This window comes from Pseudophryne corroboree, chromosome 6, assembly GCF_028390025.1.
Source record: "Pseudophryne corroboree isolate aPseCor3 chromosome 6, aPseCor3.hap2, whole genome shotgun sequence".
Taxonomy (NCBI): domain Eukaryota; kingdom Metazoa; phylum Chordata; class Amphibia; order Anura; family Myobatrachidae; genus Pseudophryne; species Pseudophryne corroboree.
Window position 1 is genome coordinate 182111497 of NC_086449.1, and position 72089 is coordinate 182183585.

Consider the following 72089-nt stretch of genomic DNA (forward strand, 5'->3'; position numbering starts at 1 on the left):
AGTTTTGGCACACCGGCGTAGGATTGTGAGGCCGCGGAGGACACTGGGCAATAGATTGTTAGGCCGCAGGTAGACCCTGGCACCAGTTTAGGCACACTGGGCACTTGATTGTGAGGCCGCGGGTAGCCCCTGGCACAACTTTCAGCACACTGGGCACTAGATTGTGAGGCCGCGGGTCGCTTCTTGCACCAGTTGTGTCACACCGGGTACTAGATTCTATCAATATGTTAAAGTCCCTACTAGAGGGGGAAATGTGTTGGACCATGTCTATTGTAATATTAAGGATGCTTATGCGACTTTTAGATATCCCAATATTGGTCATTCTGATCACATGTCTCTATTTTTGGTTCCAGCATACAAAACCGTAGTCCAACGGTTTAGGCCGACTAGTACTAGTATTACAGTTTGGCCTGAGGGGGCAATGCAGAAACTTCAGGATGCTTTGGAATTTACTGATTGGGGGTTGTTCATTGAAGAATCATTGGGGGATGATAATAATGTGAATGTGGACTCCCTTACTTCCATGGTCCTTGGTTATGTGTGTTGTTGCATACAGAGTGTAACAATTAAAAAGTGTGTTCGTACTTACGCAAATGATAAACCATGGATAAATGGTACGGTTCGAACCTTATTAAGTGAGAGAGACAAAGCTTTTAGATCTGGTGACCAAAATGTTTTTAGGGCTGCCCGTCAAAAATTAAAAAAGGGTATAATAGAGGCAAAAAGGGCCTTTTCTGTTAAACTCGAAAGCAAGTTTAAAAATGATAAAGATGCAAAAAGTCTGTGGAAAGGTATTCAAGATATCTCTGACTACAAAGTTAATAAGAACCCCTCTCATAAAGAGGCTGACAGTTCCCTAGGGGAGACATTAAACATATTTTACTCTCGTTTTGATAGCATGGCTGTTTCCCCTGTAGATTGGGATGGGAATCTGGAGAACGCGGAGCCCCTGGTACTGGATGAATTGTCTGTCAGACGGTGCTTTGCCAGTTCTAAATCAGGTAAGGCCCCCGGCCCAGATGGGATTCCGGGAAATGTTATCAAGACATGTGCTGAGCAGTTGGCTGGGATTTTTACTATAATTTTTAACCTTTCTCTTGCCACTTGTCATGTGCCTAAGTGTTTTAAGTCATCTATTATTGTCCCGGTCCCCAAAAATGGTAAGGCCAGTGAGCCAAACGATTACCGACCAATTGCTCTGACATCTCTTATAATGAAGGCCTTTGAAAGATTGGTTATGGGACACATAAAAAAAAGTATCCCAGCCAATCTGGATCCTTTTCAATTTGCATATAAAGCAAATAGGTCGACAGATGACGCTGCTATCACCTTGATTCATCGTGTGGCTACCCATCTAGAATCCACATGTTCCTCTGCGAGAATTTTGTTCGTGGATTACAGTTCGGCATTTAATACAGTAATCCCAACATCATTAGTGTTTAAATTATCTGAGTTGGGATTGAATAACTTTGTATGTAGATGGATCTTGGATTTCTTGACAAACAGGCCCCAATCTGTTAGATTGTACAATTCCCTGTCAAGCGAACTTGTAATCAGTACAGGGGTTCCTCAGGGTTGTGTACTGAGTCCCCTGCTGTACTCTCTGTTTACCTATGATTGCCATTCAAATTCGGAGTCAGTTCACATTATTAAATTTGCCGATGATATCGCAGTCGTAGGTTTAATAAGTAAGGACGATGAGTCAGAATATAGATCTGAGGTCGCTAGGTTAGAAGCTTGGAGTCAAACTAATCACTTAATTTTAAATGTAAAAAAAACAAAAGAAATGATTGTAGATTTTAGGAAAATTCACATGCAGCCTTCTTGTCCCCTAGTCGTAAATAACCAGGTTGTGGAGACAGTTGAGTCCTTTAAATTCCTGGGTATTAACATCTCCAATGACCTGTCTTGGGGTATCCATACACGATGTGTTGTTAAAAAATCTCAACAACGCCTGTTTTTATTGAGGAAAATGCGCATGGCAGGGATACGTAAGGAGATTTTAGTAAACTTTTATTCAGCAATTTTAGAGAGTGTCCTCACATACGGAATTATAGTATGGTTCGGAAACTGTACTGTTATAGAACGTAAGTCCCTTCAGAGAGTGGTTAAAACTGCAAGTAGAGTAATTGGAGTCAGCCTGCCCTGTATTCAGGATATATATGAAAAAAGGCTCCTCACTAAGGTGAAAAGTATTCTGGGAGATCTATCTCATCCAAATGGGGGGATGTTTTCTGTGTTGCCATCTAATAGGCGTTACCGTTCTATTCTTTGTCGGACAAACCGGTTAAGGGGTAGTTTTTTCCCAAAAGCAATAAACATGTTAAACCAGATAGGACCGAGATAAATTGACAATTGGGAATGTCTTGGGTTTAGGAGTGCTCTCTTCGTTCTGTTCTTATGGTCTCTGTATATGCTTGCTTTTTAGTTTCGTTGATTGTTCATTGAACTATTGATGACAATAAAAGTATTATTATTATTATTATTATTATTAGATTGTGAGGTCGCGGGTCGCCCCTGGCATCAGTTTCAGCACACTGAGCACTAGATTGTGAGGCTGCGGATCACACCTGGCACCAGTTTCAGCACACTGGGCACTAGAGTGTGAGGCCTCGGGTCGCCATGGCACCAGTTTTAGACTCCCACCTGCTTGTTTCGACTCACTAGGCACTAGATTGTGAGGCCGTACGTCACCCCTGACACCAGTTTCAGCACACCGGGCACTAGATTGTGAGGACGCGGGTCGCCCCTTGCACCAGTTTCGGCACACTGGGCACTAGATTGTGAGGCCACGGGTAGTCCCTGGCACTACACGAGAATAGCGGATGATGGAAATGGAGGAGGAGAGATTGGATGTCATCAGTTGGTCCCACTTGTGGCGCCAGCTGAAGCCCCCTTAGTGGGTGATGGAAAGTTTCTAGCCTCCAGGTACTGGTAAAACTTTTCTATAACTATCTCACTTTTTAGTTGAAATAGAATTTTGAGATTTGTCTTTCTTTTTTAAATGGTTGGATACACTGGAAGAGCTGCCTAGATTTGTTATTGACTTCTCATTTAAATGTTGGATTGTACAGGAAGAAAGGAGAGTAAATGGTATAAAAGGTGAGAGGATGGGTGGATTGAGAGTGGAGTGAATGGAGGTGGTGGGGAATGAAAGGAGGGGTGAGAGAGGTATGTATGGGCTCAAGAAAAGGTGAAGGGGGAGTACGGAGGAGGAAGATGAGGATAGTTTTGGAGAAAGAAAGTTTTGTACGAAAATTGTTAGAATTAAGGGAAAAAGTTTGAAGGGAATGTAAAATGGAGGAAAATGTTAAGAATAAAGGGAAAATTTTTATTTGTTAATCAATTTTTACTTTATTTATTTGTTGTAAATATGTAAATAAAATGTAAGAAGGTTGCAATATTCAAATAAAAACATTACCAGTGAGGCCTCAGGTCGCCCCTGGCACCAGTTTCGGCACACTGGGCACTAGAGTGGGAGGCCGCGGGACGCCCCTGGCACCAGTTGCGTCACAATAGGCACTAAATTGTGAGGCCGCAAGTCGCCCATGGCACCAGTTTCGACACACTGGGCACTAGATTGTGAGGCCGCGGGACGCCACTGGCACCAGTTTCGGCACACTGGGCACTAGATTGTGAGGCTGCGGTTAGCCCCTTGCACCAGTTTCTGCACACTGGGCACTAGATTGTGAGGCCGCGTTTAGCCCCTTGCACCATTTTCTGCACACTGGGCACTAGTTTGTGATGCCACGGGTTGCCCCTGGCTTCAGTTTCGGCACACTAGGCACTAGATTGTGAGGCCGCGGGTCACCCCTGGCACCAGTTTTGGCACACTGGGCACTAGATTGTGAGGCCGCGGGTCGCCCCTGGCACCAGTTTCTGCACAGAGGGAACCAGATTGTGAGGACGTGGGTAGTCCCTGGTACCAGTTTCGGCACACTTGGAACTAGAGTGTGATGCCGTGGGTCGCCCCTGGCACCTGTTTCGGCACATTGGGCACTGTGAGGCTGTGATTAGCCCCTTGCACCAGTTTATACACACTGGGCACTAGATTGTGAGGCCGCATTTAGCCCCTTGCACCAGTTTCTGCACACTGGGTACTAGATTGTGAGGCCGCGTTTAGCTCCTTGCATCAGTTTCTGCACACTGGGCACTAGATTGTGAGGCCACAGGTTGTCCCTGGCTTCAGTTTTGGCACACTGGGCACTAGATTGTGAGGCCGTGGGTGGCCCCTTGCATCTGTTTCGGCACACTGGGCACTAGAGTGTAAGGCCGTGGATAGCCCCTGGCACCAGTTTCGACAACCTAGGCACTAGATTGTGAGGACGTGAGTAGCCCCTGGCACTAGTGCCAGAACACTGGGCACTAGAATGTGAGGCCTCAGGTCGCCCCTGGCACCAGTTTCTGCACACTGGGCACTAGATTGGGAGGATGCGGGTAGCACCTGGCACCAGTTTTCGGCACCCTGGGCACTTAATTGTGAGGCTGCGGGTAGTGCCTAGCACCAGTTTCGGCACACTGGGCACTAGATTGTGAGGCCGCAAGTAGCCCCTAGCACCAGTTTCGGCACACTGGGCAGTAGATTCTGAGGGTCACACCTGGCACCAGTTTCAGTACACTGGGTACTAGAGTGTGAAGTCTCGGGTCGCCGGTGGCACCAGATTCAGCCTCTTCCTACTTGTTTCGACGTACTGGGTACTAGACAGTAAGGCCGCGGGTAGCACCTGGCATCAGTTTCAGCACACTGGGCACTAGATTGTGAGGCCTCAGGTCGCCCCTGGAACCAGTTTCGGCACACTGGGTACTAGAGTGTGAGGCCGCGGGTCGCCCCGGGCACGTTTCGACACACTGGGCACTAGAATGTGAGGCCACAGGTAGTCCCTGGCACCAGTTTCGGCACACTAGGCACTAGAGTGTGAGGCCGTGGGTCACCCCTGGCACCAGTTTCGGCACACTGGGCACTAGATTGTGAGGCAGCGGGTCGCCCCTAGCACCAGTTTCGGCACACTGGGCACTAGATTGTGAGGCCACGGGTAGCCCCTGGCACCAGTTTCAGCACACTGGGCACTAGATTGAGAGGCCACGGGTAGCCCCTGGCACCAGTTTTAGCACACTGGACGCTAGTTTATTAAGCAGCGTGTCACCCTTAGCACCAGTTTCGGCACACTAGGCACTAGATTGTGAGGCCAAGTGAAACCCCTGGCACCAGCATCGGCACACTGGGCACTAGATTGTGAGGCAGCGGGTCGCCCCTAGCACCAGTTTCGGCGCACTAGACACCGGATTGTGAGGCCACGGGTCGCCCCTGGCACCAGTTATGGCACACTGGGCACTAGATTGTGAGGCAGCGGGTCGCCCCTAGAACCAGTTTTGGCACACTAGGCACTAGATTGTGAGGCCACGGGTAGCCCCTGGCGCCAGTTTCGGCACACTGGGTACTAGATTGTGAGGCGGCGTTTAGCTCCTTGCATCAGTTTCTACACACTGGGCACTAGATTGTAGGCCACAGGTTGTCCCTGGCTTCAGTTTCGGCACACTGGGCACTAGATTGTGAGGCCGTGGGTGGCCCCTTGCATCTGTTTCGGCACACTGGGCACTAGAGTGTAAGGCCGTGGATAGCCCCTGGCACCAGTTTCGACAACCTAGGCACTAGATTGTGAGGACGTGAGTAGCCCCTGGCACCAGTTCAAGAACACTGGGCACTAGAATGTGAGGCCTCAGGTCGCCCCTGGCACCAGTTTCTGCACATTGGGCACTAGATTGGGAGGATGCGGGTAGCCCCTGGCACCAGTTTCGGCACCCTGGGCACTTAATTGTGAGGCTGCGGGTAGTGCCTAGCACCAGTTTCGGCACACTAGGCACTAGATTGTGAGGCCGAAGAACTCCCCTAGCACCAGTTTCGGCACACTGGGCACTAAATTGTGAGGCCGCAAGTCACCCATGGCCCCAGTTTCGACACACTGGGCACTAGATTGTGAGGCCGTGGGTTGTCTCTGGCACCAGTTTCGGCACACTGGGTACTATATTGTGAGGCCGCGGGTTTCCCCTGGCACCAATTTTGGCACAGTGGGCACTAGATTGTGAGGCTTCGGTTAGCCCCTTGCACCAGTTTCTGCACACTGGGCACTAGATTGTGAGGCCACAGGTCGTCCCTGGCATCAGTTTCTGCACAGTGGGCACTAGAATGTGAGGCCACAGGTAGCCCTGGAACCAGTTTTGGCACACTGGGCACTAGATTGTGAGGCCCTGGGTAGCCCCTGGCACCAGTTTTGGCACACTAGGCAGTAGATTGTGAGACCAAGGGTAGCCCCTGGCACCAGTTTCTGAACACTGGGCACTAGATTCTGAGGCCGCTGGTCGCCCGTGGCACCAGTTTCGCCACAATGAGCACTAGATTGTGAAGCAGCGGGTCACCCCTGGCAACAATTTCGGCACACTGGGCACTAGATTTTGAGGCCACTGGTCGCACTCTGGCACCAGTTTTGGCACACTGGGCGCTAGATTGTGAGGCCGCGGAGGACACTGGGCAATAGATTGTTAGGCCGCAGGTAGCCCCTGGCACCAGTTTCGGCACACTGGGCACTAGATGGTGAGGCCGCGTTTAGCCCCTTGCACCAGTTTCTGCACACCGGGCACTAGGTTGTGAGGCCACGGGTCGCCACTGGCATCAGTTACGGTACACTGGGCACTAGAATGTGAGGCCCCTGGCATCAGTTTCAGCACACTGAGCAATAGATTGTGAGGCCTCAGGTCACCCCTGGAACCAGTTTTGGCACACTGGACTCTAGAGTGTGAGGCCGCGGGTCGCCCCTGGCACATTTTGACACACTGGGCACTTGATTGTGAGGCCGCGGTTAGTCCCTGGCACCAGTTTCGACACACTGGGCACTAGAGTGTGAGGCCACGGGTAGCCTCTGCACCAGTTTCGGCACACTGGGCACTAGATTGTGAGGCAGCGGGACGCACCTAGCACCAGTTTCGGCACACTGGGCACTAGATTGTGAGGCCACTGGTAGCCCCTGGCACCAGTTTCGGCACACTGGGCACTAGATTGTGAGGCCGCGGGACGCCCCTGGCACCATTTTCAGCACACTGGGCACTAAATTGTGATGCCGCAAGTCGCCCATGGCACCAATTTCAACACACTGAGCACTAGATTTTGAGGCCACGGGTCGCTTCTGGCCCCAGTTTCGGCACACTGGGCACTAGATTTTGAGGCTGCGGTTAGCCCCTTGCACCAGTTTCTGCACACTGGGCACTAGATTGTGTGGCAGTGAGTAGCCCCTGGCACCAATTTCGGCACACTGGGCACTAGATTGTGAGCCGCGGGACGCCCCCTTGCACCAGTTTCGGAACACTGGGCACTAGATTGTGAGGCCGCAGGGGACACTGGGCACTAGATTGTGAAACCGCAGGTAGCCTCTCGCTCCAGTTTCGGCACACTGGGCACTAGATTGTGAGGCCACGGGATGCCCCTGGCACTAGTTTCGTCACACTGGGCACTAAATTGTGAGGCCGCAAGTCGCCCATTGCACCAGTTTTGACACACTGGGTACTAGATTGAGAGGCCGCGGGTCGCCCCTGGCACCAGTTACGGCACAGTAGGCACTAGATTGTGAGGCCGCGGTTAGCCTTTGCACCAGTTTCTGCACACTGGGCACTAGATTGTGAGGCCACAGGTCGTCCCTTGCATCAGTTTCTTCACAGTGGGCACTAGAATGTGAGGCCACAGGTAGCCCTGGAACCAGTTTTGGCACACTGGGCACTAGATTGTGAGGCAGTGGGTAGCCCCTGGCACCAGTTTTAGCACACTAGGCAGTAGATTGTGAGACCAAAGGTAGCCCCTGGCACCAGTTTCGGAACACTGGGCACTAGATTCTGAGGCCGCTGGTCGCCCGTAACACCAGTTTCGCCACACTGGGCACTAGATTGTGAAGCAGCGGGTCACCCCTGGCAACAATTTCGGCACACTGGGCACTAGATTGTGAGGCCACTGGTCGCACTCTGGTACCAGTTTCGCCACACTGGGCACTAGATTGTGAAGTAGCGGGTCACCCCTGGCAACAATTTCGGCACACTGGGAGCTAGAATGTGAGGCCACTGCTCGCACCCTGGCACTAGTTTTGGCACACTGGGCGCTAGATTGTGAGGCCGCGGAGGACACTGGGCAATAGATTGTTAGGCCGCAGGTAGCCCCTGGCACCAGTTTAGGCATACTGGGCACTAGATTGTGAGGCCGCGGGTAACCCCTGGCACAACTTTCAGCACACTGGGCGCTAGATTGTGAGGCCGCGGGTCGCTTCTGGCACCAGTTGTGTCACACCGGGTACTAGATTGTGAGGTCGCGGGTCGCCCCTGGCATCAGTTTAGGCACACTGAGCACTAGATTGTGAGGCTGCGGATCACTCCTGGCACCAGTTTCAGCACACTGGGCACTAGAGTGTGAGGCCTCGGGTCGCCATGGCACCAGTTTTAGACTCCCACCCGCTTGTTTCGACACACTAGGCACTAGATTGTGAGGCCGTACGTCACCCCTGACACCAGTTTCAGCACACTGGGCACTAGATTGTGAGGACGCGGGTCGCCCCTTGCACCAGTTTCGGCACACTGGGCACTAGAGTGTCAGGCCGCGGATAGCCCCTGGCACCAGTTTCGACAACCAAGGCACAAGATTTTGAGGCTGCGGGTAGCCCCTGGCACCAGTTTCGACACCCTGGGCACTTAATTGTGAGGCTGCGGGTAGCACCTAGCACCAGGTTCGGCACACTGGGCACTAGATTGTGAGGCCGCAAGTAGCCCCTAGCACCAGTTTCGGCACACTGGGCACTAGATTCTGAGGCCGTGGGTCACACCTGGCACCAGTTTCAGCACACTGGGCACTAGAATGTGATGCCTCGGGTCGCCCCTGGCACCAGTTTCGACAGACTAGGCACTAGATTGTTAGGCAGAGGGTTGCCCCTAGCACCAGTTTCGGCACAATGTGCACTAGAATGTGAGGCCGCGGTACACCCCTGGCACCAGTTTCGGCACATTGGGCACTAGAGTGTGAGGCCGCGGGTGGCCCCTGGCACCACTTTCGGCACATTGGGCATTAGACTGTGAGGCCGCAGGACAGCCCAGGCACCAGTTTCGACACACTGGGCACAAGATTGTGAGGCTGCAAGTCGCCCCTGGCACCAGTTTCAACACACTGGGCACGAGATTGTGAGGCCGCGGTCGCCTCTGGCACCAGTTTCAGCACACTGGGCACTAGATTGTTAAGCCGCGGGTCTCCCCTGGCACCAGTTTCGGCACAGTGGGCACTAGATTGTGAGGCCGCAGTTATCCCTTTGCATCAGTTTCTGCATGCTGGGCACTAGATTGTGAGGCCGCATTTAGCCCCTTGCACCAGTTTCTGCACACTGGGCACTAGGTTGTGAGGCCACGGGTCGCCATTGGCAACAGTTACGGCACACTGGGCACTAGAATTTGAGGCCGAAGGTCACCCCTGGCACCAGTTTTGGCACACTGGACTCTAGAGTGTGAGGCCGCTGGTCGCCCCTGGCACATTTTTACACACTAGGCACTTGATTGTGAGGCCGCGGTTAGTCCCTGGCACCAATTACGGCACACTGGGCACTAGTTTGTGAGGCCACGGGTAGCCTCTGGCACCAGTTTCGGCACACTGGGAACTAGATTGTGAGGCAGCGGGTTGCACCTAGCACCAGTTTCGGCACACTGGGCACTAGATTGTGAGGCCGCGGGACGCCCCTGGCACCATTTTCGGCACACTGGGCACTAAATTGTGAGGCCGCAAGTCGCCCATGGCACCAGTTTCGACACACTAGGCACTAGATTTTGAGGCCACGGGTCGCCTCTGGCACCAGTTTCGGCACACTGGGCATTATATTTTGAGGCCGCTGGTCTCGCCTGGCACCAGTTTCGGCACAGTGGGCACTAGATTTTGAGGTTGAGGTTAGCCCCTTGCACCAGTTTCTGCACACTGGGCACTAAATTGTGAGGCCACGTTTAGCCCTGGCACCAGTTTCTGCACACTGAGTACTAGATTGTGAGGCCATGGGTCGCCCCTGGCTTCAGTTTCGGCACACTGGGCACTAGATTGTGAGGCCGCGGGTCACCCCTGGCACCAGTTTTCGGCACACTGGGCACTAGATTGTGAGGTCGCATTTAGCCCTAGCACTAGTATCTGCACAGTGGGCACTAGATTGTGAGGCCATGGGTAGCCCCTGGCACCAATTTCAGCACACTGGGCACTAGATTGTGAGGCCGTGGGTAGCCCCTGGCACCAGTTTCGGCACACTGGGCACTAGATTGTGAGGCAGCGGGTAGCCCCTGGCGCCAGTTTCGGCACACTGGGCACTGGATTGTGAGACCACGGGTCGCCCCCTTGCACCAGTTTCGGAACACTGGGCACTAGACTGTGAGGCCGCAGGGGACACTGGGTACTAGATTATGAGGCCGCAGATAGCCCCTGGCACCAGTTTCGGCATACTGGGCACTAGATTGTGAGGCCGCGGGACGCCCCTGGCACCAGTTGTGGCACACTAAGCACTAAATTGTGAGGCCGCGGGTTTCCCCTGGCACCATTTTTGGCACACTTGCCACTAGATTGTGAGGCTGCGGGTCACACCTGGCACCAGTTTCAGCACACTGGGCACTAGAGTGTGAGGCCTCGGGTCGCCATGGCACCGGTTTTAGACTCCGCCTGCTTGTTTTGGCACACTGGGCAGGTTGTCCATGGCACCAGTTTTGGCACACTGGGCACTAGATTGTGAGGCCGCGGGTCACCCCTGGCACCAGTTTCGAGACACTGGGCACTAGACTGTGAGGCCGCGGGTCACCCCTGGCACCAGTTTCAACACACTGGGCACTAGATTGTGAGGCAGTGGTTAGCCTCTTGCACCAGTTTCTGCACACTGGGCACTAGACTGACAGGCCACAGGTCGTCCCTGGCATCAGTTTCTACACAGTGGACACTAGAATGTGAGGCCACAGGTAGCCCTGGAACCAGTTTTGGCACACTGGGCACTAGATTGTGAGGCCGTGGCTAGCCTCTGGCACCAGTTTTGGAACACTAGGCAGTAGATTGTGAGACCAAGGGTAGCCCCTGGCACCAGTTTCGGAACACTGGGCCCTAGATTCTGAGGCCGCTGGTCGCCCGTGGCACCAGTTTCGCCACACTGGGCACTAGATTGTGAAGCAGCGGGTCACCCCTGGCAACAATTTCGGCACACTGGGCGCTAGATTGTGAGGCCACTGGTCGCACCCTGGCACCAGTTTTGGCACACTGGGCGCTAGATTGTGAGGCCGCGGAGGACACTGGGCAATAGATTGTTAGGCCGCAGGTAGCCCCTGGCACCAGTTTCGGCACACTGGGCACTAGATTGTGAGGCCGCGGGTAGCCCCTGGCACCAGTCTCGGCACACTGGGCACTAGATTGTGAGGCCGCGGGTAGCCCCTTGCACAACTTTCAGCACACTGGGCACTAGATTGTGAGGCCGCGAGTCGCTTCTGGCACCAGTTGTGGCACACCGGGTACTAGATTGCGAGGTCGCGGGTCGCCCCTGGCATCAGTTTAGGCACACTGAGCACTAGATTGTGAGGCTGTGGATCACACCTGGCACCAGTTTCAGCACACTGGGCACTAGAGTGTGAGGCCTCGGGTCGCCATGGCACCAGTTTTAGACTCCCACCCACTTGTTTCGACACACTAGGCACTAGATTGTGAGGCCGTACGTCACCCCTGACACCAGTTTCAGCACACTGGGCACTAGATTGTGAGGACGCGGGTCGCCCCTTGCACCAGTTTCTGCACAGTGGGCACTAGAATGAGAGGCCACAGGTAGTCCTGGAACCAGTTTTGGCACACTGGGTACTAGATTGTGAGGCCGTGGGTAGCGCCTGGTACCAGTTTTGGCACACTAGGCAGTAGATTGTGAGGCCACGGGTAGCCTCTGGCACCAGTTTTGGCACACTGGGAACTAGATTGTGAGGCAGCGGGTTGCACCTAGCACCAGTTTCGGCACACTGGGCACTAGATTGTGAGGCCACTGGTAGCCCCTGGCACCAGTTTTGGCACACTGGGCATTAGATTGTGAGGCCGCGGGACGCCCCTGGCACCATTTTCGGCACACTGGGCACTAAATTGTGAGGCCGCAAGTCGCCCATGGCACCAGTTTCGACACACTAGGCACTAGATTTTGAGGCCACTGGTCGCCTCTGGCACCAGTTTCGGCACACTGTGCATTATATTTTGAGGCCGCGGGTCTCGCCTGGCACCAGTTTCGGCACAGTGGGCACTAGATTTTGAGGTTGAGGTTAGCCCCTTGCACCAGTTTCTGCACACTGGGCACTAAATTGTGAGGCCACGTTTAGCCCTGGCACCAGTTTCTGCACACTGAGTACTAGATTGTGAGGCCACGGGTCGCCCCTGGCTTCAGTTTCGGCACACTGGGCACTAGATTGTGAGGCCGCGGGTTACACCTGGCACCAGTTTTCGGCACACTGGGCACTAGATTGTGAGGTCGCATTTAGCCCTAGCACTAGTATCTGCACAGTGGGCACTAGATTGTGAGGCCATGGGTAGCCCCTGGCACCAGTTTCAGCACATTGGGCACTAGATTGTGAGGCCGTGGGTAGCCCCTGGCACCAGTTTCGGCACACTGGGCACTGGATTGTGAGACCACGGGTCGCCCCCTTGCACCAGTTTCGGAACACTGGGCACTAGACTGTGAGGCCGCAGGGGACACTGGGTACTAGATTATGAGGCCGCAGATAGCCCCTGGCACCAGTTTCGGCACACTGGGCACTAGATTGTGAGGCCGCGGGACGCCCCTGGCACCAGTTGTGGCACACTAAGCACTAAATTGTGAGGCCGCGGGTTTCCCCTGGCACCATTTTTGGCACACTTGCCACTAGATTGTGAGGCTGCGGGTCACACCTGGCACCAGTTTCAGCACACTGGGCACTAGAGTGTGAGGCCTCGGGTCGCCATGGCACCGGTTTTAGACTCCGCCTGCTTGTTTTGGCACACTGGGCAGGTTGTCCATGGCACCAGATTTGGCACACTGGGCACTAGATTGTGAGGCCGCGGGTCACCCCTGGCACCAGTTTTGAGACACTGGGGACTAGACTGTGAGGCCGCGGGTCACCCCGGCACCAGTTTCAACACACTGGGCACTAGATTGTGAGGCAGTGGTTAGCCTCTTGCACCAGTTTCTGCACACTGGGCACTAGACTGTGAGGCCACAGGTAGTCCCTGGCATCAGTTTCTGCACAGTGGGCACTAGAATGTGAGGCCACAGGTAGCCCTGGAACCAGTTTTGGCACACTGGGCACTAGATTGTGAGGCCGTGGGTAGCCTCTGGCACCAGTTTTGGCACACTAGGCAGTAGATTGTGAGACCAAGGGTAGCCCCTGGCACCAGTTTCGGAACACTGGGCCCTAGATTCTGAGGCCGCTGGTCGCCCGTGGCACCAGTTTCGCCACACTGGGCACTAGATTGTGAAGCAGCGGGTCACCCCTGGCAACAATTTCGGCACACTGGGCGCTAGATTGTGAGGCCACTGGTCGCACCCTGGCACCAGTTTTGGCACACTGGGCGCTAGATTGTGAGGCCACGGAGGACACTGGGCAATAGATTGTGAGGCCGCAGGTAGCCCCTGGCACCAGTTTCGGCACACTGGGCACTAGATTGTGAGGCCGCGGGTAGCCCCTGGCACCAGTCTCGGCACACTGGGCACTAGATTGTGAGGCCGGGGGTAGCCCCTGGCACAACTTTCAGCACACTGGGCACTAGATTGTGAGGCCGCGAGTCGCTTCTGGCACCAGTTGTGGCACACCGGGTACTAGATTGCGAGGTCGCGGGTCGCCCCTGGCATCAGTTTAGGCAGAGCCGGCCTTAGGTATAGGCAAACTAGGCAATTGCCTAGGGCATTTGGTGTGCTTAGGGGCACCAGCAACTTCTGCTGATTAAAATGATATGCGGCATGCCTATATTCTGTGTGTAACCGAGGCTGTATCTGCATACGAAATGCTGTGTTGCAGTATATTCCTGGAAATCACTGTAACATAGCATTTCGTATGCAGATACAGCCACAGTTGCACACAGAACATAGGCATGCTGCATATCATTTTAATCAGCAAAAGCTGCTTGTGCATCCAAGCCACATATAAATGCAAATAGGACGCATTTTCATAAACAAAAGGCGCACCAATGTTAGCAGAGCTGCCAGCTGACTCATGCCAGGCATCTCCTGCAGAACTAGCGGCAGTGCTAGGGGGCACCAGCCAAAATCTTGCCTAGGGCATCATATTGGTTAGGGCCGGCTCTGAGTTTAGGCACACTGAGCACTAGATTGTGAGGCTGCGGATCACACCTGGCACCAGTTTCAGCACACTGGGCACTAGAGTGTGAGGCCTCGGGTCGCCATGGCACCAGTTTTAGACTCCCACCCGCTTGTTTCGACACACTAGGCACTAGATTGTGAGGCCGTACGTCACCCCTGACACCAGTTTCAGCACACTGGGCACTAGATTGTGAGGACGCGGGTCGCCCCTTGCACCAGTTTCGGCACACTGGGCACTAGAGTGTCAGGCCGCGGATAGCCCCTGGCACCAGTTTCGACAACCAAGGCACAAGATTGTGAGGCTGCGGGTAGCCCCTGGCACCAGTTTCGGAACCCTGGGAACTTAATTGTGAGGCTGCGGGTTGCCCCTAGCACCAGTTTTGGCACAATGGGCACTAGAATGTGAGGCCGCGGTACACCCCTGGCACCACTTTCGGCACATTGTGCATTAGATTGTGAGGCCGCAGGACGCCCCTGGCACCAGTTTCGACACACTGGGCATGAGATTGTGAGGCTGCAAGTCGCCCCTGGCACCAGTTTCGACACACTGGGCACAAGATTGTGAGGTCGCGGTCGCCTCTGGCACCAGTTTCGGCACACTGGGCACTAGATTGTTAAGCCGCGGGTCTCCCCTGGCACCAGTTTCGGCACAGTGGGCACTAGATTGTGAGGCCGCAGTTAGCCCTTTGCACCAGTTTCTGCACACTGGGCATTAGATTGTGAGGCCGCGTTTAGCCCCTTGCACCAGTTTCTGCACACCGGGCACTAGGTTGTGAGGCCACGTGTCGCCACTGGCATCAGTTACGGCACACTGGGCACTAGATTGTGAGGCCGAAGGTCACCCCTGGCACCAGTATTTGCACAGTGGGCACTAGAATGTGAGGGCATGGGTAGCCCCTGGCATCAGTTTCAAAACACTGAGCAATAGATTGTGAGGCCTCAGGTCGCCCCTGGCACCAGTTTTGGCACACTGGACTCTAGAGCGTAAGGCCGCGGGTCGCCCCTGGCACATTTTGACACACTGGGCACTTGATTGTGAGGCTGCGGTTAGTCCCTGGCACCAGTTTCGGCACACTGGGCACTAGAGTGTGAGGCCACGGATAGCCTCTGGCACCAGTTTCGGCACACTGGGCACTAGATTGTGAGGCAGCGGGTCGCACCTAGCACCAGTTTCGGCACACTGGGCACTAGATTGTGAGGCCACTGGTAGCCCCTGGCACCAGTTTCGGCACACTGGGCATTAGATTGTGAGGCCGCGGGACGCCCCTGGCACCATTTTTGGCACACTGGGCACTAAATTGTGAGGCCGCAAGTCGCCCATTGCACCAGTTTCGACACACTAGGCACTAGATTGTGAGGCCACGGGTCGCCTCTGGCACCAGTTTTGGCACACTGGGCATTATATTTTGAGGCCGCGGGTCTCGCCTGGCACCAGTTTCGGCACAGTGGGCACTAGATTTTGAGGCTGCGGTTAGCCCCTTGCACCAGTTTCTGCACACTGGGCACTAGATTGTGAGGCCACGTTTAGCCCTGGCACCAGTTTCTGCACACTGAGTACTAGATTGTGAGGCCACGGGTCGCCCCTGGCTTTAGTTTTGGCACACTGGGCACTAGATTGTGAGGCCGCGGGTCACCCCTGGCACCAGTTTTTGGCACACTGGGCACTAGATTGTGAGGTCGCATTTAGCCCTAGCACTAGTATCTGCACAGTGGGCACTAGATTGTGAGGCCATGGGTAGCCCCTGGCACTAGTTTCGGCACACTGGGCACTAGATTGTGAGGCCGTGGGTAGCCCCTGGCACCAGTTTCGGCACACTGGCCACTAGATTGTGAGGCAGCGGGTAGCCCCTGGCACCAGTTTCGGCACACTGGGCACTGGATTGTGAGAACACGGGTCGCCCCCTTGCACCAGTTTCGGAACACTGGGCACTAGACTGTGAGGCCGCAGGGGACACTGGGCACTAGATTGTGAGGCCGCAGATAGCCCCTGGCACCAGTTTCTGCACACTGGGCACTAGATTGTGAGGCCGCGGGACGCCCCTGGCACCAGTTGTGGCAGACTAAGCACTAAATTGTGAGGCCGCGGGTTGCCCCTGGCACCATTTTTGGCACACTTGCCACTAGATTGTGAGGCTGCGGGTCACACCTGGCACCAGTTTCAGCACACTGGGCACTAGAGTGTGAGGCCTCGGGTCGCCATGGCACCGGTTTTAGACTCCGCCTGCTTGTTTCGGCACACTGGGCAGGTTGTCCATGGCACCAGTTTCAGCACACTGGGCACTAGATTGTGAGGCCGCGGGTCACCCCTGGCACCAGTTTCGGGACACTGGGCACTAGACTGTAAGGCCGCGGGTCACCCCTGGCACCAGTTTCAACACACTGGGCACTAGATTGTGAGGCAGCGGTTAGCCTCTTGCACCAGTTTCTGCACACTGGGCACTAGATTGTGAGGCCACAGGTCGTCCTTGGCATCAGTTTCTGCACAGTGGGCACTAGAATGTGAGGCCACAGGTAGCCCTGGAACCAGTTTTGGCACACTGGGCACTAGATTGTGAGGCCGTGGGTAGCCCCTGGCACCAGTTTTGGCACACTAGGCAGTAGATTGTGAGACCAAGGGTAGCCCCTGGCACCAGTTTCTGAACACTGGGCACTAGATTCTGAGGCCGCTGGTCGCCCGTGGCACCAGTTTCGCCACACTGGGCACTAGATTGTGAAGCAGCCGGTCACCCCTGGCAACAATTTCGGCACACTGGGCGCTAGATTGTGAGGCCACTGGTCGCACCCTGGCACCAGTTTTGGCACACTGGGCGCTAGATTGTGAGGCCGTGGAGGACACTGGGCAATAGATTGTGAGGCCGCAGGTAGCCCCTGGCACCAGTTTCGGCACACTGGGCACTAGATTGTGAGGCCGCGGGTAGCCCCTGGCACCAGTCTCGGCACACTGGGCACTAGATTGTGAGGCCGCGGGTCGCTTCTTGCACCAGTTGTGGCACACCGGGCACTAGATTGTGAGGTCGCGGGTCGCCCCTGGCATAAGTTTAGGCACACTGAGCACTAGATTGTGAGGCTGTGAATCACACCTGGCACCAGTTTCAGCACACTGGGCACTAGAGTGTGAGGCCTCGGGTCGCCATGGCACCAGTTTTAGACTCCCACCCGCTTGTTTCGACACACTAGGCACTAGATTGTGAGGCCGTACGTCACCCCTGACACCAGTTTCAGCACACTGGGCACTAGATTGTGAGGACGCGGGTCGCCCCTTGCACCAGTTTCGGCACACTGGGCACTAGAGTGTCAGGCCGCGGATAGCCCCTGGCACCAGTTTCGACAACCAAGGCACAAGATTGTGAGGCCTAGCACTAGTTTCGGCACACTTGCCACTAGATTGTGAGGCTGCGGGTCACACCTGGCACCAGTTTCAGCACACTGGGCACTAGAGTGTGAGGCCTCGGGTCGCCATGGCACCGGTTTTAGTCTCCGCCTGCTTGTTTCGGCACACTGGGCAGGTTGTCCATGGCACCAGTTTTGGCACACTGGGCACTAGATTGTGAGGCCGCGGGTCACCCCTGGCACCAGTTTCGGGACACTGGGCACTAGACTGTGAGGCCGCGGGTCACCCCAGGCACCAGTTTCAATACACTGGGCACTAGATTGTGAGGCAGCGGGTCGCCCCTTGCACCTGTTTTGGCACACTGGGCACTAGAGTGTAAGGCCATGGATAGCCCCTGGCTCCAGTTTCGACAACATAGGCACTAGATTGTGAGGACGCGGGTAGCCCCTGGCACCAGTTCCAAAACACTGGGCACTAGAATGTGAGGCCTCAGGTCTCCCCTGGCACCAGTTTCAGCACACTGGGCACTAGATTGGGAGGATGCGGGTAGCCCCTGGCACCAGTTTCGGCACCCATGGCACTTAATTGTGAGGCTGCGGGTAGCATCTAGCACCAGTTTCGCCACACTGAGCACTAGACTGTGAGGCAGCAAGTAGCCCCTAGCACCAGTTTCAACACACTGAGCACTAGATTGTGAGGCCTCAGGTCGCCCCAGGAACCAGTTTCGGCACACTGGGCACTAGAGTGGGAGGCCGCGGGACGCCCCTGGCACCAGTTTCGTCACAATAGGCACTAAATTGTGAGGCTGCAAGTCGCCCATGGCAACAGTTTCGACACACTAGGCACTTGATTGTGAGGCTGCGGGTCACCTCTGGCACCAGTTTCGGCACACTGGGCACTATATTGTGAGGCCGCGGGTCGCCACTGGCACCAGTTTCGGCACACTGGGCACTAGATTGTGAGGCTGCGGTTAGCCTCTTGCACCAGTTTCTGCACACTGGGCACTAGATTGTGAGGCCGCGTTTAGCCCCTTGCACCAGTTTCTGCACACTGCGCACTAGTTTGTGAGGCCACGGGTTGCCCCTGGCTTCAGTTTCGGCACACTGGGCACTAGATTGTGAGGCCGCGGGTCACCCCTGCTACCAGTTTTGGCACACTGGGCACTAGATTGTGAGGCCGCGGGTCGCCCCTGGCACCAGTTTCTGCACAGAGGGAACTAGACTGTGAGGACGTGGGTAGTCCCTGGCACCAGTTTCGGCACACTTGGAACTAGAGTGTGATGCCGTGGGTCGCACCTGTTTCGGCACACTGGGCACTAGATTGTGAGGCCGCATTTGGCCCCTTGCACCAATTTCTGCACACTGGGCACTAGATTGTGAGGCCACAGGTTGCCCCTGGCTTCAGTTTCGGCACACTGGGCAGTAGATTGTGAGGCCGTGGGTGGCCCCTTGCATCTGTTTCGGCACACTGGGCACTAGAATGTGAGGCCTCAGGTCGCCCCTGGCACCAGTTTCTGCACACTGGGCACTAGATTGGGAGGATGCGGGTAGCCCCTGGCACAAGTTTTCGGCACACTGGGCACTTAATTGTGAGGCTGCGGGTAGTGCCTAGCACCAGTTTCGGCACACTGGGCACTAGATTGTGAGGCCGCAAGTAGCCCCTAGCACCAGTTTCGGCACACTGGGCAGTAGATTCTGAGGGTCACACCTGGCACCAGTTTCAGCACACTGGGTACTAGAGTGTGATGTCTCGGGTCACTGGTGGCACCAGATTCAGCCTCTTCCTACTTGTTTCGACGCACTGGGTACTAGACAGTGAGGCCGCGGGTAGCCCCTGGCATCAGTTTCAGCACACTGGGCACTAGATTGTGAGGCCTCAGGTCGCCCCTGGCACCAGTTTCGGCACACTGGGTACTAGAGTGTGAGGCCGCGGGTCGCCCCGGGCACGTTTCGACACACTGGGCACTAGATTGTGAGGCCACGGGTAGTCTATGCAATGGGAGAGGACAGAAGGCTCTTGTGTGGGCGCACTCTTAAAATGAAAAAAATACTTGAAAGTATTAGAGAGAGTATTTTAAGATATAACTTTTATTATTAAGGTTAAAACAAGATAAACTTCCCACAAATCTTGTAAAATAACCGGAGATTATTGAGGAGAATAAAAAAATGAAAAAATGAATGTTCTGGTCTCTTAAGTCGTAAGAGTATGGAAAGGGTTGTAGACATGGAGTAGTCATACCCCCATTTCCCCTGACCAGTACAGTATTTCTGTATTAATGGAACCGGGGGTTTCTTAGTCACAACACAGTTTCAAAATAATTAGGCTACAACTAGCTGAAATGGTAATCAGTGGTCACCACTCAAGGAATTATACCCCTGAGTATTGTTAGCATGCCATAGCCCTAATTGCGGGCAGAAATTGTAAGCAAGAAGTTAAGGTCAGTTGATGTAGATATTGAGAGCAATAAAAGAAGGAGAAAGTAGAATTAGTGGTGATACTGCTGTTGGTGTGTGTTGGTCACATAAGAGAGGAAATTAATTCCTGACCTACTACACCAGGTATTCACAGGCAGTCACCTCTCCTGATACTAACCTGGCCCAACGCTGTTTGGCTTCCAAGATCGGACGAGATCGGGCACTGACAGCGTGGTATGGTCGTAGGGATTTATGTGTACACCAATGAGAGTGCACCTATATAGGAAATTGAAATTGAAAAGTGAAGGGTAAAGATGATAGAAAACGAAAATGACGGATAAGATAAGTACGTGAAAATATGTGGATCTGCTTTCCACGTTAGACCCGGTTTGAGAGATTCCACTGGTGTGGTACTCTATCCCGAGAATCGTGAATGAGAGTCCACGAAAATTGGTGAACACAGATTATGAAGATATTCAGGTTAGTATCTGTAATGGAATAAGGCAAAGATTAAGCTGTCATTAGGCGGTATACAAAATTCAGGTGGGGCTGAGCCCAATGACCAACCGCAGACGTTCGTAGGCGTCAGAAAATTATAACCTTAGGCAAATAATGGTTTTTTGTTTAACCTTGTGCCAAAGAGTACGTATAGGGTTATTTATGAAGATACAGATAATATAACCCCTAAAGAGTAGAAAAACATACAAATAAACAAAGAGATGAAAAAAATAATATAAAATGAAAGTAAAACTAAAGATGAAAATAAAAATGAAAAAGTAAGCTGTATTGGGTAATATGACCCGGTACCGGCAGCATGAAACAAACTGCTCGGTGTACTGTACCATGCAAAATGATGATGTTAATACAAATAATATATCCCTTAAAGATAAGAGGTATATGAGATACACATAAATAAACCGATTCTGATGTAAGTAATATAACCCCTAATAGGGGAAGCTATATGAGTTGATATACCCAGTTGTTATGACGTAAAAATTGAGATAATTGGTATGCTGCACAGGACAAGGCTAAGATCCTGTTGTAGATATGCAGAATACTGGTAGCAAATTGATAAGACAAAAACAGTGAGTTCCTATCCCTAGAAAAAAATGTCAAAGCAGATACAAAATAAACTGACCAAAACAAATGCTGGCATAAGACCAATGATTTTAGGTGACTCACAGAATAGCCTCAGATACATAGGAGGCTGAGTGTTAGGCTGGTCTAACGGCAATGATCCTTACAACAAGGATAATCTAAGTAATTAGAGGGAGCTTACGAATCTCCAGTGAGTTAGTTATGATCCGTTAGAATGGTGCCATGATAAGACTGTGTGGACGGAGTTCCCCGCAGAAAACGCGTTTCACCCTGTGGGCTTGTTCACTTCCTGGTTCCACGGAACCAGGAAGTGAACAAGCCCACAGGGTGAAACGCGTTTTCTGCGGGGAACTCCGTCCACACAGTCTTATCATGGCACCATTCTAACGGATCATAACTAACTCACTGGAGATTCGTAAGCTCCCTCTAATTACTTAGATTATCCTTGTTGTAAGGATCATTGCCGTTAGACCAGCCTAACACTCAGCCTCCTATGTATCTGAGGCTATTCTGTGAGTCACCTAAAATCATTGGTCTTATGCCAGCATTTGTTTTGGTCAGTTTATTTTGTATCTGCTTTGACATTTTTTTCTAGGGATAGGAACTCACTGTTTTTGTCTTATCAATTTGCTACCAGTATTCTGCATATCTACAACAGGATCTTAGCCTTGTCCTGTGCAGCATACCAATTATCTCAATTTTTACGTCATAACAACTGGGTATATCAACTCATATAGCTTCCCCTATTAGGGGTTATATTACTTACATCAGAATCGGTTTATTTATGTGTATCTCATATACCTCTTATCTTTAAGGGATATATTATTTGTATTAACATCATCATTTTGCATGGTACAGTACACCGAGCAGTTTGTTTCATGCTGCCGGTACCGGGTCATATTACCCAATACAGCTTACTTTTTCATTTTTATTTTCATCTTTAGTTTTACTTTCATTTTATATTATTTTTTTCATCTCTTTGTTTATTTGTATGTTTTTCTACTCTTTAGGGGTTATATTATCTGTATCTTCATAAATAACCCTATACGTACTCTTTGGCACAAGGTTAAACAAAAAACCATTATTTGCCTAAGGTTATAATTTTCTGACGCCTACGAACGTCTGCGGTTGGTCATTGGGCTCAGCCCCACCTGAATTTTGTATACCGCCTAATGACAGCTTAATCTTTGCCTTATTCCATTACAGATACTAACCTGAATATCTTCATAATCTGTGTTCACCAATTTTCGTGGACTCTCATTCACGATTCTCGGGATAGAGTACCACACCTGTGGAATCTCTCAAACCGGGTCTAACGTGGAAAGCAGATCCACATATTTTCACGTACTTATCTTATCCGTCATTTTCGTTTTCTATCATCTTTACCCTTCACTTTTCAATTTCAATTTCCTATATAGGTGCACTCTCATTGGTGTACACATAAATCCCTACGACCATACCACGCTGTCAGTGCCCGATCTCGTCCGATCTTGGAAGCCAAACAGCGTTGGGCCAGGTTAGTATCAGGAGAGGTGACTGCCTGTGAATACCTGGTGTAGTAGGTCAGGAATTAATTTCCTCTCTTATGTGACCAACACACACCAACAGCAGTATCACCACTAATTCTACTTTCTCCTTCTTTTATTGCTCTCAATATCTACATCAACTGACCTTAACTTCTTGCTTACAATTTCTGCCCGCAATTAGGGCTATGGCATGCTAACAATACTCAGGGGTATAATTCCTTGAGTGGTGACCACTGATTACCATTTCAGCTAGTTGTAGCCTAATTATTTTGAAACTGTGTTGTGACTAAGAAACCCCCGGTTCCATTAATACAGAAATACTGTACTGGTCAGGGGAAATGGGGGTATGACTACTCCATGTCTACAACCCTTTCCATACTCTTACGACTTAAGAGACCAGAACATTCATTTTTTCATTTTTTTATTCTCCTCAATAATCTCCGGTTATTTTACAAGATTTGTGGGAAGTTTATCTTGTTTTAACCTTAATAATAAAAGTTATATCTTAAAATACTCTCTCTAATACTTTCAAGTATTTTTTTCATTTTAAGAGTGCGCCCACACAAGAGCCTTCTGTCCTCTCCCATTGCATAGTTTACGTACTTCTGGCTCTGGGTGCACCACCAACCAGGACTGTATATTACTGATAACATATATTGTTATCTCCCTACTTAGGTCAATACACTGTCCAATTTTGGTCTTTTTTCTGCTATTTTTCTAAATATTATATGGAATTTAAACCTGTGCCCGATCGCCCCCTTTCTACAGGCCACGGGTAGTCCCTGGCACCAGTTTCGGCACACTAGGCACTAGAGTGTGAGGCCGTGGGTCACCCCTGGCACCAGTTACGGCACACTGGGCACTAGATTATGAGGCAGCGGGTCGCCGATAGCACCAGTTTCGGCACACTGGGCACTAGATTGTGAGGCCACGGGTAGCCCCTGGCACCAGTTTCAGCACACTGGGCACTAGATTGTGAGGCCACGGGTAGCCCCTGGCACCAGTTTCAGCACACTGGGCACTAGATTGTGAAGCAACGGGTCGCCCCTAGCACCAGTTTCGGCACACTAGGCACTAGATTGTGAGGCCACGTGTAACCCCTGGCACCAGTTTCGGCACACTGGACACTAGATTGTGAGGCCTCAAGTAGGCCCTAGCACCAGTTTCAACACACTGAGCACTAGATTGTGAGGCCTCAGGTCGCCCCTGGCACCAGTTTCTGCACACTGGGCACTAGAGTGGGAGGCTGTGGGACACCCCTGGCACCAGTTTCGTCAAAATAGGCACTAAATTGTGAGGCCGCAAGTCGCCCCTGGCACCAGTTTCGGCACACTGGGTACTAGAGTGTGAGGCCTCGGGTCGCCCCTAGCACCAGTTTCAGCACACTGGGCACTAGATTGTGAGGCCACGTGTAGCCCCTGGCACCAGTTTCAGCACACTGGACGCTAGTTTATTAAGCAGCGTGTCGCCCCTAGCACCAGTTTCGGCACACTAGGCACTAGATTGTGAGGCCACGTGTAACCCGTGGCACCAGTTTCGGCACACTGGGCACTAGATTGTGAGGCAGCGGGTCGCCCCTAGTACCAGTTTCGGCACACTAGACACTAGATTGTAAGGCCACGGGTCGCCCCTAGCACCAGTTTCGGCACACTGGGCACTAGATTGTGGGGCAGTGGGTCGCCCCTAGCACCAGTTTTGGCACACTAGGCACTAGATTGTGAGGCCACGGGTCGCCCCTGGCACCAGTTTCGGCACACTGGGCACTAGATTGTGGGGCAGCGGGTCGCCCCTAGCACCAGTTTTGGCACACTAGGCACTAGATTGTGAGGCTACGGGTAGCCCCTGGCGCCAGTTTCGGCACACTAGGCTCTAGATTTTGAGGCCGAGGAACGCCCCTGGCACCAGTTTCGGCACACTGGGCACTAGATTGTAAGGCTGCGGTTAGCCCCTTGCACCAGTTTCTGCACACTGGGCACTAGATTGTGAGGCCGCGTTTGTCCCCTAGCACCAGTTTCGGCACACTAGGCACTAGATTGTGAGGCCACGGGTAGCCCCTGGCACCAGTTTCGGCACACTAGGCACTAGATTGTGAGGCTGCGGGACGCCCATGGCACCAGTTTCGGCACACTGCGCACTAAATTGTGAGGCCGCAAGTCACCCATGGCACCAGTTTCGACATACTGGGCACTAGATTGTGAGACCGCGGGTCGCCTCTGGCACCAGTTTTGGCACACTGGGCACTATATTGTGAGGTCGCCGGTTTCCCTGGCACCAGTTTTGGCACAGTGGGCTCTAGATTGTGAGGCTTCGGTTAGCCCCTTGCACCAGTTTCTGCACACTGAGCACTAGATTGTGAGGCCGCGGGTCACCCCTGGCTTCAGTTTCGACACAATTGGCACTAGATTGTGAGGCTTCGGGTCACCCCTGGCACCAGTTTCGGCACACTGGGAACTAGATTGTGAGGCCGCGGGTCACCCTTGGCACCAGTTTCTGCACAGTGGGCATTAGATTGTAAGGCCACAGGTAGCCCCTGGCACCAGTTTCGGCACTGGGCACTAGATCGTGAGGCAGTGGGTAGCCCCTGGCACCAATTTCGGCACACTGGGCACTAGATTGTGAGGCCGCAAGTCGCCCATTGCACCAGTTTCGACACACTGGGTACTAGATTGAGAGGCCGCGGGTCGCCCCTGGCACCAGTTTCGGCACAGTAGGCACTAGATAGTGAGGCCGCGGTTAGCCTCTTGCACCAGTTTCTGCACACTGGGCACTAGATTGTGAGGCCACAGGTCGTCCCTGGCATCAGTTTCTGCACAGTGGGCGCTAGAATGTGAGGCCACAGGTAGTCCTGGAACCAGTTTTGGCACACTGGGTACTAGATTGTGAAGCCGTGGGTAGCCCCTGGTACCAGTTTTGGCACACTAGGCAGTAGATTGTGAGACCAAGGGTAGCCCCTGGCACCAGTTTCGGAACACTGGGCACTAGATTCTGAGGCCGCTGGTCGCCCGTAGCACCAGTTTCGCCACACTGGGCACTAGATTGTGAAGCAGCGGGTCACCCCTGGCAACAATTTCGACACACTGGGCACTAGATTGTGAGGCCACTGGTCGCACCCTGGTACCAGTTTTGGCACACTGGCGCTAGATTGTGAGGCCGGGGAGGACACTGGGCAATAGATTGTGAGGCCGCAGGTAGCCCATGGCACCAGTTTCGGCACACTGGGCACTAGATTGTGAGGCCGCGGGTAGCCCCTGGCACCAGTTTCGGCACACTAGGCACTAGAGTGTGAGGCCGTGGGTCACCCCTGGCACCAGTTTCGGCACACTGGGCACTAGATTATGAGGTAGCGGGTCGCCCCTAGCACCAGTTTTGGCACACTGGGCACTAGATTGTGAGGCCACGGGTAGCCCCTGGCACCAGTTTCAGCACACTAGGCACTAGATTGTGAGGCCACGGGTAGCCTCTGGCACCAGTTTCAGCACACTAGGCACTAGATTGTGAGGCCACGTGTAACCCCTGGCACCAGTTTCGGCACACTAGGCACTAGATTGTGAGGCCTCAAGTAGCCCCTAGCACCAGTTTCAACACACTGAGCACTAGATTGTGAGGCCTCAGGTCGCCCCTGGCACCAGTTTCTGCACACTGGGCACTAGAGTGGGAGGCTGTGGGATGCCCCTGGCACGGGTTTCGTCAAAATAGGAACTAAATTGTGAGGCCGCAAGTCGCCCCTGGCACCAGTTTCGGCACACTGGGTACTAGAGTGTGAGGCCTCGGGTCGCCCCGGGCACGTTTCGACACACTGGGCACTAGATTGTGAGGCCACATGTTGTCCCTGGCACCTTTTTCGGCACACTAGGCACTAGAGTGTGAGGCCGTGGGTCACCCCTGGCACCAGTTTCGGCACACTGGGCACTAGATTGGGAGGCAGCGGGTCGCCCCTAGCACCAGTTTCGGCACACTGGGCACTAGATTGTAAGGCCACGGGTAGCCCCTGGCACCAGTTTCAGCACACTGGGCACTAGATTGTGAGGCCACGTGTAGCCCCTGTACCAGTTTCAGCACACTGGACGCTAGTTTATTAAGCAGCGTGTCGCCCCTAGCACCAGTTTCGGCACACTAGGCACTAGATTGTGAGGCCACGTGTAACCCGTGGCACCAGTTTCGGCACACTGGGCACTAGATTGTGAGGCAGCGGGTCGCCCCTAGCACCAGTTTCGGCACACTAGACACTAGATTGTGAGGCCACGGCTCGCCCCTGGCACCAGTTTCGGCACACTGGGCACTAGATTGTGGGGCAGCGGGTCGCCCCTAGCACCAGTTTTGGCACACTAGGCACTAGATTGTGAGGCTACGGGTAGACCCTGGCGCCAGTTTCGGCACACTAGGCACTAGATTGTGAGGCCGAGGAACGCCCCTGGCACCAGTTTCGGCACACTGGGCACTAAATTGTGAGGCCGCAAGTCACCCATGGCCCCAGTTTCGACATACTGGGCACTAGATTGTGAGGGCGTAGGTTGTCTCTGGCACCAGTTTCGACACACTGGGCACTATATTGTGAGGCCGCCGGTTTCCCTGGCACCAGTTTTGGCACAGTGGGCACTAGATTGTGAGGCTTCGGTTAGCCCCTTGCACCAGTTTCTGCACACTGGGCACTAGATTGTGAGGCCGCGGGTCACCCCTGGCTTCAGTTTCGGCACAATTGGCACTAGATTGTGAGGCTTCGGGTCACCCCTGGCACCAGTTTCGGCACACTGGGAACTAGATTGTGAGGCTGCGGGTTACCCTTGGCACCAGTTTCTGCACAGTGGGCATTAGATTGTAAGGCCACAGGTAGCCCCTAGCACCAGTTTCGGCACAGTGGGAACTAGATTGTGAGGACGTGGGTAGTACCTGGAACCAGTTTCGGCACACTTGGAACTAGAGTGTGATGCCGTGGATCGCCCCTGGCACCTGTTTCGGCACACTGGGCACTAGATTGTAAGGCTGCGGTTAGCCCCTTGCACCAGTTTCTGCACACTGGGCTCTAGATTGTGAGGCCGCGTTTGTCCCCTAGCACCAGTTTCGGCACACTAGGCACTAGATTGTGAGGCCACGGGTAGCCCCTGGCACCAGTTTCGGCACACTAGGCACTAGATTGTGAGGCTGCGGGACGCCCCTGGCACCAGTTTCGGCACACTGGGCACTAAATTATGAGGCCGCAAGTCACCCATGGCACCAGTTTCGACACACTGGGCACTAGATTGTGAGACCGCGGGTCGCCTCTGGCACCAGTTTTGGCACACTGGGCACTATATTGTGAGGTCGCCGGTTTCCCTGCCACCAGTTTTGGCACAGTGGGCACTAGATTGTGAGGCTTCGGTTAGCCCCTTGCACCAGTTTCTGCACACTGAGCACTAGATTGTGAGGCCGCGGGTCACCCCTGGCTTCAATTTCGACACAATTGGCACTAGATTGTGAGGCTTCGGGTCACCCCTGGCACCAGTTTCGGCACACTGGGAACTAGATTGTGAGGCCGCGGGTCACCCTTGGCACCAGTTTCTGCACAGTGGGCATTAGATTGTAAGGCCACAGGTAGCCCCTGGCACCAGTTTCGGCACTGGGCACTAGATCGTGAGGCAGTGGGTAGCCCCTGGCACCAATTTCGGCACACTGGGCACTAGATTGTGAGGCCGCAAGTCGCCCATTGCACCAGTTTCGACACACTGGGTACTAGATTGAGAGGCCGCGGGTCGCCCCTGGCACCAGTTTCGGCACAGTAGGCACTAGATTGTGAGGCCGCGGTTAGCCTTTTGTACCAGTTTCTGCACACTGGGCACTAGATTGTGAGGCCACAGGTCGTCCCTGGCATCAGTTTCTGCTCAGTGGGCACTAGAATGTGAGGCCACAGGTAGTCCTGGAACCAGTTTTGGCACACTGGGTACTAGATTGTGAGGCCGTGGGTAGACCCTGGTACCAGTTTTGGCACAATAGGCAGTAGATTGTGAGACCAAGGGTAGCCCCTGGCACCAGTTTCGGAACACTGGGCACTAGATTCTGAGGCCGCTGGTCGCCCGTGGCACCAGTTTCGCCACACTGGGCACTAGATTGTGAAGCAGCGGGTCACCCCTGGCAACAATTTCGACACACTGGGCACTAGATTGTGAGGCCACTGGTCGCACCCTGGTACCAGTTTTGGCACACTGGCGCTAGATTGTGAGGCCAGGGAGGACACTGGGCAATAGATTGTGAGGCCGCAGGTAGCCCCTGGCACCAGTTTCGGCACACTGGGCACTAGATTGTGAGGCCGCGGGTAGCCCCTGGCACCAGTCTCGGCACACTGGGCACTAGATTGTGAGGCCGCGGGTAGCCCCTGGCACAACTTTCAGCACACTGGGCACTAGATTGTGAGGCTGCGGGTTGCCCCTGGCACCAGTTGTGGCACACAAAGCACTAAACTGTGAGGCCGCGGGTTGCCCCTGGCACCATTTTCGGCACACTTGCCACTAGATTGTGAGGCTGCGGGTCACACCTGGCACCAGTTTCAGCACACTAGAGTGTGAAGCCTCGGGTCGCCATGGCACCGGTTTTAGATTCCACCTGCTTGTATCGGCACACTGGGCAGGTTGTCCATGGCACCAGTTTTGGCACACAGGGCACTAGATTGTAAAGCCACGGGTCACCCCTGGCACCAGTTTCGGGACACTGGGCACTAGACTGTGAGGCCGCGGGTCACCCGTGGCACCAGTTTCAACACACTGGGCACTAGATTGTGAGGCCTCAGGTCGCCCCTGGCACCAGTTTCGGCACACTGGGCACTATAGTGCGAGGCCGCGGGACTCCCCTGGCACCAGTTTCGTCACAATAGGCACTAAATTGTGAGGCCGCAAGTCGCCCATGGCACCAGTTTCGACACACTGGGCACTAGATTGTGAGGCCTCAGGTCGCCCCTGGCACCAGTTTTGGCACACTGGACTCTAGAGTGTGAAGCCGCGGGTCGCCCCTGGCACATTTTGACACACTGGGCACTTGATTGTGAGGACGCGGTTAGTCCCTGGCACCAGTTTCGGCACACTGGGCACTAGAGTATGAGGCCACGGGTAGCCTCTGGCACCAGTTTCGGCACACTGGGCACTAGATTGTGAGGCAGCGGGTCGCACTTAGCACCAGTTTCGGCACACTGGGCACTAGATTGTGAGGCCACTGGTAGCCCCTGGCACCAGTTTCGGCACACTGGGCACTAGATTGTGAGGCCGTGGGACATCCCAGGCACCATTTTCGGCACACTGGGCACTAGAATGTGAGGTCGCATTTAGCCCTGGCACTAGTATCTGCACAGTGGGCACTAGATTGTGAGGCCATGGGTAGCCCCTGGCCCCAGTTTCGGCACACTGGGCACTAGATTGAGGCCGTGGGTAGCCCCTGGCACCAGTTTCGGCACACTGGGCACTAGATTGTGAGGCAGCGGGTAGCCCCTGGCACCAGTTTCGGAACACTGGGCACTAGATTGTGAGGCCACTGGTAGCCCCTGGCACCAGTTTCGGCACACTGGGCACTAGATTGTGAGGCCGCGGGACATCCCTGGCACCATTTTCGGCACACTGGGCACTAGAATTTGAGGTCGCATTTAGCCCTGGCACTAGTATCTGCACAGTGGGCACTAGATTGTGAGGCCATGGGTAGCCCCTGGCACCAGTTTCGGCACACTGGGCACTAGATTGAGGCCGTGGGTAGCCCCTGGCACCAGTTTCGGCACACTGGGCACTAGATTCTGAGTCAGTGGGTAGCCCCTGGCACCAGTTTCAGAACACTGGTCACTAGACTGTGAGGCCGCAAGGAACACTGGGCACTAGATTGTGAGGCCGCAGATAGCCCCTGGCACCAGTTTCGGCACACTGGGCACTAGATTGTGATGCCGCAGGACGCCCCTGGCACCAGTTGTGGCACACAAAGTACTAAACTGTGAGGCCCCGGGTTGCCCCTGGCACCATTTTCGGCACACTTGCCACTAGATTGTGAGGCTGCGGGTCACACCTGGCACCAGTTTCAGCACACTAGAGTGTGAGGCCTCGGGTCGACATGGCACCGGTTTTAGAATCCGCCTACTTGTATCGGCACACTGGGCAGGTTGTCCATGGCACCAGTTTTGGCACACAGGGCAATAGATTGTGAGGCCACGGGTCACCCTGGCACCAGTTTCAGGACACTGGGCACTAGACTGTGAGGCCGCGGGTCACCCCTGGCACCAGTTTCAACACACTGGGCACTAGATTGTGAGGCAGCGGGGTGCCCCTTGCACCTGTTTCGGCACACTGGGCACTAGAGTGTAAGGCCATGGATAGCCCCTGGCTCCAGATTCGACAACCTAGGCACTAGATTGTGAGGACGCGGGTAGCCCCTGGCACCAGTTCCAAAACACTGGGCACTAGAATGTGAGGCCTCAGGTCTCCCCTGGCACCAGTTTCTGCACACTGGGCACTACATCGGGAGGATGCGGGTAGCCCCTGGCACCAGTTTCGGCACCCATGGCACTTAATTGTGAGGCTGCGGGTAGCGTCTAGCACCAGTTTCGGCACACTGGGCACTAGATTGTGAGGCCGCAAGTAGCCCCTAGCACCAGTTTCAACACACTGAGCACTAGATTGTGAGGCCTCAGGTCGCCCCTGGCACCAGTTTCGGCACACTGGGCACTAGAGTGGGAGGCCGCGGGACTCCCCTGGCACCAGTTTCGTCACAATAGGCACTAAATTGTGAGGCCGCAAGTCGCGCATGGCACCAGTTTCGACACACTGGGCACTAGATTGTGAGGCTGCGGGTCGCCTCTGGCACCAGTTTCGGCACACTGGGCACTATATTGTGAGGCCACGGGTCACCACTGGCACCAGTTTCGGCACACTGGGCACTAGATTGTGAGGCTGCGGTTAGCCCCTTGCACCAGTTTCTGCACACTGGGCACTAGTTTGTGAAGCCACGGGTTGCCCCTGGCTTCAGTTTCGGCACACTGGGCACTAGATTGTGAGGCCACGGGTCGCCCCTGGCACCAGTTTTGGCACACTGGGCACTAAATTGTGAGGCCGCGGGTCGCCCCTGGCACCAGTTTCTGCACAGAGGGAACTAGATTGTGAGGACGTGGGTAGTCCCTGGCACCAGTTTCGGCACAATATGCACTAATTTGTGAGGCCGCAAGTCGCCCATGGCACCAGTTTTGACACACTGGGCACTAGATTGTGAGGCTGCGGTTAGCCCCTTGCACCAGTTTCTACACACTGGGCACTAGATTGTGAGGCCGCATTTAGCCCCTTGCACCAGTTTCTGCACACTGGGCACTAGATTGTGAGGCCACAGGTTTCCCCTGGCTTCAGTTTCGGCACACTGGGCACTAGATTGTGAGGCCGTAGGTGGCCCCTTGCATCTGTTTCGGCACACTGGGCACTAGAGTGTAAGGCCGTGGATAGCCCCTGGCACCAGTTTCAACAATCTAGGCACTAGATTGTGAGGACGTGAGTAGCCCCTGGCACCAGTTCCAGAACACTGGGAACTAGAATGTGAGGCCTCAGGTCACCCCTGCCACCAGTTTCTGCACACTGGACACTAGATTGGGAGGATGCGGGTAGCCCCTGGCACAAGTTTCGGCACACTGGGCACTTAATTGTGAGGCTGCGGGTAGTGCCTAGCACCAGTTTTGGCACACTGGGCACTAGATTGTGAGGCCGCAAGTAGCCCCTGCCACCAGTTTCTGCACACTGGGCAGTAGATTCTGAGGGTCATACCTGGCACCAGTTTCGGCACACTGGGTACTAGAGTGTGAGGCCGCGGGTCGCCCCGGACACGTTTCGACACACTGGGCACTAGATTGTGAGGCCACGGGTAGTCCCTGGCACCAGTTTCGGCACACTAGACACTAGATTGTAAGGCCACGGGTTGCCCCTGGCACCAGTTTCGGCACACTGGGCACTAGATTGTGAGGCAGCGGGTCGCCCCTACACCAGTTTCGGCACACTAGGCACTAGATTGTGAGGCCACGGGTAGCCCCTGGCGCCAGTTTCGGCACACTAGGCACTAGATTGTCAGGACGCGGAACGCCCCTGGCACCAGTTTCAGCACACTGGGCACTAGATTGTGAGGCCGTGGGTGGCCCCTTGCATCTGTTTCGGCACACTGGGCACTAGAGTGGCTGGGCCGTGGATAGCCCCTGGCACCAGTTTCGAAACCTAGGCACTATATTGTGAGGACGTGAGTAGCCCCTGGCACCAGTTCCAGAACACTGGGCACTAGAATGTGAGGCCTTAGGTCGCCCCTGGCACCGGTTTCTGCACACTGGGCACTAGATTGGGAGGATGCGGGTGGCCCCAGGCACAAGTTTCGGCACACTGGGCACTTAATTGTGAGGCTGCGGGTAGTGCCCAGCACCAGTTTCGGCACACTGGGCACTAGATTGTGAGGCCGCAAGTAGCCCCTAGCGCCAGTTTCGGCACACTGGGCAGTAGATTCTGAGGGTCACACCTGGCACCAGTTTCAGCACACTGGGTACTAGAGTGTTATGTCTCGGGTCGCCGGTGGCACCAGATTCAGCCTCTTCCTACTTGTTTCGACGCACTGGGTACTAGACAGTGAGGCCGTGGGTAGCCCCTGGCATCAGTTTCAGCACACTGGGCACTAGATTGTGAGGCCTCAGGACGCCCCTGGCACCAGTTTCGGCACACTGGGTACTAGATTGTGAGGCAGCGGGTCGCCCCTAGCACCAGTTTCGGCACACTGGGCACTAGATTGTGAGGCCACGGGTAGCCCCTGGAACCAGTTTCAGCACACTGGGCACTAGATTGTAAGGCCACGGATAGCCCCTGGCACCAGTTTCAGCACACTGGGCACTAGATTGTGAGGCCACGTGTAACCCCTGGCACCAGTTTCTGCACACTGGGCACTAGATTGTGAGGCAGCGGGTCGCCCCTAGGACCAGTTTCGGCACACTAGGCACTAGATTGTGAGGCCACGGGTAGCCCCTGGCGCCAGTTTCGGCACACTGGGCACTAGATTGTGAGGCAGCGGGTCGTCCCTACACCAGTTTCGGCACACTAGGCACTAGATTGTGAGGCCACGGGTAGCCCCTGGCGCCAGTTTCGGCACACTAGGCACTAGATTGTCAGGACGCGGAACGCCCCTGGCACCAGTTTCAGCACACTGGGCACTAGATTGTGAGGCCGTGGGTGGCCCCTTGCATCTGTTTCGGCACACTGGGCACTAGAGTGGCTGGGCCGTGGATAGCCCCTGGCACCAGTTTTGAAACCTAGGCACTATATTGTGAGGACGTGAGTAGCCCCTGGCACCAGTTCCAGAACACTGGGCACTGGAATGTGAGGCCTTAGGTCGCCCCTGGCACCGGTTTCTGCACACTGGGCACTAGATTGGGAGGATGCGGGTGGCCCCAGGTACAAGTTTCGGCACACTGGGCACTTAATTGTGAGGCTGCGGGTAGTGCCTAGCACCAGTTTCGGCACACTGGGCACTAGATTGTGAGGCTGCAAGTAGCCCCTAGCGCCAGTTTCGGCACACTGGGCAGTAGATTCTGAGGGTCACACCTGGCACCAGTTTCAGCACACTGGGTACTAGAGTGTTATGTCTCGGGTCGCCGGTGGCACCAGATTCAGCCTCTTCCTACTTGTTTCGACGCACTGGGTACTAGACAGTGAGGCCGCGGGTAGCCCCTGGCATCAGTTTCAGCACACTGGGCACTAGATTGTGAGGCCTCAGGACGCCCCTGGCACCAGTTTCGGCACACTGGGTACTAGATTGTGAGGCAGCGGGTCGCCCCTAGCACCAGTTTCGGCACACTGGGCACTAGATTGTGAGGCCACGGGTAGCCCCTGGAACCAGTTTCAGCACACTGGGCACTAGATTGTGAGGCCACGGGTAGCCCCTGGCACCAGTTTCAGCACACTGGGCACTAGATTGTGAGGCCACGTGTAACCCCTGGCACCAGTTTCTGCACACTGGGCACTAGATTGTGAGGCAGCGGGTCGCCCCTAGGACCAGTTTCGGCACACTAGGCACTAGATTGTGAGGCCACGGGTAGCCCCTGGCGCCAGTTTCGGCACACTGGGCACTAGATTGTGAGGCAGCGGGTCGTCCCTACACCAGTTTCGGCACACTAGGCACTAGATTGTGAGGCCACGGGTAGCCCCTGGCGCCAGTTTCGGCACACTAGGCACTAGATTGTCAGGACGCGGAACGCCCCTGGCACCAGTTTCAGCACACTGGGCACTAGATTGTGAGGCCGTGGGTGGCCCCTTGCATCTGTTTCGGCACACTGGGCACTAGAGTGGCTGGGCCGTGGATAGCCCCTGGCACCAGTTTCGAAACCTAGGCACTATATTGTGAGGACGTGAGTAGCCCCTGGCACCAGTTCCAGAACACTGGGCACTGGAATGTGAGGCCTTAGGTCGCCCCTGGCACCGGTTTCTGCACACTGGGCACTAGATTGGGAGGATGCGGGTGGCCCCAGGTACAAGTTTCGGCACACTGGGCACTTAATTGTGAGGCTGCGGGTAGTGCCTAGCACCAGTTTCGGCACACTGGGCACTAGATTGTGAGGCTGCAAGTAGCCCCTAGCGCCAGTTTCGGCACACTGGGCAGTAGATTCTGAGGGTCACACCTGGCACCAGTTTCAGCACACTGGGTACTAGAGTGTTATGTCTCGGGTCGCCGGTGGCACCAGATTCAGCCTCTTCCTACTTGTTTCGACGCACTGGGTTCTAGACAGTGAGGCCGCGGGTAGCCCCTGGCATCAGTTTCAGCACACTGGGCACTAGATTGTGAGGCAGCGGGTCGCCCCTAGCACCAGTTTCGGCACACTGGACACTAGATTGTGAGGCCACGTGTAACCCCTGGCACCACTTTCGGCACACTGGGCACTAGATTGTGAGGCAGCGGGTCGCCGCTAGCACCAGCTTCGGCACACTAGACACTAGATTGTGAGGTCACCCCTGGCACCAGTTTTGGCACACTGGGCACTAGATTGTGAGGCAGCGGGTCGCCCCTAGCACCAGTTTCGGCACACTGGACACTAGATTGTGAGGCCACGGGTAGCCCCTGGCACCAGTTTCAGCACACTGGGCACTAGATTGTGAGGCCACGGGTAGCCCCTGGCACCAGTTTCAGCACACTGGGCACTAGATTTTGAAGCAGCGGGTCGCCCCTAGCACCAGTTTCGGCACACTAGGCACTAGATTGTGAGGCCACGTGTAACCCCTGGCACCACTTTCGGCACACTGGGCACTAGATTGTGAGGCAGCGGGTCGCCGCTAGCACCAGCTTCGGCACACTAGACACTAGATTGTGAGGCCACGGGTCGCCCCTGGCACCAGTTTCGGCACACTGGGCACTAGATTGTGAGGCTGCGGGGGACACTGTGCACTAGATTGTGAAGCCGCAGTTAGCCTCTGGCTCCAGTTTCGGCACACTGGGCACTAGATTGTGAGGCCGTGGGTAGCCCCTGGCATTAGTTTCGGCACACTAGGCACTAGATTGTGAGGCCGCGGGACGCCCCTGGCACCAGTTTCGGCACACTGGGCACTAAATTGTGAGGCCGCAAGTCACCCATGGCACCAGTTTCGACACACTGGGCACTAGATTGTGAGGCCGCGGGTCGCCTCTGGCACCAGTTTTGGCACACTGGGCACTATATTGTGAGGCCGCCGGTTTCCCCTTGCACCAGTTTCTGCACACTGGGCACTAGATTGTGAGGCCGCGGGTCACCCCTGGCTTCAGTTTCGGACAATTGGCACTAGATTGCGAGGCTTCGGGTCACCCCTGGCACCAGTTTCGGCACACTGGGAACTAGATTTTGAGGCCGCGGGTCACCCTTGGCACCAGTTTCTGCACAGTGAGCATTAGATTGTAAGGCCACAGGTAGCCCCTGGCACGAGTTTTGGCACACTGGGCACTAGATCGTGAGGCAGTGGGTAGCCCCTGGCACCAATTTTGGCACACGGGGCACTAGATTGTGAGGCAGCGGGTCACCCCTGGCACCAGTTTCGGCACACTGGGCACTAGATTGTGAGCCGCGGGTCACCCCATTGCACCAGTTTCTGAACACTGGGTACTAGATTGTGAGGCCGCAGGGAGCCTCTGGCTCGTTTCTGCACACTTGGCACTAGATTGTGAGGCCCTGGCATTAGTTTCGGCACACTGGGCACTAGATTGTGAGGCCGCAGGTCGCTTCTGACACACTGTTTTCGGTTTCCCCTGGCACCAGTTTCGGCACAGTGGGCACTAGATTGTGAGGCTGCGGTTAGCCCCTTGCACCAGTTTCTGCACACTGGGCACTAGATTGTGAGGCTGCGGGTCGCCCCTGGCACCAGTGTCTGCACACTGGACTCTAGATTGTGAGGCCACGGGTCGTCCCTGGCTTCAGTTTCGGCACACTTGGCACTAGATTGTGAGGCTGCGGGTCACCCCTGGCACCAGTTTCGGTACACTGGGAACTAGATTTTGAGGACGCGGGTCGCCCTTTGCACCAGTTTCTGCACAGTGGATACTAGATTGTAAGGCCACAGGTAGCCACTGGCACCAGTTTCGGCACTGGGCACTAGATTGTGAGGCAGTGGGTAGCCCCTGGCACCAATTTCGGCACACTGGGCACTAGATTTTGAGGCAGCGGGTCACCCCTGGCACCAGTTTCGGCACACTGGGCACTAGATTGTGAGCCGCGGGTCGCCCCATTGCACCAGTTTCGGAACACTGGGCACTAGATTGTGAGGTCGCGGGGGACACTGGGCACTAGATTGTGAAGCCGCAGGTAGCCTCTGGCTCGTTTCTGCACACTGGGCACTAGATTGTAAGGCCGCGGGTAGCCCCTGGCATTAGTTTTGGCACACTGGGCACTAGATTGTGAGGCCACGGGTAGCCCCTGGCACCACTTTCGGCACATAGGGCACTAGATTGTGAGGCCGCAGGTTGTCCATGGCACCAGTTTCGGCACACTGGGCACTAGATTGTGAGGCCGCAGGTCGCCTCTGACACCAGTTTCGGAACACTGGGCACTATATTGTGAGGCCACGGGTTTCCCCTGGCACCAGTTTCGGCACAGTGAGCACTAGATTGTGAGGCTGCAGTTAGCCCCTTGCACCAGTTTCTGCACACTGGGCACTAGATTGTGAGGCCGCGGGTCGCCCCTGGCACCAGTGTCTGCACACTGGACACTAGATTGTGAGGCCACGGGTCGCCCTTGGCTTCAGTTTCGGCACACTTGGCACTAGATTGTAAGGCAGTGGGTAGCCCCTGGCACCAATTTTGGCACACTGGGCACTAGAGTTTGAGGCCGCGGATCGCCCCTGGCACGTTTCGACACACTGGGCACTAGATTGTGAGGCCATGGGTAGTCCCTGGCACCAGTTTTGGCACACTGGGCACTAGACTGTGAGGCCGTGGGTCGCCCCTGGCACCAGTTTCGGCACACTGAGCACTAGATTGTGAGGCAGCGGGTCGCCCCTAGCACCAGTTTCGGCACACTGTGCACCAGATTGTGAGGCCACGGGTAGCCCCTGGCACCAGTTTTGGCACACTGGGCACTAGATTGTGAGGCCACGGGTAGCCCCTGGCACCAGTTTCGGCACACTGGGCACTAGATTGTGAGGCAGCGGGTCGCCCCTAGCACCAGTTTCGGCACACTAGACACTAGATTGTGAGGCCACGGGTCTCCCCTGGCACCAGTTTCGGCACACTGGGCACTAGATTGTGAGGCAGCGGGTCGCCCCTAGCACCAGTTTCGGCACACTAGGCACTAGATTGTGAGGCCGCGGGATGCCCATGGCACCAGTTTCGGCATACTGGGCACTAAATTGTGAGGCCGCGGGTCGCCTCTGGCACCAGTTTCGGCACACTGGGCACTATATTGTGAGGCCGCGGGTTTCCCCTGGCACCAGTTTCGGCACAGTGGGCACTAGATTGTGAGGCTTCGGTTAGCTCCTTGCACCAGTTTTGGCACACTGGGCACTAGATTGTGAGCCGCGGGTCGCCCCATTGCACCAGTTTTGGAACACTGGGCACTAGATTGTGAGGTCGCGGGGGACACTGGGCACTAGATTGTGAAGCCACAGGTAGCCTCTGGCTCGTTTCTGCACACTTGGCACTAGATTGTGAGGCCCTGGCATTAGTTTCGGCACACTGGGAACTAGATTGTGAGGCCACGGGTAGACCCTGGCACCAGTTTCGGCACACTGGGCACTAGATTGTGAGGCCGCAGGTTGTCCATGGCACCAGTTTCGGCACACTGGGCACTAGATTGTGACGCCGCAGGTCGCCCCTGGCACCAGTGTCTGCACACTGGACACTAGATTGTGAGGCCACGGGTCGCCCTTGGCTTCAGTTTTGGTACACTTGGCACTAGATTGTAAGGCCACAGGTAGCCCCTGGCACCAGTTTTGGCACACTGGGCACTAGATTGTGAGGCAGTGGGTAGCCCCTGGCACCAATTTCGGCACACTGGGCACTAAATTGTGAGGCCACGGGTTGCCCCTGGCATCAGTTTCGGCACACTGGGCACTAAATTGTGAGGCAGCGGGTTACCCCTGGCACCAGTTTCGGCACACTGGGCACTAGATTGTGAGGCTGCGAGTCGCCCGTGGCACCAGTTTCGGCACACTGGGCACTAGATTGTGAGGCCTCGGATCGCTCATGGCACCAGTTACAGCTCTGTCTAACAGTAAATGAGAAGTAAATGACTTTGAATACAGAGAAGTCAGGGTAAAGAGCTTAACGGGTTTTCCTGTGAATTTAGCAGATGATTTTTCTTTTTATTGCTAAATATTTGGAATATAATGGTTACATTACTAATACAGTTGTATGCAGGGCCAGTGCTAGGGTGTTCCGCGCCCCCCTGCAAACTATAAATTTGCGCCCTCCCATATATTACAAAGGTACAGCGCGCACCTTTGGTGTGTGTCGAAGAAAAGGGTGTGGTCTCACACAGAAGGGGCGTGGCCACGTAATAGTACCCCCATTTCACCACACAGTAGCACATTCTTATTAACATTGCGGCCTTGCACCCTTTATATATTTAACTTGTGACCCTTCCCCCTCCTTTAAATATTTAACTTGTGTCCCCCGTTCTTTCTTATATAATGCAAGTCAGAAGGTGCAGAAGGCACAATTAACACACACACTAGAGGAGACACACACAACTGACACACACAGGAGGGGAGATGGTCATGCACACAAGTGTTGGGTACATGGACACGCTGCAGGGGGGCACACATTCACACAGGAGGGGGGGACGCAGTCTTGCAGGAGTGGTGGGGACACAGTCACGCAGGAATGGGTGACAGTCACACAGGAGGGGGGCCATAGTCACACAGGAATGGGGACACAGTGTCACACAGGAGTGGGGGACACAGTCACGCAGGAATGGGTGACAGTCACACAGGAGGGGGGCCATAGTCACACAGGAATGGGGACACAGTGTCACACAGGAGTGGGGGTCACACAGTCACACAGGAGGGGGAAGGACACAGTCACACAGGAGGGGGGGGCACACAGTCACACAGGAGGGGGGGACACACAGTCACACAGGAGGGGGGAGGACACAGTCGCACAGGAGGGGGGACACACAGTCACACGGGAGGGGGGAGTACACAGTCACACAGGATGGGGGAGGACACAGTCACACAGGAGGGGGGGACACAGTCACACAGGAGGGGGGGACACAGTCACACAGGAGGGGGGAGGACACAGTCACACAGGAGGGGGAGGACACAGTCACACAGGAGGGGGGGACGCACAGTCACACAGGAGGGGGGAGGACACAGTCACACAGGAGGGGGGAGGACACAGTCACACAGGAGGGGACACACACACAGACATACAGGAGGTAGGAGGACACAGTCACACAGGAGGGGGGAGGACACAGGCACACAAGAGGGGGGGACACACAGTCACACAGGAGGGGGGAGGACACAGTCACACAGGAGGGGGGGCACACAGTCACACAGGACGGGGGAGGACACAGTCACACAGGAGGGGGGAGGACACAGTCACACAGGAGGGGACACACACACAGACATACAGGAGGTAGGAGGACACAGTCACACAGGAGGGGGGAGGACACAGGCACACAAGAGGGGGGGACACACAGTCACACAGGAGGGGGGAGGACACAGTCACACAGGAGGGGGGGCACACAGTCACACAGGACGGGGGAGGACACAGTCACACAGGAGGGAGGGGGACACACAGTCACACAGGAGGGGGGGGGGGACACAGTCACACTTGGGTAGGGACAGTAGTACACATTGTTAGGGCAGATAGAGACACACATACACACACACACACACCTGGTAATAAAGGGGGAAAACAAATGCAGAGACAGAAAGTAGGTGACTGCTACAGATACATGGGGGGGGAGGGGGGAATTGGGAAGCAGTCATAGAGAAGAATGTATGGGTAGAGTCAGGTGTAGGCAGGGGGAGGTGCAGTGCAGGTGGGACATGTGTGTCTGGGGCAGATGTGGAGATCTGTCACTTACTAGGATCCTCAGATGCTGCTGGTCACACCTCCTGTACTGGTGCAGTGACAGTCCCTATCAGAGGCAGACCAGCAGGGTCTGGGACTCCAGGTCGACAACAAAAAGGTCGACACACCTTAGGTCGACGCCAATTGGTCGACACACCTTAGGTCGACATGGACAACAGGTCGACATGGACAAATAGTCGACAGGAACAAGGTCGACGTGGAAAAGGTCGACAAGAATTTTTTATGGTTTTTTTGGTGTCGTTTTCTTCGTAGAGTGACCGGGAACCCCAATTAGTGCACCGCGTCCCCTCGCATGGCTCGCTTCGCTCGCCATGCTTCGGGCATGGTGCCTAGGCTCCGCTACGCTCGGCACAGATTACCGTTCCAATCGTAGTCCACGTGGATCGTTAAGTATGAAAAGGTTCCAAAAAAGAAAAAAATTGTGAAAAACTCATGTCGACCTTTTTCCATGTCGACCTTTTGTCCAATGTCGACCTTTTGCCCATGTCGACCTAAGGTGTGTCGACCAATTGGCGTCGACCTAAGGTGTGTCGACCTTTTTGTTGTCGACCTGGAGTCCGGATACTGACCAGCATGCATCGTGCAGGGCAAGGAGTCAGTCACATGCACTTCTGTGCATGTGTTAGCCAGAACAGCCAATGGGAGAGAGCAGGGGCGGAGTCACTTGCCGGACAGCTGAAGTGAAGCCTCTGCTTAAGCCTACAGGACACGGCAGCAGGTAACCTCTACCTCCTTACCCACCAGCAACCCGCGTCTCCCCCCACCATCAAACTGCAACCCCCTTCCCATCAAAGCAGCTGCAGTGGTGATCCTGGGCTGAACTTCACCAACACACGCAGCCTGGTGGTCCAGTGTGGCTCCGCCCCTTTGTCTGTGTTACCCCGCCCCATCCCCTTGTGTAGCTCCGCCCCCTTTTCAGTGATTACTGTCACTGGAGGAGGGCGGTAGTGGGAGGCTTCAAGTTGCTGGCGCTGCTGCCTGTCATACAGTGACAGGCACAGCAGCCGGCAGCAGAGGGGACAGGGCGGCGCAGCAGCAGGGATGCAAAGCAGGGAGAGCGCTTCTCCAGCCAGGCGCCTACCTGCTTTGCATCCCTTTGCTGAGTGGGTAGCACAGGCCCTGGTTGTATGTAATTTAATAAACATATATACTCAAAATTGATCTGGAGTAAATATGAAAGTATTATGAGTTGGTTTTAGTGTGTGATTAGCTACATTTAAGTACAGTACATGGGTGGTGATCATGCAAACATGGTAACTTCAGCCCTATTACTATGGGGGTGATTCCGACTTGATCGTAGCTGTGCTAAATTTAGCACAGCTGTGATCAGGAACACAGACATGCGGGGGGACGCCCAGCACAGGGCTAGCCCACCCCGCATTTCAGTCCTTGCCCCGTCGCAGAAGTGCAAAAGCATTGCACAGCGGCGATGCTTTTGCATTTCAGGAGTACCTCCCGGCCAGCGCAGCTTTTGTGTGCTGGCCGGGAGCTACTCTTCGCTGCCCGGCTCGCAGCCGCTGAGGCCCGTCCCCCGCACGTTCCGGACACTGCGCCCACAAAACGGCGGCCACATGCCGCTGTGCCGCCCCCTCCCGCCCAGCGACCGCCTCTGCCTGTCAATCAGGCAGAGGCAATCACTAGGCAGCGACAGCCGTCGGCTGTCAGCAATGCGCGGCGCACTGCGGCGCCGGCGCATTTGCAGTTCTGACCTGATCGCTGCGCTGCGAAGAACTGCAGCAAGAGATCAGGTCAGAATGACCCTCTATGTGCAGAGCATATCTTACGTGCTATTGCACTCCGCATAGTCTAGAATTGAGCGCAGAGAAGTATGAGAAACATCTACACTTGCAACTGAGAAGGTGTAACTGGGCTTTAAGGGGGCATTCCTACTGGGCCTCACGTGCCTAGTGAGAAATCCACCACTGCCCACAAGATGTTATAGTCAGATGCATACAATAGATGAGAGACAAAAACGTATTTTGGACCTTATTCAGCTTCAATTGCAGTTTTGCTAAATTAGTAAAGGGTAAAGCCGCTCAGCATACAAATTGCCACCAGCGGTGCATTCACAATTCAATTGCAATCACACCGCTGAATTAGGGATGCCCCCTGTCTGTGCAGCCTGGCTGCGAAGGCAGGCGCAGAGTGTCCATGTTTCCCGTTGCAGCGGCCACGTATGGCGTCACACGGCCACCCTGAAAATGGCCCAGACCTGCCCCTATTTACACTGCACCACCCCCGCAATGCCGCTTCACCACCCCTGACAGCCCTGCGAACGCCTCTGCCTGTCAATCATGCAGAAGTATTCACATCACTGAGATGCGAACGCATCTCCCAGGCCGTGCCCGCGCAGACGTGCGCACTGGCCCGAAAATTCTGAGATGTGATTTGCATCTCAGATGCGATCCATGCTGAATAGTGTCCATAGTGTAGTACGTTATAAACTAAACATGCAATTTTTTTTAAACAAGTACATATAAAGGTATAAAAAAACACACATAAAAGATTAGCATTCCACAAGATTGTGTGAATAAAGGTGCAATTATCGACTCAGCATGAAAACCAACGTAAATTAGCTCTCTATATAGATGTTTAATGAAATACCTGTGGGTGTCCCGGATCACAACCACAGCATAGCTACCAGTAAGGCAATGGCTCCAGAATCCTTCACCATCTACTGGAGTGTTTCCCAACCACGGTCCTCAAGGCACACTAACAGTCCTGGTTTTAAGGATAACCATATCTGATCACAGGTGATTTAATTAGTACCTCAGTTATTTTGATTGAACCATTTGTGCTCAAACATGGTTATCACTAAAACCTGCACTGTTGGTGTGCCTTGAGGACCGTGGTTGGGAAACACTGATCTACCGGATAATCCACACAAATGCCAACGTGTTTCTGGGATCTTTTTCAAGGCCAGGAATAGTGTGCGAGGTGCATCATGGCTTGGAGAGTGATAAAATGGAGAGCAGAAAAGTACCAGCCAGTCAGCTCCTAACTGTCATTTTTCAAACACAGCCTGTGACATGGCAGTTAGGAGCTGATTGCTGATTGGCTGCTACTTTTTCTCTCCATTTTATCACACTCAAAGCGACGATGCATCTAGCCCAGTATACTATTCTCATCTCCTTCACAGAATTAAATACCAAATCTAACCAATCATCTGTAGTATAGGTACTTTCGCTATACACAACACACCTGCTTAAACAGGGCTGCCTCTCAGTACGGCACATCCGCGCACCAATCCAGGGGTCCCAGTGCGGTACATCCCCACACCAATCCAGAGGTCTCAGTGCGGCACATCCCCGCACCTATCCAGAGGTCTCAGTTCGGCAAATCCCCGCACCAATCCAGAGGTCTCAGAGCGGCACATCCCCGCACCAATCCAGGGGCAAACGCAGGATTTCTAGAGAGGGGTTTCCAAATGCAATCTACAGTCTCCCACTCTGCAAAATATTGGAGCAATGGTGGGAGTCTGAGAGAGCAGTAGAAGAAACAGTACTGACCCTGGAACATACTGTATATGTGCACATTAGTCTTATTAAACACTTGATAGAGTATGGAATACAGTATTAATAATTAACACTATAGATGGTCTATACTTAGGATAGACTGTATCAAACATATTTAAATAATCTAAATAAAATAAGTGTTCAGTAAAAGGTTAAACATACCATCATAAATACACAAACATAATAGAAGCAGTAGAGACAGAACAGCACTTTCTAAGCACATATTATCTCACCTCGTGCCTCTTCTTCCTGGCAACTATTCTCAAAATACTAATGATCATTACTTCCTTTCAGAACAATAGTAATGATTGCCCCCGTTCAAAATATGAATAACTTCTTCTGTTCACATTTTATGGTATCAGCAAGGGCGTAGCTACCATAGGTGCAGGCGGTGCAGCTGCTATGGGGCCCGGCCCCAGAGCTGAGAGGGGCCCACCTTCCCGGTCACAGTTACATGTGTTATATAAATTTTTCGCCATCGGGTGGTACGTAGGGGTCCTTTTAAACTTTTTCTTTGGGGCCTGTAATATATCTAGGTATGCCGCTGGACCTGCTCACTGTAATGTGGTATAAAATATATTGGAGGGCATTTTAATGTTAAATAATATGAACCGGGCACTGTAATGAGGCACAATATGAACGGGGTGCACTATATATCATAATGTGAATTAGGGTTACTGACTGTGCGGCATAATGTGTACTGGCAGCTCTGAAATGTGACATAGAGTGAACTTAAGCACTACTGTGATTCATAAAAAAAACTAGGGCCTACTGTGGGGCATAATATGAAATAAGGCACTACTATGGTTCAGAAAATGATCTAGGTCACTATTATAGGGCATAAAATGAACAACTGCTGCAGAGACGTGCCCCTTCAAAATGTTGCTATGGGGCCCAAAAAAGTTCTGGCTACGCCCCTGTAATCTGTATATTCAACAAACAATGCTGATTGGTGTGAACAGAAATACTTTTGCTCGCGTTCCTACTGTATGCATAGACATGGTGAGACATACATGTAGGCAGCACAATGGTGTAGTGGATAGCATTCCTGCTTCAAAGTCTGAGGTCACAAATTCAATACCAGAACATAGATTAATTTTTTCCCCACAATAAAATGAAACAAAATGAAATTCTGCCATCTTACATTCTGCAGAGATGCCAGCAGTGGGTAGAGGAGCCCAGGCACCTCCAAAGAAGCAGGAAGGTGGGGCCACAGTCACACATACAACAACTAGCCATAACGCACATGCCCTATTTGTATTAGAGACGAGTTATCCATACCTGGATAGATCATTGAAAGGGGATTTCACATTCACTTACTTCAGAATCCACATTTGTTAGCTGGCAATGCTATAAACGTTTCCTGATTTGCCACAATAATAGATGAAGCAGGATCAGCTTTATCTGCAAAGTACAGTATATGTATGTCATAGATTGAAAGGTCCACTGGGGCAGAGACTGATGTTAATGACTTTTGGGGCAGATGTACCAAGCATTGGATAGAGATAAAGTGGAGAGAGATAAAGTACCAGCCAATCAGCTAGTGTACTTTTTCAACCACAGCCTGCAACATGGCAGTTAGAAACTGATTGGCTGGCACTTTATATTTCTTTATCTTACTTCAAAGCTTAGTATTTAGACCCCTAAATATAGCATAATATGTTATATAAATAACTGTTAACAAATTAAGAGGTCTAGTCATAAAGTCGTATGCAATATGATCAGATAACAATGTAATCCGAAGAGAGACTGTTGGGAGGCACTGGTCATTTTTCCTGCAATATATTAGGCTAGATCAGTGGTTCCCAAGCTGGGTGTCGTGGCACCCTGGGGTGCTTGGGACACTTGCATCGGTGCCTCGGTTTGGTGGTTCAGGACCAATTAAAACTACTTATGGTCAATGTAATAGGCAAAACCAGTGCTTGTGGCTTCCTATCATAAAATATGTGACAAATACAGGCGAGTCCATTTCTTAATAAGAAACTTTTGGCCTAGGGGATACCTTGAAAACAATTCTTAACAGATACAGGTATAGGTCAGGATGCCAGTCCTTTAGGACACTGCAGTGCCTAGTATATGAAGTGGCTAGTTATATACTGTAGTGGCAGCTAAAATCAATGACAGGGTTATACTGTGTTAATCTGAAGGAAAACAGAAGGCAAACAAACCAACAATAATATAGAAGGACTACGTAACAACCACAAAACTCAGGATCATTATGTGCCCTTTGTTCACCTCTACCATGAGCTCTCCAGGACCAGGCTTACCACCTCTCTGGCTGAGAACATCAAGTCTGCCCCTGGGCCTAACCCTCAAGATGGGCAGGGAACTGTGGGGGCAGAGTGCCAGGACCAGGCTCAGTAGGGACATCTCCATTGATCCTCAGTGTGCTCCCGACATTCTTATACCCACCCATACTATGATCTTAGCAAAATAATATCCCAGTTTTCCTTCTGCCACTGGTTACCTGCAATTGTTTTTCCACCCTGTTTTATTTATTTTTTTCTTCCACCCCACTGTGTGCTTTTCCTGTAATGTTTACCTCCAATGATTGCACACCCAGCCATTGCGCCCTACATACAGTGTACATCATACTACTAAACAGTGTCAGTTTCCCATATATGCACTGGGCCCTTGTATGGCTCACCACACACAGTGTAACCTTCGAAGTGCGCTCAACATGGCTGCCTCATCTGGTAGGCTTGTGGATGGGATGAAAAATACATAGACCTGGTGGTTTTGTTTGAACCCCTGAACTTTAGGACTCTGAAATCACCCCCATTTTGTGTCATCTCTTCTAGGGGTAGACTATTACACCTTGGGTAATCCTACGCTGTGCGCCCAAGATGGCTGCCGCACCTGGTACCTTGTGAGGGAGAAATACACAACCCTTGGAAGTTATTACCCAAAATGCCTACACCAATCATGCATTATGCTTTCTGTGTGCTTAAGGTTTTCTTTTATGTCTGTATGGCTTATCTATTGCTGTATTACTTAAATCTTCTGTATTATGTGCATTGTTTTTGATGTCTGTAAAGCACCTTGAGTCCTGTTGGAGAAAGACCGCTATATAAATAAAATAATAATAATAATAATTATTATTATTATTATTATTATTATAATACTCTAGGGCGCTGTGACTCAAAAATGTGTGGGAACCACTGGCCTAGACTAATGATTAGTAAGATATAAATGTAGCACTTGTGGTGTAAAGTATATGATGACCTGGTGAGTAGGAGTCAATAGGGAGAGAAAGGAACCTGTAGATGTTCTGATGAAGAGAAGGGTAGGACATGTGGAGGTTTTTTGGAGAAAGACGTGAGGAGATGTGCACTAGGGCAGAGCCTATGTCGATTTCAGGAAAGACAGAGATTATTGTTCATCTTAACCTGACATATAGAGAGCCAGCTTTCATAGGTGCATGCTCTGAGGGAATTATGTCAGATTCTTCTGTGAAATTAAGAGACTGTATATTAGTGTCTAGAACATAAATCTATCATCATCATGGCTCATTTACCCAGAAGACTTGGCACCCATTATATTCATTGTTTATGCTCCACTTCACCTGCCTCATCTATATCTCACCTGTACTTCAACTATATCAAACTTGCATGATAGAAGGGCTTCTGTTTTCCCACTTCAACATGCGTGATCCTGTAATGAGAGAAACTCAGTTACAGATTTTGACACCTACAGTACCTGCCAATGTCTAGAGAGAACTCACTACCCAACAGAGCAATACACACAAAGGTTGCATAAAGATACATTGCAGAACATGTACATAGGGGGCAATTCTGAGTTGATCGCAGCAGGAATTTTGTTAGCAATTGGGCAAAGCCATGTGCACTGCGGGATCCGGTCTGAAGATCGACAGTATCTAGGTCGACAATGTTTAGGTCGACCACTATAGGTCGACATGGATGGAAGGTCGACAGGGTTTCTAGGTCGACATGTGCTAGGTCGACAGGTCTAAAGGTCGACATGAGTTTTTTTTAAAAAAAATCTTTTTTTGAATTTTTTCATACTTAACGATCCACATGGACTACGATTGGAACGGTAATCTGTGCCGAGCGAAGCGGTAGCGGAGCAAAGGCACCATGCCCGAAGCATGGCGAGCGAAGCGAGCCATGCGCGGGGACGCGGTGCACTAATTTGGGATCCCGGTCACTCTACGAAGAAAACGGCACCAAAAAAAAAATCCTTATGTCGACCTTTACACCTGTCGACCTAGCACATGTCGACCTAGAAACCCTGTCGACCTTCCATCCATGTCGACCTAGTGACTGTCGACCTATAGTGGTCGACCTAAACATTGTCGACCTAGATACTGTCGATTTGATGAACCACACCCGTGCACTGCAGGGGGGCAGATATAACATGAGCAGAAAGAGTGAGATTTGGGTGGGTTATTTTGTTTCTGTGCAGGGTAAATACTGGCTGCTTTATTTTTACACTGCAAATTAGATTGCAGATTGAACACACCACACCCAAATCTAACTCTCTCTGCACATGTTAAATCTGCGTCCCCTGCAGTGCACATGGTTTTGCCCAATTGCTAACAAAATTCCTGCTGCGATCAACTCAGAATTACCCCCATAGTCTAATATTACTACTCAGTAGAGCAAGAAGTGAATGCCTGTACCTTGTGCTGTGATTACTATAAGTGGTCCCAGTTTTCTGCATAGGTTAACGGCGTTAGGGGGTTGATGTACTAAGCAGTGAAAAGAGTAGAGAAGTGAGCCAGTGGAGAAGTTGACCATGGCAACCAATCAGCTGCTCTGTATAATTTTATAGTATGCAAATTATAAATGTTACTTCACTGCTGATTGGTTGTCATGGGCAGCTTCTCCACTGGCTCACATCTCCACTCTTTTCACTGCTTAGTACATCTCCCCCTTTGGTCAAATCTACGGGGAAACTGAAGCGCATTTTACATAAAACAGATTAATGGTCTACTACTGAGAACGAGTAGTCACACCACTGAGTAATGTGTGCTTTAGCCCTCGAAATCCAACATCGATCGAGATCAATTTTTAATGATTTTAGGTCAATGAAAATCAACTTTTGATAACTAAACCCCTTATATGTTTAGGTACTGTATGCCTATGACCCTTCACACACACCCCTACCTTACATAATGTAACATTGAACCCATTAACAGCTTGTAATGTTGTGTGCTGTGTTTGCTTCTCTTCTCCAGGAATAATTTATTTTGTTAATGAAAAGCTGGCGATTTTATTTGGCAAATATATATATATATATATATATATATATATATAAATATCTAGCAAAAAAATGTGAAGAGGGGGCGCTTCATAGTGTAAAACCGTTTTATTAAAAAAACTCTCAGACACAGACAGTACTTTGAGATATCAAGACTCGTACCGCAAATAAACCAGGGTGTGCTGGTTACCACATGATACATTCAATATAACTCCCGGCATACCCCGAACCTCGTCTCGTGGATCCCTGGACTCCTATCTCCCACGTCTGGCCGCCAACAGCGGTGACCGCGGGTCGGATCACTGGACCGCTTGCTTCGGGACGGAGACAACCGGAGAGTGATGACGTCGGAACAGCTCCGCCCTAACGCGTTTCGTCACAGACTTCGTCAGAGGGCGGTGCTGTTCAGACGATACAACTAGACATTTATTTGCTCTCATAGCTCGTAGTTAATTACATAGCTCACTAATTACAATGGGACACCTTAATACACAGCATCAGCTGTAGGTCTACTCCAAAGTTAACTACAGGTGTTATCCATCTAAACCACTCATGCAGCTATACTATAATATATACTGATTCCGTATCTCTTTTTTCTAAAAACAATATCCATATGCATAATACAGCTAGATGCCTCATAATATCAGTTACATGCCCTATGCATATAATCTATCCCATTGTTTACAAATTACATATATACAATGGAAAAATATATATTTACACATAAAACTTCGTTTAATACAATGTTTTAAAAACATTCCATTTAAAAACAAATAGACGAATGGCAAAGAGGAAAAAATTACTTATATTATATTACAAGTACTATTGAAGGCAACTTAATTCTTAAGAAACTAGATGGTATTTATGTAGTTCATATACACCATAAATGTAGAGATCCTCAAGCCCTTACTATATCGAATACCAAAGCATAGTTAAAATTATAATCAACTTTATATTTATCTTACGATACCCTTATCTTTTAAAAAACCATCTGGATCTGCTATTTTTTATATATTTCATGACATCTAGAGGGACAGGAGAACGTGGAGAATACAAAACAAAACACAAGTGACTACCACTTCTGCTGAATACCATACCGTAGAGTTCAGATATATGGGGTAATTTCTAAACCTTCATTTAACCCTTTAGGGGTTAACGTATCAAGTGCTAATATCCAATACGTTTCCCTCTTCAACAATTCCTTTTCTCTATCTCCCCCATTATTCTGGACATGTTGGATACCTTTAAAATGCAACTTACCTGGATCACTATCATGATGTGTCTGAAAATGGCGTGGCATACTATGATTGGCAACTTTATTTTTGATGTTGCGCATATGTTCTCAAATGCGTATTTTCAACACTCTTTTGGTTTTACCAACATAGAGGTACCCACAAGGGCAACTCAATAGATATACAACGAATGTTGAGTTACAATTCATATAGCTCATAACAGTATAATTTCTGTCGCCTTTGGTGTTACTAAAATTTTTTCCATTCTTATCCATCAGTTTACATATGGATATTGTTTTTAGAAAAAAGAGATACGGAATCAGTATATATTATAGTATAGCTGCGTGAGTGGTTTAGATGGATAACACCTGTAGTTAACTTTGGAGTAGACCTACAGCTGATGCTGTGTATTAAGGTGTCCCATTGTAATTAGTGAGCTATGTAATTAACTACGAGCTATGAGAGCAAATAAATATCTAGTTGTATCGTCTGAACAGCACCGCCCTCTGACGAAGTCTGTGACGAAACGCGTTAGGGCGGAGCTGTTCCGACGTCATCACTCTCCGGTTGTCTCTGTCCCGAAGCAAGCGGTCCAGTGATCCGACCCGCGGTCACCGCTATTGGCGGTGAGACGTGGGAGATAGGAGTCCAGGGATCCACGAGACGAGGTTCGGGGTATGCCGGGAGTTATATTGAATGTATCATGTGGTAACTAGCCCACCCTGGTTTATTTGCGGTACGAGTCTTGATATCTCAAAGTACTGTCTGTGTCTGAGAGTTTTTTGAATAAAACGGTTTTACACTATGAAGCGCCCCCTCTTCACATTTTTTTGCTAGATCCATTCACCCGAGGAGTTCCGGGGACACAGAACGAGGGAGAGCTGCAGTCCTGGAAAATTTAAGGAGGACTTTTAGTGATCAGCATATTAGGAGAAAATATTTTATACCTATTGTGGCCACAGATGTGGATCTAATTCATTTAATCAATTACAAGTGAACGAGCGCTGAGTCCACATTTTATCTGTATATATATATATATATATATATATATATATATATATATATATACATATATATACAGTCCTTGATGCAGTCCGGCACTCACCTCCCCCAACTGGATACTAGCTCCGGTGCCCTCCTTAGGGGTGTGTGCTGCCCCAATATTTCCAGAAAAGAAGTCAGCACTCAGAGGCTTAATATGTCAGGTGAAACAAACGAGCATGTGTTTAACAGAATATAAACGTTTTGGGGTCGCACCCCCTTCTTCAGGAAAACCAACCCCCGAAACGTTGAAACTCTATTAAACACAAGCTGGCTTGTTTTACCTGACTTCTTAAGCCTCCGAGTGCCGCCTTCTTTTCTGGATATATATATATATATATATATATATATCCCAATTGATATATATATATCCCAATTGACCGGCACTCCAGCTTGTTACTCGATTATTGGCCTCAGGGCCCTCAATCTTACTGTATGTAGATAAAGAGAAGAAGTTACTGCACTCACAGTACTTAGCATAAGTTCAGAACTCCAGTACTATCCCAATAAACTTAGCGGGACATGCTTTTAAGCATAAAAGTCAACATTTCATTTCTTTTCATAAATTTCGTCAGGACATGACGAAATTCTTATGTCCTGATGAAATTTATGAAAATAAATGAAACGTTGACTTTTCTGCTTAAACGCATGTCCTGCTATGTTGACTGGGATTGTACTGGAGTTCTGAACTTATGCTAAGTCCTGTGAGTGCTGCAACGTCTTCACTTTATATCAAATAACTAAAACATTTCACATTTCTATTTTGTCACATATATGCAAGTCGAGCAACACTAGAAGAATACCCCCAAATAATTATCACCTCACTACCGAAGGATTGGGATTTATTTTATTTATACGTTTTGAAGTAAGCTTGGTACACATCTGGCCAACCCAACAATTGGAAAGTGCATTTACACTTACCAATCATCCGCCCGATGTGTCGTGAATGACGTCACAACTGTGCGGGCATTTACATGTACACCCTCCCCCCAATGCACTACAGATATATCACCCATTCAATGGAACAGGCGATATATCTGTGTACCCAGAATAAGAATTAAGACCTGGAGCAATGTAAAGATATTTTTGGGGGGTATTTACTAATGTTTGGAGATAAAATTGTGAGAGATATAGTACCAACCAATCAGCACCTGCCATTTTTTAAACACAGCATGTAAAATCTACCACAGAAGCTGATTGGCCGCTACTTTATCTCTTACAATTGTATCTCTCTCCAAGCTTTAATAATACCCACCTTTTTGTCTAACCAGTGACATGAGATTCCAGCAGGTGTCCCCTGCTTTCAGCATTAATAGTTCCAATGTAACCTGGATCTACTCGGAACTAATAACTATTATACCCTTTTCAGACACAATTCCCAGCAATTACCCGGCACTTCAGTGCAGGGTTGTTTTGCCGGTCTCTGTATGACCCCCCTTTCACACAGAGAAGCAAATTTTCCGGGTCAAGAATTTTGACCTGGTAATTTGCGGATCAAAACCGGTATTTCGTCTTTGTTAAAGGGTGAACCTGGGTCGAAATTCCCAGGTCTCCAACCCTGTTAAATTCCTAGGTCGCAGTCCCGGGAATATCAACACGGGTTGACCCTTTCACACAGAAAAAGGACCCGTGTTTTTCATGAAATTACCAGATAGAACTTCTCACCCGGTAATTTCACTTTCTGTGTGAATGGAGTAATAGTTACACTTTGCATGGATCTTTGAATGAGAGGCCAGATTCAGGTCTGCCATTCATTTAACAGGGCCCACCTATCCTGCTAGAAACATGCGTGTGACGTCACATGGTAAAAACGTGGTAGTTTCTGTGACAATACAATAGTTATTTACATACTATGTATAATGGAGGACTCTGTCCCTGGTCCCCCTACTGGACCCCAACCTGCAGAGCCGTCCCTAACCAATATGATGCCCTAGGCAAGATTTTGTCTGGTGCCCCCTAGTACCACTGCTAGTTCTGCCTCTGACCCTGCACCGCTTTCCCAGCACCATCACCCCCCACCAATAGCAGTCCTTTTTTTTCTTCCTATCCCCTGTAATTTAAATAAGAACAGTGTGCACATTTGGCGCACAGCCCAAAAAGGGGTGTGTTTTTGCTGGCAAGGGGCATGGCCACACAACAGTACCCCCAATTCAACTTATGCCTCACAGTAGTGCAACTTTATTCACAATTTATAATGCAATAGTGTCCCTTATTCACATTACATCACGCAGTAGTACCACTTTACCTTATATACGTTACTCCTCACAGTAGTGCCCCTCATTCATATAACATCATACTGAATTGCTCCTTATTCACATTACACCACACCATATTGCTCCTTATTCACATTACACCACACCATATTGCTCTTTATTCACATTAGACCACACAGTAGTGCCCTTTCTATACATTACGCCACACAGTAGAGCACTTTATACACATAATGCCACACATTGGTGATGCATTTATACACATAATATCACACATTAATGCCCCTTACACATATGACACACATTATTAATGTCCTTATAAATATAATGCGCCTTACACATTATGCCAACCCTTATTAATGCCCTTATACCCATAATTTCCCTTACACATATGCCACACATTGTTAATGCTCTTATAGACATAATGACACACATAATGTCCCTTACACATATGCCGCACAATATCAGTGCCCTTATACACATAATGACACACATAGTGCCCCTTACACATATGTTACATATTATTAATGCCCTTATACACATAATGACACATATAGTTCCTGGCGTGAGTTATCTGGCAGCTCTGCTAATGTCGGGTGCCTATTCTTTTATGAAAATGCATATTATTTGCATTGCTATGTGGCTAGGATGCACAAGCAGCTTCTGCTTATTAAAATGATATGCGGAATGCCTATATACTGTGTGTGACTGTGACTGTATCTGCATACGAAATGCTACACACATAATATAGGCATACCGCATATCATTTTAATCAGCATAAGTTGCTTGTGCCCCTAGGCATACCAGATGCCCTAAGCAATTGCCTAGTTTGCCTATGCCTAGGGCCGGCTCTGCTAACCTGCCATGACAGCAGAAGACTGGCGTTAGTAGCAGACACAGTTTAAGGCTCTCTCCACAGCTTAAGCTTGTAGAATTCCACTAAAACAGGTTGCTTGGCTGAGTACTTCCAGTCTTCTAGAACTATTTGAATCCCACCGCCTGTTTGCAAGAGCAGCAGCCTGACCTCTGCCCCCTGACTGAACTCAGAGGAACAGATTATTTGAAAGAAGTAGTTTCCCCTCCCTCTCTGCCTCCACAAAGGACAAAGCAAGAGACACATCATAACAGGCATCACTCTCTCACAGGGGAACATCAAAGCTTTCAGCAGGAGTCAGAGGCTTAGACAGGCAGGTGTCCATCCTACACAGCCAGCCTGTGATTAATGACACAGACAGGATCACAGCGGACCCCTGCCGGCTGCTGGTTCAAGTCTGAGATCCTGTTTATTATTAGCAGCTTGGTGCACAGCACTTTACACATCACACACAAGAATACAGTGTCAATACAAAAGGTGCATAAAGCACACAGCGCATAGGGGAACGGTAGACAAACACTGCCTATGTGACCTAACATGCCCTGGCATTCTCATTCTCATAATAAATCACTGTGTATGCAATCATTTCTCACTAGAACCCCCAAATCTTATATAGACAACAACCAAACTTTTTTATACAGTATCATGGGGGTCATTCCGAGTTGTTCGCTCGTTATTTTTTTCTCGCAACGGAGCGATTAGTCGCTAATGCGCATGCGCAATGTCCGCAGTGCGACTGCGCCAAGTAAATTTGCTATGCAGTTAGGTATTTTACTCATGGCATTACGAGGTTTTTTCTTCGTTCTGGTGATCGTAATGTGATTGACAGGAAGTGGGTGTTTCTGGGCGGAAATTGGCCGTTTTATGGGTGTGTGCGAAAAAACGCTACCGTTTCTGGGAAAAACGCGGGAGTGGCTGGAGAAACGGAGGAGTGTCTGGGTGAACGCTGGGTGTGTTTGTGACGTCAAACCAGGAACGAAACTGACTGAACTGATCGCAGATGCCGAGTAAGTCTGGAGCTACTCAGAAACTGCTAAGAAGTGTCTATTCGCAATTCTGCTAATCTTTCGTTCGCAATTTTGATAAGCTAAGATTCACTCCCAGTAGGCGGCGGCTTAGCGTGTGCAAAGCTACTAAAAGCAGCTTGCGAGCAAACAACTCGGAATGACCCCCCATACCTGTGTGCCCCTCCCCTTTAGAATGTAAGCTCTCACGAGCAGGGTCCTCTTCCCTCATGTGCTTTTACGTCTCTTACTTAACTTATCTTCTTTTCAATACTCCCTTTGATGGCACCAAATCCTTCGGTTTTCTGCCACCCTGATACTTATTTCAGTGCTGTTTACTGACGCAGCTATGTTTATAACATAGTAACATAGTTAATGAGGTTGAAAAAAGGCAAATTGCCCATCGAGTTCAACCTGTATTATAATTTTTACCCTATTCTGTATTTAGCTAAATTTTACGATAATGTCCCAGCTGAAGTAATGTTTTCAGGCTAAGTAACAACTATAATTTTTGCTCTTCCTAAAATATAATTATTTTAAATGCTATATCCTTGGATATCTATTTCAGTTAGAAATTTATCTAAACCATTTTTAAATATATTTACCGAGTCCACCATTACTACCTTCACTGGCAGAGAGTTCCAAATCCTTACTTCGCTTACAGTGAAGAACCCTTCCCAACACTGGGTATGAAATTTTCTCTCGTCTAGCCTCAGCGGGTGACTGCGTGTCCTGTGCAGAGCCCTCTCAATAAACAAATCGCCTGATACCTCCTTGTACTGTCCCTTTATATATTTGAAGATATTAATAATGTCACCTCTTAGACACCTCTTTCCTAGTGAATACATATTCAACCTAGTAAGCCTTTCCTCGTAATCCAGTGCCTCCAACACCTTAACCAATTTGTAGCTCACCTCTGAACTCTTTAGAGTTCCAAGATATATTTATTTAAATGCTGTGCCCAGAACTGTACACAGTATCCAGGTGCGGCCGTACCAATGATTTATACAGTGGCAGGATCACAGACTCATCCCTTGTCTCAATTCCACATTTTATGTATGCTAACACCTTATTTGCCTTCTTTGCAGAACTTTGACATTGGGTGCTGCTACTCAGCCTAATATCAATGAGCACCCCGAAATCATTTTCAACTACCGTCCCCCCTAGATTTTCCCCATTTAATTTATAGGTTGCATGTTTATGTTTTGTCCCTAAGTGCATAACTTTACATTTTTCTATATTGAACCTCATTCTCCATTTAGATGTCCAAATTTCCAGTTTAAATAAGTCATTCTGTAGAGCAGGCATTCCCAACCACGGTTCCCAAGGCACATCAACAGCGCAGGATCTAGTGATATCCAGGCCACAGCACAGATGGTGAAATCAAAATAACTGAGGTGCTAATTGTCACCTGTGCTCAAGCCTGGACAGCACCAAAACCCGCACTGCCAGTGTGCCCCGAGGACCGTGGCTGGGAACGCCCGCTGTAGAGACTCAACATCTATTTCCAAATTAAATTCCCTACACAGTTTAGTATCATCAGCAAAAATTTACACTGTACTTTCCAGACCTATTCCTAGGTCATTATTAAATATGTTGAACAATAGTGGCCCGAGTATGAACCCTTGCGGTATTCCTCTGAATACTGCTAACCAGTTGGAGAACATACCATTAACTACCACTTGCTGATGCGGCGATAGGCTGTGCGGCACAGACAAAGCCATAACATGTGCAAAGAGAGCCAGATTTGGTGGGTTATATTGTTTCTGGTTATATTGTTTCTGTGCAGGATAAATACTGGCTGCTTCATTTTTACACTGCAATTTAGATGTCAGTTTGAACACACCCCACCCAAATCTAACTCTCTCTGCACATCACATTTGCCCCGCCCCTACAGTACACATGGTTTTGCCCATCTGCCAACAAAGTTGCTGCCACGACCAGGCCTGAACCAGGCCCATCATTGCTGGATCCAGTATAGTTTTTTCCTTTAGTTGGCTCCTCGATTACTTGAGACAATCTTGATCCTTTAGTGTATTTAAGAACCTGTTACCACTAGGTTTAACGTTTATGGAAGGAGAGGAAAAGAGAGACTCTGTGTTGGGGAACGCTTGAAAAATTAGAAAATATTAAAACAACTTTTAATTATGTACTATATAAAATTATTGATACATTGAGGAACACAAACATATATAAAAAACAATTCTATATGGCACCTCCACAAGCAAAAATGTGGGATGTTTAATGTAATATCAAAGTTACTCATAGGGTACAAATACTTGTGATATATTAGATGCACCTGAAGTGAAAAAATTTAAACTATTTAAAACTGGAATCTCAGTGGATATCCAGAAAAACACAGGCGTTATATCAGTTGGTTCCAATTACAGTGTTTTATCCAATATAGCGTGCCTTATGTTTTATAAGAAACTCCAGGTATGGGTTGAGTGACTGCACACTTAATAAAGATTAGAAAAGTGGATGATAGGTAATGGTAAAGAGATCAAATGTATCACCGCCACTTCTGCTGTTTGTATCAGATTGAGGAGTTGTACTTACGGGTGGTCTTCAGTATGCCGACTGTCGGGATCCCGGCGCACAGTATACCGGCGCTGGAATCCTGACAGCCGACATACCGACACTTTTTCCCCCTCGTGGGGGTCCACGACCCCCCTGGAGGAAGAATAAAATAGCCCACCGTGCCCGCAGCATGGCGAGCGCAGCGAGCCTGCAAGGGGCTCATTTGCGCTCACCATGCTGTCGGTATGCCGGCGGTCGGGCTCCCGGCGCCGGTATGCTGGTCGCCGGGAGCCCGGCCGCCGGCATACCATACTACACCCGTACTTACTGCACCTGATATTCCCTAGAGGTCTCCCATCCAGGTACTGATCGGGCTTGTCACTGCTTAGCTTCCAAGATCAGATGAGATCGGGCGTAACCAGTGAAATGTGGCAGTAATATATCCAAATAGGACAAATGAGAGAGTGTGGTTGCTGACTTTTACCTAGAGAGAGAGTACGTCTGCTGTTCAGTGGGATTGCACAGGTTCCCTGTTACTACGCATTGCAGAGAATGGATTACTGATACCCTGTACTTGTCCTATATTGTATTCAACTGTAAGTCACTGTCATCATGTTTTGCTTATTTGTTTACTCTGTAATTGGGCGCGGCGGATCCCTTGTGGCACCATATAAATAAAGGATAATAATAATAATACCTCTCAATGGGATCCAGTCGTATGACTAGCGCTCAGGATCCCGGTGGTCACCATGCCGACGCCAGGATCCCGAACAATCCAATGGGAATAGAACCTGTGGCGAGTGCAGCGAGCCACCGAGCCCGCTGCATGGCGAACATAGCGAGCCCGCAAGGGGCTTTGTTGTGCTCGCACCCCCACCACCACCACCACCGGCATTCTGCTGGGTCGGCATGGGTCCCGGGGCGCCAGCTCCTCTCAACTGTCCTGATTTTTCACGGAACAGTCATATTTTGGGGGGACTGTCCCCCTGTCCCACTAATTGGCCACAGTGTCCCGTGGTGGGGTGGCAGTTGGGAGACCCTCTCTCACTCGCTGTTCTGCTTAGCAAAGCAGTGGTGAATAGATGTTGAGCGCATGCACACAGCATCTATTCACAGGAGGGGATCAGTACTAAATCCCGCTGGACGGGATCCCAGCGGTTGAAATACCGACGCCGGAATCCCAACCACACAATCCCGACAGGGGTGGCGAGCGGAACGCAGCCCTTTGTGGGCTCGCTTCGCTCACCACGCTGCGGGCACTGTGCCTCGCTATGCTCGGCACACTAATTTATTCTCCCTCGATGGGTGTCGTGGACACCCACGGAGGGAGAATATGTCGGGATTGTGCCGGTCGGGATTCTGGCGTCGGTGTTTCGACCGCCGGGATTCCGTCCGGCGGGATCTTGACCGCATCCCCACAGGAGACCGAGGAACTGGGGGCATGGCCTACTTACAATTTTGGGAGGTATGCAGTATATGTGTATATATTAGCCTGTAAGCTTTCACAAACAGGCAGGGCCATTAAGAGCTGTGACAGGCCCATGTACTGAGGGAGGTAGGGGGGCGTAGCCATGCCCTTTTAGAAAAAAGATGGTTAAAGTACTGTTTGTGGTGGTGCATTCCAGGAGCAGCTCCAGGGGAGACGAGGGCAGCTGCAGGGGACACCAAATTTCTCTGCCCACTACCTCTGGCTGTACCTGTATAGCAGCGCAGCCCAGTGGTGCATCGGGCAGAGTAGACTTCTGCAGCAGCAGTCTTCTCTCTCTCACTGCCCAATGTGCCGCTTGGCTGTGCTGCTACACTGGCGCAGTCAGCGGTAGTGGTCATAGCAGTGGGGGAGGTCACAGACGCATACCCTGCTGGGCTGGGACATGTTAATAGTACCTGCTTCTCCCACCCCCTCTCGGCACCTCTGACCAAATGAACATCGCTCTGATCTCTGACTGACCCTAGGAGCAGCTGGAGAAACACCATGCAAACACAGAGAATACATAAAAACTCCACACAGATATGGTCCTACATCTGTGAGAATACAATGCTATCTACTGTGCCTCTGTGCTGTCCACAGTAGAATGGTGACAGACAGTACCTAGATTAGGCTGACCCCTATAAACAGAGTTTCTGGGACAAGAAAGGCACTTACCAGTGAAGTTAATGCGAGGTCAGCTGTGACAGAAGCTTCAGAAGTCAGCAGCTTGATGGAACACAATGTGCAAGGGTCAGCAACCTCCAAGGCACTCCTCAAGGGTTATAAAGGTAGGGTCACAAGGAGCTCAAAAAACTCAACATATTATTGTCTGCAAAGTGTTTGCAAATGGCCAACTAGGAGACACTGAAGAGATGTAGCAGAAAGTTTTGTGTTTTGACAACACAAAAGTAGAAGTCTTTGGTCCGTATGTTAATAGATATGTATAACATTAATCAAACGCTGCACACCAACCAGCAATACAAACCCCACTATGAAATAGGATGGGATGCCGGCGGTCAGTATTCCGACAGCGGCAAACCCTGTCCATCATAATCCCGACAGCCCCCCATTTAGCCCTCTAACCCTCACCGTTCCCTACTCTAACCCTCCCTTGTTCGTGCCCATCCCTAACCTTCCCTGGTGGCGCCTACCCCTAACCTTCCCTGCTTGGTGCCTAACCCTCCCTTCCCCGCTGCCTAAACCTAACCGGCTTGTTGCATAACCCTAACCTGCTATCCTGAGATACTGTGGACTTAGAAGTGGACACACTGGACCCGAACCACTGACCCTTGTCACATCGCTTCTTGTTAGACATTCAGCATGCTGGATTTGTTAACAAGGCACAAGGCTTTATAGATGGGTCAGTATGGCACTGGTCATTCTTCGACAGCTGGGACATTCTGGACACAGGTTATTGGATCAGTTGTCTCTCCGGACACCATCTCTCTTTTGCACTCAGGAGACCAGGATATTTGCAGATACTCTCTCCAAGATGGGGCTCAGTATATTCTACTCCCATCTCACCACACTGGACTGCTTCCCAGCTCTCCCTTGTCTCCCTGTACCTAGTGGGCTCTTCTTCTGTTTCCTTTCCCCAGGGCACAGTATTCTGGAGGATGTTGCCCCTGTAGTCTGAGGACGGCCTGTGGCGTGCTAGGTAAGAATCCCTGTCAGTGCCTCTCCTCCTCTGTATGCCAGTCCCTGATTTGGCTCCTCCACCCTGGTAAGCATCATGTGTTGCATCACGTTAATGTGTGAGCCACACCTGTTCTCAGCATGCTTGGTGTCCATCCATTACCATGGAATTTCCATGTTTTATTCACATAGTAATTTATCTCTCTCTTTATCTTCCTTTACGTCTCTTGTAGCAGCTCTTTGTGCTATATTTTCCCTGATATCCGGTCTCAAGATCTACACTAAAATATTCTAGTCAATAGATTGATCACTAATGGTCAACATGCATTAGGTCGACAGGGTCAAAAGGTCAACATGTAAAAGGTAGACAGTTCAAAAGATCGATATGACAATGATCGACACACATATGGTTGATCACAAGTTTTTTTTTATTGTATTTTTTTTTTTTACTTTTACATACTTTATCATTTACGTGGACTACTATTAGGAATAGTAATATGTGCCGAGTGTAGCATTAGTGGAGAGAGGCACCTTGCCCAAAGCATGGCAAGTGAAGTGAGCCATGCGTGGGGACACAGAACACTAATGGTGCTTTTTTTCAGGCAGAAAAGTGACAAAACATCAAAAAAAATCAAAACAATATGTCGACCTTATTTGTGTCTGCCATTTCCATGTCAACGTTTTGACCCTGCTGACCTTTTGACCCTGATGACCTTTTCTACTGTCTACCTATTCCATGGTGACCTTTTAACCTCTCTATCTTTTGAACCTGTCGACTTAATGCATTTCGACCATTAGTGGTAGACCTATTGACTGTAGATCTTTTTACAGTAGATCTAATGATCCACACCCATTTTCCCTTTAATCTGACCTTTAATTGAGGCTATTGTGCCTCGCAGAAACTGAAGCTCATTTTCATAGTTTGAACCAACCTCCTAGAGAACTGCTGCACCAGTTTTTGTTTTTGAAGGGGCTCATATGTGTTAAATATACCTGATGTTGAGGATAGCTTTGTAGGGCCACCTCTGTCCCATTTGTGATCACTTGGACAACCCTACCATAGGATACAATAAAGCAGACTCTGAAGCACCTCTAAAATGAAACCATCTAACATTTCTGTCATCTGTAAATAGCCATCATAGCTATTGCTGATCTAGACAGGGCCGGATTAAGGGTCACATGGGCCTGGGACTGAAAAAGACCAAGGGCCTATTGTGAGAAGTTAAGGAAGTGTGGCTAATGTTGCGTGGGTTAGGCCAATGACATATGGGCGTGTACACTCCCTACACTATAAGCCCCAATATCTCCCAAAATACGTTCAATTATAAAAACAGCATCACTTTGTAAGAAAATTAGAAATATTATTAAAATTCTTATAATTTATGGCAACCACGTGACCAGCTGGACAGTTAATCATCATCATGCTGTCATGGTGATGGGCCTATTTGTATCTGGGGCCTGGAGCTGTAGCTCCATCTGTCCCATTGTTATGGACCCTACACACAGGCCGACTGGCCGCCGAGGTGCCCAACGGATGACCAAGTGGCGGGGAGGGTGGTCACGGGGGGAGTGAAGTTTCTTCATAGCCCTGCATGCTAATATGGCCGAGATTGTCCATATTGGCATGCATGCATAAACGAGCCGGAACCAACGATGAATGAGCGAGGGGGCCGCGCATCGTTCATCGTTGGTGCATACACACTGAAAGATATGAACGATATCTTGTTAATTAATGAGATCATTCATATCTTTCAGTGTTATCGCCCAGTACGTAGGGCCTATTAGTCTGGCCCTGGATCTAGACTACAATAACCAGGATATCCTGACTAAGGTGAGACTGAGGATCCACTGCACACTGCAGTTATTCAGATTCTTTTTGTACCATCATTTAATGACAGGTGAATCTATAAAGCCTGGAAAATACGATATGGAGGTACAAGTGCTCAGCATAGCTGGACAAAAACATACTTTGATAATACCAGAGTCAAGGGTTATGGGTAAATGAGTACATGTACATGACAAGAACACTTTGCATCTTTTAACCTCCAATTTGTGCATCTCCCAAGTTCTCCGAGCAATTAATTGTGACATCAAAGCCGGTTATTGGAAACCTCAAATTGCCTGAGATCCCAGATGTAGAATCAACAGTATTACTCTGCTTAATTGTAAAATGTTACCACCCAATTAAATAGTGAAGCTTAAAACCATGTGTTATGGCATTGCAGCTGTGGAATCATTTATTTGAACTTAATAGATCTCTGCATGAGATGATTCTTAATAAACTATTTTCCGCCTTCAATATTTATCCATTATATATGCAAAGCAGATGTCTGTCCACAATTCACAACCCCTGTCTGATTAGCATATCCGTAGGGCACTAAACGCCCTGTGGCAATATTGTCAGTCCCTGCACTTGTCACTTAGGATCATTACAAGACATAAAAACACAGATCATGATTAATGTTTTTAGACTGGAGAAGGGGAAAAAACTGAAAGGCTTGCTTTTATAGTCTGCGTTAAAGATACGGAGCCACATTTATGATGCACAAAACCATGGCGGTGCACTGCAAAGTCTCCCTTATCAACAGACAGGGTCATACTGGCCGACAGGGGTACAGAGGAAATCCCCGGTGGGCCCAAAATGCGTGTTTGCTCCACCCACTCCTCTAGGGTCCATGTTCCAGACTTTGTACTTAAATTATACAGTACGTTGTTATTGTACAAGTGGATCAGTAACTTGATGGAGCAGGATCATGGGTGAACACTGGCGCTTGTTTTGTTAATTTGGAAACTACACCAAGATTAGCCCTACTGCAAATTAAAGTAGGCATTCCTCAAACATCCCTGTCACCTCCTTTATAAAGGGCCCCTGTTCTTTACAGGCCCGTCCATAATTGATCCTCCGGGACTAGCCAATTAGACCCGAAGGTAGCTCGACACCAGCACATATTTAGGATTTTTTTTCAGGACCCGATAAAGTCCCTGTTAAGCGCCCTGTTTTCATAGTCGCAAAAACACATAGGTTACTTCCGGATCCGTGTTTCTGGACGGAAACGGGACACTTTTCAGGAGAAAAAAAGCAGTGCTAGAATTGAATTGGCGAAAAAAAAATATTGCAGAAAAAATTTCAGTAAAAGCCTATTTTTTTTCTCCTGAAATTTTTTGGGGGCTAATTGAGTTCCCCCATATGTCCTCTCTAATGGTTATCCAGGTCCCTCTGCGCTGGCTGGCCACAACATCCTAGTGACTTAGGCTTGGGCCCCTATCACTGTAATCCCCACTGGGCAAATATAATGGGGTGTTTAAAACTGCAGAACATTGGACTCTGATTAGATTTTAGTGCCTTTTAAGTTTATAGAAGTGTCTCTGAAGAGTGTAAGGCAGGCAAGCACCTAGAAGAGCGCTGGGCGGACCATCTCAGCACAGTTGTGTAAGGCATGGGCGCCGATTCCGTGGGTGCTCTCGGGCCTGAGCTCCCACGGAAAATGATGAGCACCCACGGGACCATAGGCATGGTGCACAGGTTGTGCCTGGTGTGCACAGGCACACCCTAATGCAGCAGTCTGCCTGGTAAATAGAAACTGCCATAGCCGCCCGTTAATTCCTGCTGCCGGTGTTTCCTCGGCCCGCGGCTCCACACCCACCTCACAGTCACACACTTGCCTCCTGGTCTCTTGGGTGTGCGGCCTTGGCGTGATGCAATTACGTCATGCGGCACTGCGGCAGCCATGTACACGCCCGCCCCTGTACTGTGAGGAGCTGGCGGGGGATATGAAGGAGCTGGCTGCTTGTCCAACGCCAGCGGCTGCCAAATATAATAAACAATAATAATGAGGTAAATTTAATATCACTATTTAAAAAGGCTGGAGCACCCACCAGCAAAATCATAAATGGGCACCTGTGGTGTAAGGCCAGAGTGATGTGTGCCACACGTTCTTCAGTAATGAGAGACATTGTTGGGATTATTTATTAACAGGATGAAAAAAGTCATAATAGGCCTGATTCTGAGTCCGCAAAGCAATCGGTCTGCTGATAATCTCGGGATGCGTCTGCTTTTGTATCTGATTTAGAATCAGGCCCAATATGCTGTAATCTATTGCAAGAAATCAGACCAATGCTCACAGTAGGCTGCTCAGACCTGATACGATTAGTTGCAGCACATAATGACTGCACCATGTTAGAAAATAAGCCTCTATAAAATGTATATTTACATTAGTGCGCTTTTACAAAGGTTTTAGTGGATACTTTTCAGTATGACTTAAACTATAACGATTACCATGTACTTTATATATTCACTATACTGAACATTAGCCAAGTAACTTATAGCAAAGGAAAAAAAAGTCATAATCCAAATTTACAACATCCCCAAACTGTACTTCAAAATGATCATTTAAATTACGCTACCTAAAGAAAACTTCTGACATTTGTTTTTTCTTCTTTTTTTTTTTTTTTGTTTCTTTTACGGGAGAAAGAGCTTGCAATCCACACCAAATTTAGGCGTGGCGCACCCGTTTAATAAAAATCACTGCTGTCACTTTTATTCGCCAAGGCTGACTCATCGGATCTGAACATTTTCACACTCTATTAAAAGGCAATAAAACATTTTCTTCCAAGACACGGCTCGGGGTAGACAGATTCCCTTTAAAAGGTTGTGTTCTGCTGTTCCCAATAAAGCAAAACCCAAGGGACAGAGAGGAAGGAGGGATGGATTGTACAGATGGTTGATGTCAGACTGAAATATTCTTTTTTTTTTCTTCCTCCCACTCCTCACCCCATCCTTCTTTCTCCTGGCTGTGTATAAATCAAACTAACCGCCTCCTTTGCTTCTGAACTCTGCTTACCTGTTATGGGCTATCAAAGGCCCAATAGTAGGAGAGATCTCCATCAGTCAATGTCCAGGAGGGAGGAGAACAGGGAGCCACTGTGGAGAGACAGGGTCACCCGGAGTGCATTTGGTCAGGTTAAGCACTTGAGGTAAATTACAAATTACGCAGCTGTCTGCTGTGGTTTGATTGATTGTAATCAACAAGGCTTCAATCACTGAGCTGACTTGTGTTCAAATTGGCCAAACTCTCGCAAGTTTAGGCCTTCCTACCCTCTCTCCAAGCAGCCCGTCCTTTAAAACTCTGCCCTAAAAACGACCCTTTATTTTTTTTTCCCCTGAAAAGAAAAGTCTCTTTCTGGAAATCTTTGAAAGGAATGTTATTAATTCTGGCCAGGGATTCAGTACAGTAAAGGCTGTTGGAGGGGTGAGAAGGGGGAGGGAAGGAGCCCTACAGAACTGCCAAGATACTGTCAACCTTAAAATACTCTTTATTGCACGCGCATTAGACGAACCTTTAACCCTCACAGGCATCTTGGGGGAAATGTTATGTCTTTCTATGTACAGTATATACGTCTGCGGCTGGTTAGCTCATTTTGGTTATTAACTGTTAAAATCGGTTCCGGTTATGTAAATGTGCTGTAGCTTATGGCAGCCAATCTTATGTCAGCTTTCATAACAACTAGTAGACTGATCAATGCTAGCATCTAATTGGTTGCCATGTGAAACCGCACGTCTCTGCTTTCTGCATTACGTTATTAAGTAAATCTTTTAAAAGTCATCACCTGTTGTTTTGATAACGAAGAAAACACACTGTTATAGAGTTTCAGAAAATGGAATTAAGTATTGGAATACCTTCAAATTTTGCAGCTGCACTTGAAGAGTATCACATACCAACAACAACAAAAACATAACTTATATTTTATAGTGTTTGCGTTGTTTTGTGTTTTTTTTATTCTCACAACTAAAACATGTCATAATCTACAGGCTAGAGAGGAATAACATTTACAAAAAGTTACCGAGCAAAGTGACTTCCAGCTTCCAGAGGATCACTGCGCCTTTAAAAACTTCCCCATGAAACTTCACTCTGAAATGTGAATTATGTTATAATTTACTGCTCCGTTTAAATAGGCAAACTTGCAGCTAATATCTCAAACTGACCCAAACAGATCATTGAGTTGACACAGCTGCTTTCTATTACCACTTTGAAGTGCCTTCCATGCCTTGTACAAGTTAACAGGTTTACGTAAAATATTTGCAGTTCTCCTAAACGCCCCCGAATTCCAGATCCCCCCCCTCACCCCTTCCCCAGCCCAGATTTCCTCTTTTGCTTGAATGGCACCAAAGTCAGAAGTGGTATTCCAGGCACTCACTCGCAGTTTTTACAGATGCTGTAAAACCGAACAGATGCCTCTATTACCAGGAAAAGCTCAGTTTGTGCTGCTTTAATATAATGTTTGTTGCACAGACCAGGCCAGGAGGGCATGAAAAAGTTTCAGCAGCGCTATAATGACACATTGGGAGGGGCAGCAGCAAATAAAAATTATTATTCTAATTATGTTCCTTGTAAATTTGTAAGGAACCACATGGCGCCGCCGTGCCGAATAGTGGGGAATACAGAGCACACTGTACATAAAACAGGGACAAAATAAATTCATAAATGAAAACATAGGGTACGGAGGACCATGTTCGAGAGAACTGACAGTCTATTGGGAAAGGTCAGAACTGAGGCTCACAGTGATTGGGATTAGTACAGGTGGGAATAGGTTAGGCCCTAATGAATAGATTGGTTTTCAGAAAGTACATAAAAAAATTGAAGGCTGGGATCTGATCAGGCTCGGAAGTGAATTTTATAAGTGGGTAGAGTCACAGGCGAAGTTTAGTAGGCAGGAGAGAGAGTTGGTTACCAGAGACAGGGTGTAAGTGAGAGGTAGCGCTGAGCATTGGAGGATGCAGGGAGGAGGTGTGATCGCCCCCTGTAACAAACACACCTTGTCCTTCAGGCGGCTGTGACCTCCCTCTCTTCCATAGGGACCAAGCTCTCGGCTCTGCCTCTGAGGCGGAGACAGCTGAGAGTTCAGTCCTGGGTTGGAGAGGGAGGTAGTGGCCACCCAAAGGAATAGAGAGACGGAGATGGCTGAGAACTTGACCCCAGGGAGTAGAAAAGGTGGAATAACAAGGTGTGTGTGTAATGGATTGTGATCACCACAATGACTCCCAACATCACCAACCCCCGGATCTGCGACTGGCTCTAAGAGGACAAGCAAGTGATCCGGGAATCCTACCCGGGCAGCTTTCTGGGTTGAACACGTGCTCAACCTGGTAAGCTGTGTAGTGTAAACGGAAGCCGTGTCGATGCGACACGGCTCCCGTTCACACTGTATGGAAGTGCAGCGCTGGGAGATCATGTGATCTCCCAGCGCCGCCCCTGCCGCGTCACTAGCAGCGTCACCAACTCGGCAATATGCCGGGTTGGTGAGCGCAGTGGGAAAGGGGGCTGAGCACGGGCCGCAGCCGGGTAGCACCCGTGTCAGTCTCCCGGCTGCGACCCGTGCTCATAGGTGTATTCTCTCTGCACATGTTATATCGGGTTCACTACGGCTGGCCGGCGGTCGGGCTCCCGGCGACCAGCATCCCGGCGCCGGGAGCCCGACCGCCGGCTTACCGACAGCTTGGCGAGCGCAAATGAGCCCCTTGCGGGCTCGCTGCGCTCGCCACGCTACGGGCACGGTGGCGCGCTACGCGCGCCACACTATTTTATTCTCCCTCTATGGGGGTCGTGGACCCCCACGAGGGAAAATAATTGTCGGTATTCCGGCTGTCGGGCTCCCGGCGCCGGTATACTGAGCGCCGGGAGCCCGACCGCCGGCAAACAGAAGACCACCCGTTATATCTGCCCCACCTGCAGTTCACATGGTTTTACCCATTAGGGAAAGATTTTGCTTTTGCGATCAACCTTGAATTAGCCCCAAAGTCTGCAATCTTTCACACTATACATGCTCTATGGGCACTTCATAATCATACACACATCAGTCGCATCTAAACTTGCAGCTGAATGGGTGAAAGTGTATCGGGGTATGTGCACATAGGCTGAGTTTAGTGCGGGCATGTAGAAGTGGGTTCACTATGGTATGCCGGCGGTCGGGCTCCCGGCGACCAGCATACCGGCGCCGGGAGCCCGACCGCCGGCTTACCGACAGCGTGGCGAGCGCAAATGAGCCCCTTGCGGGCTCACTGCGCTCGCCACGCTACGGGCACGGTGGCGTGCTACGCGCGCCACGCTATTTTATTCTCCCTCCAGGGGGGTCGTGGACCCCCACGAGGGAGAATAAGTGACGGTATGCCGGCTGTCGGGATCCCGGCGCCGGTATACTGTGCGCCGGGATCCCGTCAGTCGGCATACTGAAGACCACCCTGTAGAAGTGCTAGCAATGTTCCATCTGATTTCTGATGTATCTCTTGCACCAAGGACAGAGCTGGTGCAAGTGTGTGCAGATAATGATGATGACTACAAATACAAGTTTCTGTATAGGGGTGGTAGCATGATCGCACACTAGGGGGTCATTCCGAGCTGATCGCTCGCTAGCTACTTTTAGCAGCAGTGCAAACGCATAGTGCAGACGAGCGGGACGGAAAAGTTTTTTGCCGTTTCTGAGGAGCTCTGGACTTACTCAGCCCTTGCGATCACTTCAGTCTTTTTGGTCCCGGAATTGACGTCAGACATCCGCCCTGCAAACGCTTGGACATGTCTGCGTTTTTCCAAACACTCCCTGAAAATGGTCAGTTGCCACCCACAAACGCCCTCTTTCTGTCAATCTCCTTGCGATCGGCTGTGCGAATGGATTCTTTGTTGAATCCACCGCCCAGCAACGATCCGCTTTGTAATCGTATGATGCGCCTGCGCATTGCGGTGCATACGCATGCGCAGTAGTAACGTGTTCGCTGCGCTGCGAAAAACATCAGCGAGCGATCAACTCAGAATGACCCCCACAATACAAGTGCCAACTTGCCTGCAACTCTGAATGAGCCCCTTTGTGTTAAAAACGGTAGAGAAATGTTAAGGACTGAAAATTCCTCACTCCAGAAATAAAGGGAGGTAATGAAATGTGTGTTGTGCAATCTTTTACACCTATTTGTGTACAATTGATCCATCCAGCACTCACTCCATCTATACATACAGCATAAACAGGCTTTACACACTAACAGCGTGACATTAATTGGATTCAAAGTGTTCAGCAGTGAAACGCATTACAGGATCAGCTAAAGCAAACATACCTATACATGAAGTACACCTTATATAATCTACTTGTTTTATCAATGAGTAGCAGGTGCTCCAGTATGTGTAAGTAGATTTATTACTAACACATGCTGTAATAGCATACAGAAAGTAACAAGAGAGCCTGCAAGCATGCATGTAGAGGCCAAGGGCGTAGCTACCATAGGTGCATGCAGTGCAGCTGCTATGGGGCCCAGAGCTCAGAGGGGCCCACCTTCCCTGTCACAGTTACATGTGTTATATACATTTTTCCCCATTGGGTGGTACATAGAGGCACTTGCAAACTTTTGCCTTGTGGCCTACCATATATCTAGTTATGCCCCTGGACCTACTCACTGTAATGTGATATAAAATGAACAGGAGAGCATTATAATGTTCCATAATATGAAATGGGGCACTATATGTGGCATAATATGAAGTGGAGGCACTATAGTTTGGCATTATACGACATGGGGGCACTGTAATGTGGCATAATATGAAGTGGAGGCACTATAGTTTGGCATAATATAACCTGAGGGCACTGTAATGTGGCATAATATGACATTACGGCACTTTAGTGTGGCATTATATGAACTTGTGGGCACGGTAATGTGGCATAATATGAACAGCAGGGCACTATACTGTTACATAATATGAAGTGGAGGCATTATAGTTTGGCATTATATGACCTGGGGGCACTGTAATGTGGCATAATATGAACTGGAGACACAGTATGCCATAATGTGTATTGGGGTACTGTGTTGCATAATGTGTACTGCCAGCCCTACATTGTGACATAATGTTAACTAGGGGCCTAATACAGAGATTATTATTATTATTATTATTATTATTATTATTATTAATATTATTATTATTAAATTTTATTTATAAGGCACCACAAGTGTTTTGCAGCACCGTACAAAGGACAGTACAGGGAGACTTAGCATTACAGTAAATAAATAACAGAAATAGAGTACAGGTAACAGAGAGCACCACAATTCTCAAGACATAATACAGCTAAAATAAAAGTAGTGAGGGAGTGATCATCGTAGTACTAGTAGCTGGCGGCCATAGG

At 50.5% G+C, this 72089-nt stretch overlaps 3 pseudogenes; 1 reads left to right on the forward strand and 2 right to left on the reverse strand.

Annotated features, from left to right (window-relative positions):
* Positions 1 to 20222: 20222 nt before the first annotated feature.
* On the reverse strand, positions 20223 to 20341 carry LOC134938684 (5S ribosomal RNA; annotated as a pseudogene).
* Positions 20342 to 22637: 2296 nt separating this feature from the next.
* Positions 22638 to 22756, forward strand: LOC134938696 (5S ribosomal RNA; annotated as a pseudogene).
* A 36399-nt stretch (positions 22757 to 59155) lies between these two features.
* LOC134937860 (5S ribosomal RNA) lies at positions 59156 to 59274 on the reverse strand (annotated as a pseudogene).
* Between the last annotated feature and the right edge of the window lie 12815 nt (positions 59275 to 72089).